This window comes from Euphorbia lathyris, chromosome 8 (genome assembly GCF_963576675.1).
Source record: "Euphorbia lathyris chromosome 8, ddEupLath1.1, whole genome shotgun sequence".
Taxonomy (NCBI): Eukaryota; Viridiplantae; Streptophyta; class Magnoliopsida; order Malpighiales; family Euphorbiaceae; genus Euphorbia; species Euphorbia lathyris.
The window spans coordinates 81,884,719-81,956,807 of record NC_088917.1 but is presented as its reverse complement, the minus strand read 5'-3'; positions in this window follow the sequence as shown (position 1 = coordinate 81,956,807).

Genomic DNA, 72,089 nt, shown 5'->3' with positions numbered 1-72,089 from the left:
AGGATCCAATCTCGACAGGCAAGTGAGAAGCCAAAAGCTTCCATTACTGACAGCAGGAAATTCCAGTCAAGAGTGTCAAAGCCCTTTTTGATATCGATTTTAAGAGCCATGTTCCCCCAAAACACTTCTTATCAAGCATATTAACCCCCTCGGAGGCAGCAGCAATACAGTGATGGATACTTCTACCTTGGACAAAGCCGAATTGATTAACTGACACAATTTTCGCAGCAATAGGCGACAGCCTGTCAGCCAGAATCGTAGCAATGATTTTGTAGCTGAAATTGCCCATCACAATAGGGCGAAATTGAGAAATAACAGTTGCCTCATTCAGTTTTGGGATAAGAGCCATAAGATTGGAGTTCATACCGGGAAGGATGTATCCTGAGCTGAAGAAGCTAATAACCATGTTAATTAAACTATAATTTTCTAAACTAATCATTAACTATATACTATTTGCAGCTAACTATGGAGGCACCACAAGTTGAATATGATCATTCATTGATATTTCTTTCTGAATGGGAGGAAGAAGAATATGAGGCTTATATTCTACTTCAACTTTCTTCCTAATCGAAATATGAGAATGCACAACAGATATTTCTAAATTGCACGAATCATTTAACTGGGTACTATGCACAATTTCCATATCATTCTACTCCCGGAAAATTGGATGACGAAAAAAGTGCAAACAATGATGATTTACTAATGAACAACTACAAAATTTTATGTGAAAGTTTGGAGTTAGAATTATTAGAGAGCAATGATCATGATTCATATACACTAGATTCTTTCTTACGATATGATCAAACTAGTATCGATCATATTCTTTTGTGGGATCAATACTATTTAGAACAATTACCACCATTAATCATAAAAAATATTAAGGTCGAAGAAGAAGAAGGAGAAGAAGAGAACATCGCATTTCTAGAGGATTTTTTATTTGATAATGAAGAAGAACAGATTGCATATGGCTTGTTGGAAGAGTTCTATAAGAAAAAGAATGATTAACAAATTAAGAAGGAATTAAAGACTCAAATTTAGGATGTTTTTTTATAGCTTTTGTACAAGTTATATTTTATTATTATTATTTTTTAGTTTTTTTTTGGATAATTTCATATATTTTGGAATTAAAGACTCATATAATCTCTTGTTTTCATTACATAGTGTGGTGAAATATTTTCTTATTATTTCCAAATTCATTTATGCTAAAGAAAAACTAATTCAGCATAAACACTAGAATTAAAATTTCCAACTATTAGCAATATAATAAATATGTTAAACCAAATCAAAGGGCTTATGTGACAACTAAGTAAAAAAAAAGAACTCTTTTAATCAAGTTACTTAATATTCTAACATGGTATAAACTGTTTCCACACCCCTACAATTAAAGGACTTAGTTTACACAATAAAATATAATAAAATAAAGTAAAAGACTAGTTTACACAATAACAATTACAACCAGAACCAAATAGCTAAAAAGGCAAATCTAAAGGATCATCAGAAAAAAAAATCATGAATTCAAATCATCAAGATGTTAGGTAAAATGCATAATAAGGAAAGGGGTTGTTTGAATATAGTGTGGGAAATAGGCATAAATTTTCTTTTTGGCTCAATGGATCGATGTAGTTTAATCGATATGTTTTCCTGGTCTGAACATCGTTGATACTCATGTTAGTGTTAAGGCTAAAGTTGTTGATTGTTGGAGAAGACACAGATGGTGACTTCCTGATCCGTTAAATGAAGAAACATAGCATGCTTGGAAAAATCTGATAAACCTGCTTCTTTGGAAAAATCTGATAAACCTGCATAAATTTTTTCTGTTGCTTCTACCTGGAATTCTCTTCTGATGAAGTGATGGTTTTGTAAGAAAGCTTTGGGTAGGAGTTTTCTTGCTGGGTTCAGAAGGGCGACGTTTGTTACCACTGTATATGTGCTATGGCAAGCACGTAATCATTTGTATTTTCAGAATCTTCAACATGAGGTTGAGGATTTAATTAGGCTTGTGGCGTTTTATGTCGTTATCAATTGTTTGGTGATAAAGTGTCCTGTGGGTTTTTTTATCGAAATGTTTGGTCCTAGATAGACCCCGACTGTTGTTGTATGTTAGTTGTTCTTCTAGGTGAGTCTGGTTTTGAGCTTCAACGTTGAAATTTAACCAGCTGGATTTGTTAGAATTTAGAATTACATTTAAGATTATTGTGTGTTAATTTTTGTTTTATTAATTGCTTTGCATCTCATACTAAAATTACAGGTTACAGGTTTTACCTTTAACGTTATTGAGTGTTAATTTTAATTCCTATATTTCATTTTGACACATTTAGCATGATGCTATTTAAATTTTCATAGAGTTTAATAATTAATTATTGTTTGAATCAGCATATTGCATAAGCTGCTCAAATTTTCTTGTCATTATGATGAAGTGATAAGCATACAACAACAACCTCCATTACTTATTTAGTTTTAAGCATAACAACTCAATGGCTGAGTTTGGTAACGTAAGCTTGTGACTCAAGTGGAAGCAATAATGTGATGGAACATTGGATTAATTAGAGGCTCGAAAAGATGACCTAGCCGCGCCGCCACTGCTCCGCCGCCGCAATCAACCTCCACGATTCATGGCAACACTACACGATTCGATGTTTGAAGAACATGTGGGCATCAGAGTTCTCTTCAATCCAAATCTTCGGTTCAAAAGGACGGTGGAAAATCCCTCAGGTCCGGCTCCGACGTTCTCAAAGGTACTGCAACGCAATATCTCGATAGCACCAATCTCCGCTGCTTCAGTTTCTGAAATTGGGGGTTTTCGCTCTGTCAAAATCTCTCAATCCGCTTATTAAAAGTGAATCGCTATGTGCGCTCACTCCCTGATTGGGCGAATTATCTTAGCTAAAGGAGATAAGCCCTGGAAAGTAGCAGATTTGAAGGAGAAGCTCAACTCAGAATGGGGCTTAAGGGGAAACTGGCGGCTAATCTCCATTGGAAAAGGTTTTTTCCAAGTTATTCTTAACTCAAGGGAGTCGAAAGACCTGGCGCTGAGCAAGGGAGTTCTCAATTTATAGCCTGGCACATTTCGTCTGCAGCCTTGGAAAGCAGATTTCGATCCTTATGCTGAGAAATCAACCCACGCGCAAGTTTGGTTTCGTCTCTATGCCCTACCTTGGGAGTATTGGGATATTCAAATCCTATCAGATATCGCAAAGGGGCTAGGAGGTCTAATCAAACTCGATAGAGCAACCCTCGACGGGGATTTTGGCCACTTCGCTCGCCTTCTGATCGACATTGATCTTGCTGCAGAGATTCCGACTCAGCTGGGAATTGAAAGAGAGGGAAAGCATTTCTGGATAGATGTCTCATATGAAAACTTGCCAAGTTTTTGCAAAATTTGCTCTAACATTGGCCATATGGCGTATGAATGCAAACGGAATCTGAAACCGTTAGAGCTAAAAAAAAGGGAAGCAAGATACAAAGGATAAACCGGCACCAAAATTGGGATGGACAGAAAAGAAGGTTGGCAATGAAAACACATCGGTGCCCATTTCAGTAGCCACTGGCAGAATTATCACAGCTCTAGCTTCGCAGGATCAGCCTACAGTCGTTGAGGGAACTGGTTATGATTCACAACACAGCCCTCTTGAGGAGGAGAACCTACGGGACGATGAATGTGAGAGGGCCGTCTCACCGGGTAATTCGAACATTGAACCTGGAACGGAGGCTGCCTCGCCTAAACTCTCTGGAAACTCATCCAGCAAGCAGGAGATTTCTCCTTCCTCGACCAGCTGGGCAGATCAGGAGGAAATGGAATCTCAGGGATGGGAAACGGTAACGTCAAAAAGCAAGAAGAGTATACCTAAACCACCATTGACTGACAAAACTCCAGCTCGTTCTAAACGGGCCATCAAGCCCCCGGCTCGCTTTAAATGAGCGTCATCTTTTGGAATTGCAGGGGTATCCTCAACTCGGATACTCAGAGGTACGTTTACAATTTATGTGTTACTCATAAGCCTGATTGGCTCTGTATTGCTGAACCAATGGGGAATCTAGATGCTATCGATAATCGTTTTTGGGCAAGCCTTGGAATGGTTTTTGTGTTGGGGTTTTGTGTCCTATAGTCAATTGTTGCAGGATACAAACTTATTGTAAATGAATTGTTCTTTATATCATTTGTTTTAATGAGATATATGTTTTATAACTATATAAAGGCAATCCCTTTTAAGCACTAAATAAAGTCTAATAAAAGGAAATCCGTAAGTTTGTTTAAAGTGATTATAAAGTGTTCATACAAGCATGAAGTGAGACAAAACTTTATAATAAACTAATAAACTTAAAACCACCCCAAGTCAAGTGATATATTTAGGATTGATATATCACAGTTGAGACTTGTATGTAACAATGTCTTATGTCCGACAGAAAGCTGATCTCACAAGCTTCACATATATAGATATCTGGACAGTTACATAGATCCGGTGAAACGTTGTTCATTAGGATTGGGGATCCGACTTGAGATAACAGGATGGGTAGATTCATCCTTGTCAACTGTTCATCTCATTGGTATTAATAGGTATAACTAATCATCAGACTCAAAGGAATGTTAATTGGTCATCTTGAATTACTGAATGTGAGACTTTGATCCTGTGGTCCCACGATCCTTAACAGAGATGACTCTGGGGTGTGAACTGCAAAGGTTGGGTGTCACAGGAAGTAATTTCAGGGTAGTTATACATTGGATTGAGCATTTATCACTCCCGATTAATGGGAGATACATCCAAGGATCGCTTGTGGAAGACTTGACTCTAAACCCTTGCAAGGTGATAGCTTAAGAGTAGAAATACAGATTTCACTTAACCTATCTTTTTGAGTTGACTCGGCCAATAACAAGTAAAACGAACGTCTCGCTATATGTGACTTGACATTACCCATAGTCATAAGATTCAGTTCAAGGATGTAGTTGATAAAGGATCGTATTATACCGTAACTAATACGGAAGGGTTAACGACAGAATCAACCTGTCTTCTTAATGGACTCTGGGGGAATGATTACGGACTTGCCAATTACATACTCTGTACATCATTCCGTTATGCAAGGGATTAAATATAATTCTTGAAGAAATTAATTTAATAGGTTGCATACGGCCAGAAGTAGTAAGGACCTAATGGATCACACATAAGACTTGGAACCAAAAGAGAGATGAATATGATTAATAGATGGAAGCCCAATTAAGCCCAGTAAGGCCCAAATACTAGGAGGGGGCCGAAATTTATATGTATTAGTAAGGAATTAATTTTATTCCATTAATCCTAATTAGATTAGGATTATGAATTAAATTAATTAAGAGATAATTTAATTAGGAGTTTTAATTAGATTAATATTCTCCTATCATTATCCAATTAGGTTATTTATTATTATCCTAAATATATTAGATATATAATGAGATAATAATTACGAATCCTTTTCCGAATTGGATTCCTATTAAGTAACCTAATCCTATCTAACTAGGGTTTATATACAAGCTAATATATATACCCCTCCCCCTAAGGAATTTCGACTAAGCCTATATCCCTCCCTTAAGTGATTTTCGAAATTGCTTAATTAAGAGAGAGAAAGAATTCTATTCCCCAAGTTCGTGGACAAGAATTAATTCGGCATTCCATCGATTGATTAATCTTATTCATCCCTCTTTCTCTTTGATCTTGTGTTGGTTTATTAGAGGCAATCTATTTTGGTTGCATCTCATAAGGGTTGATTTCATCTTAGCCTCACCGTATTAAACTTTGTGGTTGGAATCTCGGAGAAGAATTGTGGGCGCTTCTTTAACAACGGTGGATTGTTCATCGAAAGGTATTCCTTCTTATCCCTCTTTATATGAAATAACGATTAACGGATCCTATGGTTAAAAGGAAGTAGGCTAAAATTTTTATATTTCCGCTGCTATACCTTAGCCTTAATTTCCTTCAGTGGTATCAGAGCCATCGTTAAATCCGTTATTTCATATATGAAAATATAGAAGTTTTCAATAGGATTGAATAAATATTTATGGTTAGGATTAATTGACAAATAGTATTGATTGATTAATTCTAAAGATAAATAAAGTTTTGATTAATTGTTAATTAAAACTGATTATGCTTATGTTCCTAATTATTTCGGTTGATAATCATTATAACAAAATCTATTAGTTTTATAGTTAGGTTGATAAAATTAGTTTTATTAATTCTAAATGATAAAACGGAAATCTATTGTAGATTATCCTATTTCTGAAAACCGTTTTAAAATTATTTTAGAACTGATATATATATAAATATATATATATATATTTAATATAAAAAAAATATGACAGCAGCCCGAGTCGCGCCTCACGGCGCGACTGGCCGCTGTCACGCGGCTGCTGCCTCGCGGCAGCAGCCGCGTGCGGTGCAGGGGCGCCGCTGCCGCAAGGCGGCAGTGACCCGCGTGCCCTAAGGGCTGCTGCCAATCGACAGCAGCCCACCCTCGGGCCCGGCCCGATACCCACTTGATTTAAAATAGGTTTAAAATCGTTTTATGTTAAATGTATATATATGTTTCAGAAATTAATAGTTTTCTGTTTTGATTATCGAATGAATAATTCGTTTAAATGTTTGTTTTTACAAATATGTAAATCAAAGTGTTAAATGAATTAAAATCAAAATAAATGGGACGAGCATAATCAACGTTTTATATGGTTATATTAATCTAAGGATTAATATAAAGATACAAAACGATTAGAAGTAAAATTGGATGAAAGTTAATTTGACGAGTTAATGTGATTAACCTAAATATTACATAAGCCGGTTATGTAATCAACCAATTAAATTTATTTAATTGAGTCTATGCATGTTTGGAGTTATGGACATATTTGGACCATCTTTTAGTCTTTTGAAATAGGGCCTGCGCGTCTTGCCTTTCTACTATCTATTGTAATTTCTCCTCTCATCTGATTCCCTTCAATTCAATTTAAGTTTTCTTATAGTAGTATAGAAATTAATATGTAATTTCAAGGCGCCATGGAGAAGACGGATGACCTAAAGAGAAATATGTAATAGTTAGTATTTCCTTAGGTTTGGCCTTTTTATTCCGTCTCTGGCTCGACGGAATAATTTAGATAATGTGTCCATAACGCCAATGTATGTGAATGTATGTATGTCTGATGTATACTAAAGCAAATCAAGACTAGGTTAGATTATGAGACTTAAATAAAATCCCTCATTAAAAAGTTAAGTAAATAAGTAAGTTATTAAAATCGGTTGCCCCTCCCTAATATTATAATTCAGCCGGCAGTACTGGGGGCCTTTGGGTTGTTGAGTAAACTCAAGCTCGGGGTCTTATGGTAACACCTGAATTATCAAAAATCATTTTTCATGAATATGGGGTAATACTTAAATTAGATTATGATAATTGGATGAGTAAACTCATGTTGTCATAAACTAATGGGCAAAACGGTTGGGATTAATATGAATAGCATATTAGTTACTAATGTGGTTAGTAACCCAATAACCTAGGAATCACATTAAAGATGTGATTGATTGTATGAATCTACCTAATGAATGAGACTAGCTTGTTGAGTAAACTCAAGGCGAAATCTCAGGAGTTAGGATCCTAGCTCACTAAAGGATTTGTGAAATTCTTCGAATTAATATGGAGGGTTATTAATTTGGCAAAATAGTGGGAGCAATCTGAAATAAATTAAAAGGCCTATAATTTTAGATTGTTAAACTTTAAAGCAAATGAATGACATACGCTTACTCTTTCTCACTCTCAGGTTTTGTTTAAACACACACTCTTAAAATCATGACTAAAACCAATCTGCAAAACATCCTTACCGATAACAAATTGAATGGTTCAAACTTCACCGACTGGTTTCGTAACCTCAAAATTGTTTTGAAGTTCGAGAAAATTGGGTATGTACTTGATACATCGATACCCCCTGTCCCTGAAGATGATGCTCCCATCGAGGAAATTGATGCTTATCAGAAGCATAAGGCTGATGATGATCATGCCGCTTGCATCATACTTGCATCGATGACATCGGAATTACAAAGGCAACATGAGGAGATGAATGCCTATTCCATCATCATGCACCTAAAGGAATTGTTTGGGAAACAAACCAGGTGCGAACGCTACGAGATATCAAAACTGTTATATCGTTGCAGGATGCAAGAGGGCACATCTGTCATGACACATTGTGTCAAGATGATAGGCTATATTACCAAACTTTCTAGTATTGGATTTGTGATGGACAACGAATTAAGTACCGACTTGGTTCTTCAGTCCCTCCCAGAGAGTTATTCACAGTTCATCATGAACTACCAAATGAATGACTTGCAAACCTCTCTTGAAGAGCTTGCAAACATGCTCAAATCAGTTGAGCCCAATATGAAGAAAGACAAGGCCATACCGGCTCTTGTAATCGAGGGATCGAGGAAAAGAAAAGGGAAATTTCCCAATTCTAAACATCCCAAGAAAGGTAAGAAAGATGTGTCCAAGGGAAAGGAAGTTAAGAAGCCCAAAGGAGAGTGCCACTTCTGTGGTAAAGACGGGCATTGGAAGAGAAACTGCAAGGAGTATCTAGCCACCCTCAAGAAGGGAAAAGGCGGTGCTTCTTCATCTGGTATGTTCTATATTGAAATAAATACGGTTTCATTGTCTGAATCTTGGGTACTTGATACCGGATGTGGATCTCATATTTGTACAAATATGCAGGAGCTAAAACAGACTAAGGAACTAAAGAAAGGAAGCATAAACTTGCGAGTGGGAAATGGAGCAAGAGTTGTCGCCCTCGCAATTGGAGATTATGTTTTACTTTTGCCCTCTGGGCTTGTAATAGAATTAAGGAATTGTTTATACGTTCCTGAGATGTCTCATAACATTATTTCTATTAGCTGTCTCGTTGACGACGATTTTCATATTTCAATAAAGAACAATAGTTGCAATTTTTATAAAGATTCGATCTTTTATTTTTCAGGAATATCACAAAATGGGATTTATGTGTTAGATGATAAAACTCCTGTTTTTGCAATTGATACCAAAAGACATAAGCTAGATAATTCAACTTACTTGTGGCATTGTCGTTTAGGCCATATAAACAAGAGACGCATGCTAAAGCTACATTCAGATGGGCTTATAGATCCAATCGATTCTGAATCATTGGAAACATGCGAATCATGTTTAAAAGGTAAAATGACGAAGACACCCTTTAGCAATAAAGGTGAGCGTGTATCAGACACTCTAGGACTCATTCATTCAGATGTATGTGGTCCTATGTCAGTCCAAGCAAGAGGAGGATTCAGATACTTCATTAGCTTCATAGATGATCATACTCGCTATGGTTATATCTTGATGAGGCACAAATCAGAAGCTTTTGACAAGTTCAAATGCTTCAAGAATGAAGTGGAAAATCAATTAGGAAAGAAAATAAAAACACTTCGATCTGATCGAGGTGGCGAATATCTTTCTGATGATTTTCTGAATTATCTAACTGAATGTGGGATATGCTCACAATGGACACCTCCCTATACGCCACAACACAATGGTGTATCCGAGAGGAGAAACCGTACCCTATTAGATATGGTACGATCCATGATGAGCATGGCCTTACTTCCAAAGACGTTCTGGGGCTATGCCTTAGAAACTGCCCTCTTCACCCTAAATCGAGTACTAACTAAATCCGCTAGTTCCACGCCATATGAATTGTTCGTTGGTAGGAAACCCGTGTTCTCTTTCATGAGAGTATGGGGTTGTTCAGCATATGTCAAACGCGTTGCGTCTGACAAATTAGATTCTAAATCTGATAAATGTTTCTTCATCGGATACCCTAAGGAAACTATGGGATATTACTTCTATCATCCAGATGATCAGAAAGTAATCGTATCCAAACACGCAACCTTCCTAGAGAAAGAGTTTCTCAAAGAAACACAAAAGGGAAGCGTGATTGAACTCGATGAAGTTCAAGAGGAAGAAACACCGACTGAAACAACGGCGGCGGTCGAGGAACCCAAAGAAGTCCCATTAGATGAGACTCCAGTGGCACCTATTTGTAGATCACGAAGAGTTCGTGAACTCCCAGTTAGATATGGTTTTCTAGTGGGAGATGATGATGAGGTTCCCGTGTTAGACGACGAACCCGAAAACTACGAAGAGGCTCTTACTAGTCCAGATTCTAAAGCATGGCTTGAGGCCATGGATTCTGAAATGGATTCCATGTATACTAACCAAGTTTGGACTTTGGTTGATCCACCCGAAGGGATAAAACCCATTGGGTGCAGATGGATCTTCAAAAAGAAGACTGACATGGATGGAAAGGTTAGCACCTACAAGGCTAGGTTGGTAGCGAAAGGATATCGTCAAAAACAAGGTGTTGATTATGACGAAACCTTTTCTCCTGTTGCTATGTCCAAATCAATCACAATCATGCTTGCAATTGCCGCTCATTTGGATTATGAGATTTGGCAAATGGATGTGAAAACAACTTTCCTAAACAGAAACCTGCTTGAGGATGTATACATGATGCAACCTGAAGGTTTCATATCAAAGGATGCAAATAAAGTTTGCAAACTTTAGAGATCCATTTATGGACTCAAGCAAGCATCTAGAAGCTAGAACAAGCGTTTTGACGAAACCATAAAACAATTTGGTTTCGAACAAAATTGTGAAGAAGCTTGCATTTACAAGAAAGCAAGTGGGAGCTCTATAGCATTTCTCATACTATATGTGGACGATATACTGTTAATGGGAAATGACATTGCTCTATTACAGTCAGTGAAAATATGGTTATCTGGTAACTTCTCAATGAAAGACCTTAGTGAAGCAGCCTATATACTTGGTATAAAGATCTACAGAGATAGATCGCGTAGACTGCTTGGTCTTTCACAGGCTACATACATTGAAAAGGTGCTAAATCGGTTTAGCATGCTTGAATCGAAACGAGGTAACTTACCCATGGTACATGGAGTAAAGTTAAACAATCATCAATGTCCTAAAACTGATGATGACAAACGACGCATGGCTGTAGTCCCGTACGCCAGCGCGATCGGTTCGATTATGTATGCTATGCTATGCACTAGACCCGACGTAGCGTTCGCGTTATCTGTAACGAGTCGTTACCAAGGGAATCCGGGAGACGGGCATTGGATTGCCGTCAAAAACATTCTTAAGTACTTGAGAAGAACTAAAGATATGTTTCTAGTGTACGGAGAAGGAGATCTGAAAATACAAGGATTTTCAGACGTTAGTCATCTCACAGATGAGAATGATTTTAAATCCCAATCAGGATACCTGTTTATCCTAAATGGGGGCGCGGTCAGTTGGAAAAGTTCTAAGCAGGGAAGCGTAGCTTTCTCTACGACCGAGTCAGAGTACATCGCTGCTGCGGAAGCAGCAAAGGAAGCAGTTTGGATTAGAAAGTTCATTACAGAACTAGGTGTGGTGCCTGACATTGTCAATCCCATTACTCTGTACTGTGATAACAATGGAGCCATTGCGCAAGCAAAGGAACCACGGTCTCATAATGCATCTAAGCACTACCTAAAGCGATACCACATTATTAGAGAGATTGTGGCTAGAGGAGATGTGAGAATAGAAAGAGTACCTACAGAGGACAACGTTGCAGATCCGTTGACAAAGCCTTTAACCCAGAAAGTACATGATCGTCATTTAACTTCTACTGGGATAAGTTTTAGAAACAATTGGCTTTAGTCCAAGTGGGAGTATGTTGGGGTTTTGTGTCCTATAGTCAATTGTTGTAGGATACAAACTTATTGTAAATGAATTGTTCTTTATATCATTTGTTTTAATGAGATATATGTTTTATAACTATATAAAGGCAATCCCTTTTAAGCACTAAATAAAGTCTAATAAAAGGAAATCCGTAAGTTTGTTTAAAGTGATTATAAAGTGTTCATACAAGCATGAAGTGAGACAAAACTTTATAATAAACTAATAAACTTAAAACCACCCCAAGTCAAGTGATATATTTAGGATTGATATATCACAGTTGAGACTTGTATGTAACAATGTCTTCTGTCCGACAGAAAGCTGATCTCACAAGCTTCACATATATAGATATCTGGACAGTTACATAGATCCGGTGAAACGTTGTTCATTAGGATTGGGGATCCGACTTGAGATAACAGGATGGGTAGATTCATCCTTGTCAACTGTTCATCTCATTGGTATTAATAGGTATAACTAATCATCAGACTCAAAGGTATGTTAATTGGTCATCCTGAATTACTGAATGTGAGACTTTGATCCTGTGGTCCCACGATCCTTAACAGAGATGACTCTGGGGTGTGAACTGCAAAGGTTGGGTGTCACAGGAAGTAATTTCAGGGTAGTTATACATTGGATTGAGCATTTATCACTCCCGATTAATGGGAGATACATCCAAGGATCGCTTGTGGAAGACTTGACTCTAAACCCTTGCAAGGTGATAGCTTAAGAGTAGAAATACAGATTTCACTTAACCTATCTTTTTGAGTTGACTCGGCCAATAACAAGTAAAATGAACGTCTCGCTATATGTGACTTGACATTACCCATAGTCATAAGATTCAGTTCAAGGATGTAGTTGATAAAGGATCGTATTATACCGTAACTAATACGGAAGGGTTAACGACAGAATCAACCTGTCTTCTTAGCGGACTCTGGGGGAATGATTACGGACTTGCCAATAACATACTCTGTACATCATTCCGTTATGCAAGGGATTAAATATAATTCTTGAAGAAATTAATTTAATAGGTTGCATACGGCCAGAAGTAGTAAGGACCTAATGGATCACACATAAGACTTGGAACCAAAAGAGAGATGGATATGATTAATAGATGGAAGCCCAATTAAGCCCAGTAAGGCCCAAATACTAGGAGGGGGCCGAAATTTATATGTATTAGTAAGGAATTAATTTTATTCCATTAATCCTAATTAGATTAGGATTATGAATTAAATTAATTAAGAGATAATTTAATTAGGAGTTTTAATTAGATTAATATTCTCCTATCATTATCCAATTAGGTTATTTATTATTATCCTAAATATATTAGATATATAATGAGATAATAATTACGAATCGTTTTCCGAATTGGATTCCTATTAAGTAACCTAATCCTATCTAACTAGGGTTTAGATACAAGCTAATATATATACCCCTCCCCCTAAGGAATTTCGACTAAGCCTATATCCCTCCCCTTAAGTGATTTTCGAAATTGCTTAATTAAGAGAGAGAAAGAATTCTATTCCCCAAGTTCGTGGACAAGAATTAATTCGGCATTCCATCGATTGATTAATCTTATTCATCCCTCTTTCTCTTTGATCTTGTGTTGGTTTATTAGAGGCAATCTATTTTGATTGCATCTCATAAGGGTTGATTTCATCTTAGCCTCACCGTATTAAACTTTGTGGTTGGAATCTCGGAGAAGAATTGTGGGCGCTTCTTTAACAACGGTAGATTGTTCATCGAAAGGTATTCCTTCTTATCCCTCTTTATATGAAACAACGATTAACGGATCCTATGGTTAAAAGGAAGTAGGCTAAAAAATTTATATTTCCGCTGCTATACCTTAGCCTTAATTTCCTTCATTTTGTGGCTCAAAATCAAAGGGACCCTTCATCCCTGTGGCTATTTAAATATGTCAAAATAAATTATCCGTTGTCTGTGATAGCCTGCAGTGATCAATTTATTCTTGTACAATGTATGCTCATGGGTACGGTTCAGTTTTTCTGTTTCGTTTTCGGAAGTATTTGGGCCAACAGGAGGAAAATAATGTTTGAGGAAATAACAGCTCAATATATAGCGGTTAGAGGGAATTAGTTTGTGATAGGGGATTTTAATGCTGTTTTAGGAGCTCATGAAAAAACGGGTAGAGCTCCAGCTACTCGCCCTTGCAGAGAGTTTCGGGGGTTCATTGACGACGGGGAATGGCGGGATGTGCAAGCTTCTGGCTCCTTTCACACTTGGTCAAACGAAAGACAGAACCAAGCCTGGGTGGAAAGCAGGCTGGATAGAATCATGGTTTCTGGGGATTTTACGGACTCCTGGCTTTATAATGGTACGGTGCTGGTTCGTCACCATTCTGATCATCACCCCTTGCTTTTCAAATTCTTCCTCAACAACATCAGGCCATCACGCTTTAGATTTCAGTCCATGTGGGTGTCTCATCCGACCCTCCGGGACGTCATTCGCGATTATTAGACAGGTAACCATCCCAATCTAGGCCCGATGCAGCTGTTTAGCCACAAATTGCGTGATCTAAGGCCGCTTCTTCGCAGTTGGAATAAAGAAATCTTTGGAGACTTCAACAAAAATATCACAGACAGCGAACTGAAGCTAAATGACATTCAGCTCCAACTTGCTAATTACCGTTTCTCGGATGATCTGCACCGATAAGAACAGATTGCTCATGAAAATCTTGACCGACACTTGCTGCAGAAAGAAACCTTCTTGAAAGAGAAGAGCAGAATCACCTGGCTGGAGGCTGGGGATAGAAATAGTGCCTTTTTTCACAGAAGGGCTAACCAGAGGAGGACAACAACTGGTATCTCTGCACTCCAAATTGAAGATGAGTTATGTACGGATACGGACCGGATCGCTAACCACATCACAAGCCATTTTGCTAACCTGTTTGCTAATCCTCATACGACCCCCACTAATCTGTCGCAGGTTCAGGAAGTCATTCCATGCTTAGTAACAGATGATATGAATGAGGAACTTCTCCGCTGCCCAATTGATGAGGAAATAAAGATGTCTATGTTCAGCATGAATCCAGCAAGCGCGCCAGGCCCGGATGGATTTACAGGAATTTTCTTCCAGTCCTTTTGGGACATTGTTGCGTCTGATATCTGTCAAATGGTTAAATGGTTCTTTCACACGGGAATCATCTCAATGGGGCTGAACTCAAATATCAAGACTCTTTTGCCCAAGACCAAAGATGCAATGCGAATTGAGCAATATAGACCCATCGTGATGAGTAATTTTGGTTTCAAAATTATCTCAAAATTACTGGCTGACAGGCTAGCTAATGTAGCGGATCTCATCACATCCAGGAACCAGTTCAGTTTTATAAAGGGAAGAAGCATCCACCACTGCATTGCTTTAGCTTCAGAAGGGGTAAACAATTTATAGAAGAAAACTTTTGGTGGGAACATGAGTCTCAAAATTGATATTGCAAAAGCTTTTGACACGCTTGACTGGAACTTTCTTTTGTCAATTTTAGAAGCCTTTGGGTTTTCTCTTCAGTTCCGGGACTGGATTCTGAACATTCTGTCGTCGGCTCGTATCTCTATCATGACAGCTAATGGCGCTAAAGGCTATTTTGAATGCTCTAGAGGGGTAAGGCAAGGAGACCCATTATCACCCATTCTTTTTAGTCTTGCAGAAGATTTTTTAAGCAGGCTACTGAATCAGCTTGTTGACAGTGGGAAACTGATTCCGTCAGCTTACACTAGCTCGTGCAACATGCCCACGCACCTTCTCTATGCGGATGACATTCTGCTGTTCTGCAAAGCTTCTGTAGAAAATGTTCAGGTTCTTGATTGGGCTTTTGAGTTTTATGGTAGCCTGTCTGGTAAAAAAGTGAGTTGGGAAAAATCGAAAATTTTCTTCCGTAAGCATCTTACCCCTCGTCGTCAAAAGAGGCTTGCAGAGATCGTGAGTATCAGAATTGGTAAACTCCCGTTTTTGTACTTGGGGGTTCCGCTATTTGTTGGGGCTCCAAAAGCACGTTTTCTATCCGCTATAGCTGATAAAGTGTCGGGGAAATTTTCTCGGTGGAAGGGCAGTGCTTTATCCATGGCCGGAAGGTTAATTCTCATCAAAGCTGTGATAACTGGCTCTCTAACTCATTCATTCATGATCTATAAATGGCCTATGAGCTTAATTAAAAAGCTTACGCGTCAAATACGAAACTTTCTTTGGTCGGGATCTCTTACTGGGAAGAAATTGATCACTCCGGCCTGGTCTTGTTGCACGAAATCAGTTAAGGAAGGGGGACTTGGTATCAAGGACCTTAGACTGTGGAACCAAGCACTAATGGGTAAAATCGCTTGGGGGGTGCTTGCGGATGAAGCTTTCTGCTTTAGGACGCTTCGCTCTCATTTTCAGGGCATCTCAGGAATGACGCGGAATATCCCCGCCTTATCATCTATTTGGCCTTCAATTAAAGGGCCGTATAGTTTGCTTCGTGATAACTGCAAATGGCTGATCGATAAGGACACTAATCTGTCGTTTTGGAACGCTGAATGGATTTTACCAACTTTGGCAGATAGATTGGGATTATCAATAAATGAGAGGGCTAAATTCTGGGATAGTACAAGAGATTTCAGATTTCATGAAAACTGGCAAAACCTGTCGATTACTGATCAAACGGTAGCAGTCGAAATAAATGCAGTTATCAGCAGCGGCGAGGATCGAGATTCTTGTCTATGGAGACCTGCAACGGACGGACAGTTCTCAATTTCGCTGTTCTACAGATGGCTCCTAACTAGACCCGTGTTACACCCTATCAGGTTTATTTGGCAGCCGGGCATCCCTCCTTCACACTCGCTAATTTTTTGGCGCGCTCACATGGGTCGATTGCCCACACATGATAAGTCAAAATCAAACGGAATGACCATTGTTTCGCGTCACTGTCTGTGTCTAGCTCAGGAGGAAACTTTTGATCATCTGCTTCTACACTGTAGTTTTACATCACAGTTATGGATTGGCATTGAGGGGCTTTTCGGAAGACGGGTTTTTAGAAATGGGTTCCAGGAACTGGTTGGTCAAACGCTTGCAATGAAATTCAGTTTGCAGATAAGAATGCTATGGGTGAGTGCTGTTGTGAATGTAATCTGGGTCATCTAGAGAACCAGGAACGCCTGTCTGTTTGAAAACGTTAATCCGAATATCCATGTCTCTCTTAGGCTGTTGTGGAGGCAGATCAGGCAAACGGATTGGGTGGGGAATGGTAGTGTTTGGAATTCTCTCGTGGAAAGGAAAATTCTGCAATCTCTTGATCTTCATCCTCGGTTGCAGAAGTCTCCTCGTCTCCTCACTGTCCGTTGGCAGCAGCCACCCCAAGGTTGGGTCAAAGCAAACACAGACGCATCGGTTGTCAATTCGTCCGCCGGATGTGGGGGAATTTTCAGGAACAATCAAGGAAGAGGGCTGGGGGCCTTTGCAAATTGATCAGAAACAACCAAGGTTGAGTCAGTATTTGTTATTCTGCAGAATCAATGAACAATTTGATCTTTGAAATTGGATAGTATGCTCAATTTAGTCTAAATTCAAGTTTGAGTATAGTTTTATTCTTTAACTTAGGGTACGTTTGGTAAGACGTAATGGACTTCGTAATGGAAGACCCATTACATCAAAAGCCCATTACTATGTTTGGATGCAATTTTTAATTTTATTGGAATGTAATGAGAAAACCATAGGCTGCATTTTGTTCAATAAAGCTTGTAATCCTCATTACATAAAAAAAAGGAGTTAAATTCTCATTACATTCAAAGCATGTAATCCTAATTGTTACTCTCAAAGGTTCTCTAACCTCTCTTTTATCAAATCTCACACCTCAATTTAACCTCTTATCATTCTAAAAAACGTAATAGAAAAACATGAGAAAAATGAATTTTTTTATATATATGCACTAATAAAATTGATTTCAGCTAATCTAATTTTGTATTTGATTTTAATTCATTTTTTTTTTGTATTTTTCGTGTTTTTCGTTTTTCGTTTCATCTCATTTTTTAGGTTATCATGTTTTTCGTTAATTTTAATTGTGCAAATAAAATTTAATGATTATATTTATCTAGACAAACATAAATTTTGTAATGGTAATTACATTTCTTCATTTTCTTTTTATTTAACAATCAAACATGGTAATGGGCATGTACCAAACAAATTCTTAGTATTTGAGATTAAATTAGTCAATATTAAAAGTGTCAAACAACTATGACTTATTATAGGCTAGTCTAAATATAAAGTTAACGGGCTAAATTGATATGTCAATAGAATTTTGGATTAAATTTATTCTATTTGTTAAATAACTCACAAGAGAAGAGATAATAAAGTAATGCGTTGCATCTACAGATTTTCACATTTGATGACAGTATTCCAATTTCACCCGTTTCAATTGCAAAATTTAGTTGCCAATTATACCCTCAGTTTTAAGAGTCCATAGTACCAAAACCGCGTAGTTTCAATTCGGTGTATGCATTTGTGCAACTTTCTGCTTGCGTTAGGTTTTCTGTCGACCATTCCTTTGGTTTGAAACGCTTTGTTCACTCCCTGTGATTTTCTTCTGCCGGACTGAGGAAATGGGAATCAACAGGTTGAAGATGGAGGAGGAGAAACAAGATCGAATCAGTGATTTGCCAGATTCTCTCATTCCACATATCCTATCCTTTTTGCCATCAACAAAACAAGCTATTCAGACTGGAATTCTATCAAAACGATGGCAAAAACAATGGACCGGCGTTCCAGTTCTCATCTTTGATTTCGAAGGTATGTCTAATGAAAACAAACTTAAGTTCATTGACAATACCTTAATTCTCCATGATTGTTCGAAGATCTCCAAGTTTCATCTATATCTTCATCTTTTTCACTTGGAGGGAGATCCTCAAATTGCTTCGAAAATCGATTTTGCAACAAGTAAAGACCTGGAGGACTTAAGTTTGAGTTTAACAATGGAAGGTTTTTACTTGTTACCGCAGTTCCTTTTCAACAATGCTTCACTTGTTAAATTAAAAACAGTTTGTTGTAGTTTTATACCTAATGGAAAGGTAAATTGGGGATGTCTCACCGTATTGAATATTAGATGTTGTAAATTGACTAATCCAGCCATAGAACATCTTGTATCTGGTAGTCCATTACTCGAATCCTTAGAATTAATCAACTTTTTTGGGTGTGATAAAATTGTTATTGCTTCCAAATTCCTGAAAATATTGGTTTTACATCATGGCGATAGCATTTCTGTTCTTGAAATTTCATGTCCAAAGCTTGAGGAATTATGCCTTCTAGGCATGGTTACAAATGATCCAAAGTTGTTTGCTCAAACGATTGAAAATGTTCTATCTGGAAGTTCCTTACTTGAGTCAATGTCAATTGAATCAATCTACATTCCCGGGCTTGATCGGCTAATTGTTGCTTCAAAATCTTTGAAGAGATTGGTTGTAGGAAGTATTAGAGGCGGTTTTGATATTGAAATCTCATGTCCAAAGCTTGAAAAACTGAAGCTGCTCGAGTTTTTGAATGTTAACAATGCTAAATTGCTGAATTTGCCTTCTTCACTTTGCGCTACTATTGATTTCCGACATCCTCGGGGGCAAAAAACTTGTAAAGGCTTGATTAAGGACATTCTGCAGCAGCTTCAACATATCAAGGAACTAAAATTCGGGAGTTTGTTTATCTCGGTAACTTTTAATGGAATATTTCATCATTGTTTATTCACGAGCATGTGTAGTTAACATTTTTAAATTTCAAATTGAAGTTTTGCTATCTGCTTTATGAATTTCTATTTCCGCATTATGTTTGTAGGTTTTGCCAAATATGAAGGTGGGAGATGGGTTTTCTCCACTGTTAAACATCAAATACTTGACTTTGGATTCTCCTCATTCAGGAAAGCATCATTCAGGAATTTCATATTTCACATGTGCTTGAGAAATTAATTATCAATGTTCCACCATATTGTAAGGTAATTTCTTGAACCTTTGAAATTTTAAGGCATAACACCCATTTGGATCCTTAAACTATGGCTTCAAAATCAATTAGAACCCTAAATTATCAAAATCATCTATCAGGTCCCTAAACCAGCTAAAAATCATCAATTGACTCCCCATTCTAAACAAAAATCTTCAATTCAGCCCTCATAGAAAATCATTCGGTTGAACAATTTCATACCTTCTTTCTCAAACTCATTTTGAATCAACACAGATATTATTACAGTCTATATCAAATAGACATAGTTTCCGATTTTAGGATAGAAACTCATTTGATGATTTCTGCTTATGCATTAGAAATTTTTATCACTCCATGTGTTTTCTCAATTTTTAGTTTATAAAGAAAATGTAATAATAAAGGCCAATCATAAGGGTGGGAAAAATTACTGGCTTCGACATGCGACTGTTTTCGATTGTTTGGAATCACATCTTAAGACTATTAAGATTGTTGGCTTTGAATTTTCGGAGGGAGATGCCAGACGTCAGCATATGCTATACTTGGTTCAGTTTCTACTTAAGAATGCAAGAGTATTAGAAAAGATGGTGGTCGTAGTGAAAGATGATGGAACAAGTTTTCCATTGGAAGTTTCTCATGAATTGTTAGGTTTACCGAGATGTTCTCAAAATGCCATTATTGAGTTTGTATGTTCTAAGGAAATATGAAATTTTTTGTAGTTTTTTACATTTGGCACAAATAGTTGGAGGAGCAGATGATTAACTGCTTTTATATATTGCTATATATATGGTACTGAAAATGGAGTTGATGGATGAATTTTGTTGATTGTTGGTTGTTGGGAGGTTGTTCAATCGCTTCAGATTTCTTTGGTTAAAACGGATGGGTATCAAATGGAAGGGGAATAGTTCTGGTTGTTTATCTGTCGCTTCTGCCTGGAATTCTGTTCGGAAAAAGCATGCCTGTAATCTGGTTTGAGTGTCAAGCTAAAGCTTTTTAGCATCAGGTCTGGGATGCAATATCAGCTGTCAGCTGGTTTTTAGAATCTTCAACCTGACTTGAGGATTTAATTAGGCTTGTGGGGTTTTATGTTCGTTGTCAATTGTTTGGTGTAGGATTTTCAGAAAAGAAAAAACATTTGGTACTTGACGATGTAAATTTCTATTGGTCTAGTTTTGAGATTAAAGTTTGAAATTTGCCCAAGACCATGATAATCAGTTTTACATTTAACATTATTATTATTGTGTGTTAATTTATGATTTTATTAAGGCAAATGATATGTACAGCCCTTACGGTTGTATATAAGCATTAATTATTCACATATAACAATAAAAAAGAGAATTGTAATTCTAAAATAATTATTTATTTGTATTGGAAATATGACAATCTATTATGAATATATGCATTTAAATATTTAAGCATTTAAGTATCAATAAATTTTATGTATTAAAAAACTAAATGAACACTAATAATAGGAATTTTTGGGTTTTATTTACAGCCCTAAGGGTTGTAAATATCGGAACCCTTTTATTAATTGCTTTTTTGCATCCTATGCTATTTTTTTTTATTAAGAGCTGGAACGAGGAAATAGCGGCCCTAGACATCCCAACTATGTTGGCACCCCCGGGAACCGACCACCTCGGCCAAACTGCAAACAAAGAAAAGGTTCGTACAAAGGAGAAAAAAAACAAGGAAACAGGGGCAACAAGGAAAAGAAGAAAAGAAGAAAGGACATCAAAGAAGCAGCAGAATTAAGAAGATCTAAAATGCGGAGCGTTACGGATATCGCTTAAGATGAAGTCATGGCAGAACGCAGGCGCGAACACCCACCAACAAACACTATTGCTCAAGACGCCAAATCGAGCCAATGAATCAGCAGCTTGGTTTCCTTCCCTGTAAATGTGGGAGACAATAATCTCCATACCGGCGTATTGATGTAAGCACTTTAGCCAAATTTGCTTTATTTTCCAAGGGACTGCTTCGGTTTTGTGTTGAAGGAGATTGACAGCAGTCTTGGAGTCGGATTCGACCCAGAGGTTCCGCCAGCCATGCTCCCAAGCTACATCCATAGCAAAAGCAATGGCTTGGATCTCCACAAGAAGCGCAGAAGAATTGGTGAGTGGGAAGGCAAAACAGCCTCTTGCAAGCCCCCTGTGGTTCTTAAAAATACCACCAGCGCCTGCCATGCCAGACAAGCCACGGGCAAATCCGTCTGTATTTACCTTGAGCCAATTCTTGGGAGGGGAAAGCCAACGAACGGTGATTAAATGCGGAGCTGGCGGAGGCCTCGGTGTCAGCTGCAGATTCTGCAGAATTCTTTTGTCGTAGGCGCTAGAACAGTAGCCCTTAGAGATGCCCTGCGCATCTCGAATGCTTGCCCGTAGCTTGTGGAACGTGATTTGGATTGAAGGGAGTTCAATATCAAAAGTAGCTATATTGCGCTGATTCCAGATAAGCCAGATACAGTTTATGACCGCTGCCTTCCACAGAAGCTGCACTTGCTTTCCAAATTTATATCTGATCAGCCTGAAGAGAAAATCTTGGAAATTACCTATGAAATTAATAATAACTCCAAACATACAGCTTAGTTTGAACCAAATAATATGAGCGAAAGGGAATTCCACGAAGAGATGAAAAGCGGTTTCCTGGGATTGAAGGCAGTGAACGCAGCGAGATACCAAATGCATTCCGCGGCACTGTAGATTGTCATGTGTGGGCAACCGGTTATAGATAAGCTTCCAACAGGTAACAGAGCGGGAAGGAGGGATGTGACCAGCCCATACAAAGCGATGCCAATGATTCTCAACCGTCACCTGGCAGAGAGAATCATAGTAATTCCAGACTGTAAAAATGCCCAGGTTGCTCGGCTCCCAAATACATTCATCTTCCGAGTTCCAACCTTGCTGAATCTCGCGTATATTCTCTTGGATGTGACCCGGCAAAGTTTCAATGTTGATCCACTGCCCATTTTGCAGAAAGAACTCAACGCTAGTGTACAGGTGTAGGCAATCCAAGTTGGTCCGCCACCGAGGGCTTAATCCAGAGATCCGTCCAGAAATTGAGCCTAGTGTTTTCGCCAATCCACCATTTAATCTGAGATTTAATGTTCTTCAAAACTCCTTTACATGAAGACCAAATAGATGAAGTATATAAATGCTCTCGTGGCAGACCGCTCGGTGTCAGGAAGCGATTCTGTAATAAAGAGTGAACAGATCCTTTACCTTGCAGCAGCTCCCAGCTGAGCTTGCCAATAAGCGCTCCATTGAATTTCTCAAGATCTCGGATCCCAAGCCCCCCATTTTTCATGCTTTGACAGCAAATCCGCCAAGGGATAGTAACCAATTTCTTCGTCTCTGTGCAACCCGTCCATAGGAAGTTCCGAATTCGACGGGTGAGGTGGTTTATTAGACTGATAGGCCACTTGTAGATTGTAAATGAATGCACCAAAGCGCCTGTAAGAGCAGATTTAATCAATGTTAGTCTGCCAGCAAAAGAGAGCGCAGTTCCCTTCCAATTACCAAATTGAGAGAGGAAACGGTCTGATAAAGCTGAAAGATGTCGTTTCCTCGGAGCTCCGACAAAAAGCGGCACTCCCAGATAGCAAAATGGTAAGTCTGCCTGACGGATACCCAGAATACCCGCAAGCTTTGCTCTTCTCTTGACTGTAACCCCGTTGCCAAAATAAACCGAGGACTTATCCCAATTCACCATTTGCCCTGACACTCCCTCATACAGTTGAAAGATGTCCCTGAGAGCTTTCATGTTTCGGATTGAAGCTTTGCCAAACAAAAGCATATCATTAGCATAAAGGAGATGTGAGGGGAAGGTCTTGTTGCGAATGTAAACCATTGGTTGAAACAGCCCCTCTCTTTCACGACTACCCAGCCAGCGACTAAAAAAGTCTTCCGCTAAGCCAAAGAGAATCGGTGACAGAGGATCTCCTTGTCGAACCCCATTCGAGCAACCAAAATAACCCTTTGCTGCCCCTCCAAGGAGAATAGAGATTCTAGAGGAAGTGAGAATGTTACGAATCCAATCTCTAAATTTACTAGAAAATCCAAAATTTTCCATAACTAGAAGCAGGAATTGCCAGTTTATAGTGTCAAAAGCTTTCTGGATGTCTATTTTTAGAGCCATATTGCCTCCATAGCAATTTTTACTAAGCGACTTCACCCCCTCCGAGGCAGCAGCTATACACTGGTGAATACTACGGCCTTTCATAAACCCAAACTGCGTAGCTGAAACAATTCTGGCAGCTACTTCTACAAGCCTGTCATCCAAAATCTTGGAAATGATCTTGTAACCAAAATTACTCATGACAATCGGCCGGTAGTTATCAATACAGTTGGCTCCCGGAGTCTTGGGAATTAAGGCCATTAGGCTCGAGTTTAACCTAGGAAAAATGCACCCCGTTCTGAAGAAGTCACGGACCATATTACACACATCCTGCTCAATGATATCCCAAAAAGCCTGGTAGAAGGATCCTCCAAACCCATCTGGACCGGGGGCGCTGTCTCTATCCATGCTGAAAACCGCCTTCTTAATGTCTTCAACCGTGGGCAATGCCGTGAGGGCATTATTATCTTCATCTGAAACCAAATGAGGGATAACCGAGGCAACGACGTCCTGGTTAACCATAGGGTCAGTGCTAGCAAATAGATTGGAGTAAAATTCAACCACATGCTGTGAAATTCTGCCCATATCAGAAGTAAGCTCTCCTCCAATATACATTGAAGATATCCCCTAGTTAACCTTCTTCACCTTCACAGCACGGTGGAAGAAAGTAGAGTTTCTATCCCCCGCTGCCAGCCACCTAACTCTGCTTTTATCGCGCAGGTAAATCTCTTTTCTGAGCAACTGCAGCTCGAGATCCCCTTGGGCAGCCAACTCCCTCGCTTGCCGAGTTGAAGACCAACCGGAAGAGCTAAAATCCTGCTGAATTGAGGCTAGACGGGATGATGCCTGTTTAATGTTCTCATCCACCTTCCCAAAAACCGTGCGATTCCAGCTGCGAAGCATAGGGCGTAAAGAACGGAGCTTATGGCATAATACTTGAGCCGGTGGAAGAGAAAGGGAAGAGGAGTCCCAATGCGCTCTCACCACCTCCCTCAATGTGAGATGCGTAATCCACATAGATTGAAAACGGAACCGGGAGACATGAACCGGCAAATTTTTGCATTCTAGAAGAAGTGGACAGTGATCCGAGCAATGACGAGGTAGCGCGGTACAGCTGACTGATCCCCAGAAATCGTTGAAAGCTTCTGACACCAAACTTCTATCTAAACTGCATTCGACATGATTTTCCCCTTGCCTACCATTACTCCAAATAAATTGAGGACCCGATGTCTCAACATCAATTAGACCACAACTGCTGATAAAACTACGAAAATCTGCACAGGCCCTGGCGGAAGGAGCAACCCCAGACATCTCATGAGCCCCAATAATGGTGTTGAAATCTCCGATCACCGCCCAAGGAATGTTATGATCAGCCATGCCAATTAGATCTGCCCACATTTCCAATCTCCCCCCTGCAGAGATGCTAGCATAGACAAAAGAAATTCTTTGTAAAATGTTACCTACACAGATGTCCATAGTAAGATGCTGATCATGAATACGTGCATTTGTAGCTGTAACTGAAGCATGAGCGAGAACCCAAAGAGAGGGGCATGCTCGGTTATTGCAAGAAATAAGAGAAAGTCCCAGAGAGAAAGTCCCAGAAAGTCCCAGAGAACCCAAAGCAGGCAAAACAGAATCAACATTTATCATAGGTTCAGCTAAGCAAACCAAATCAGGACTGTGCGTTTGACAGAGCATCTTCAGTGCTCTTTGAGTTTTGGGGTTACGAAAACCCCTGCAGTTCCAATAAAGAATAATCATTGATACCTATTGGGTGGCCTGCTAAGCCATTTTGCCCGAGTACCAATAGATGGAGTACTTTGCTTCGTTCTTTTTTTCTTTTGAACTTCCGTCCAAACCTTAGTGATGGCGCAGCTTGCAATGTGGGTTCTTCTGCAACTTCCTTAAGCACCATCTGAAGGGGGTTGCAGCTGTGATCCAAAGAGGATTCGAGTGGAGGTGGCTGTGCAATATGAAGGGGCATAGTCCAGTTCCAGTCGCTAAACTCATAGGCATGTTGCCCAGTTGTAAAAGTCTGAGGAGGGCTTTGAATTCCGGTGAAAATTTGTATCGCTGTTTCTGTGTTTGTCTGCTCAGATTCTGATTCTGATCCAATGCTAGAGTCAGAAGCACAGATATCCGACCAACGCCCCTGAACTTCCGCATTTCCTTTTTGAACAATTCCGGACTGTTCATTCTGTTTTTCATTGTTGCTGCCCCCTTTGTCATTTCTGTCACTAGCCTGAAGAGAAGAGCTTCTACTAACCGGTCTCTTTTGCTGTTTGTTATCCTTTTGAGGCATACTATTCTTGTTTCCAGGGTTTTTACGACATAGAGAGGCCGTATGCCCAATAGATTTACATATCGAACAGATGGCGGGCATGTTCTCGTAGTCCAAGTTTACCTATTGCATTCTATTATCCGTGTCCACCCTCAGTCTATACTGCAGATCCTGGGCAATATCTACATCAATCAAAACTCTAGCATAGTGACCAAACTCACCTTCAGCAGTGTTTTTGTCAAAACGCAGAGGCACCCCAACTGCACTGGCAATGTTAGCCAGTATTCTCCTGTCCCAATACTCCCATGGAAGATTATAAAACCTAACCCACACTTGAACGGAGGTCGGCTTATGCGACTCTGGATCGAATCCAAGCATCCAAGGGGAAAGACGCATTATTCCTGGCCTAAGAGAAATCGCCCCTTGGCTCTAAACACGTTTTACAGCTTCCTCTAATGGCAAAATTATGTGATAGAAACCTCTCCCCAGTGAGATGAGCTTCCAATCAAGGTTTCTGTTCCAGATGGCATTCAATTTGAGTTTTAATTTCGATTGTCGCCAAGGCGATTCACCTTTTAGAAGAGTAATGCGGCCAATAATCGAATGTTGACAGGCAATTAGACGTTCTTTGTATATGGATTGTGGAATCTTAATTGCTTTAAACCATCCTTCATCAGAGATTTGGGGCGAACCTGAGGATTGGATAATAGTGGATTCGATGTTACCTGAGAGTGCCGCCACAAATGAGCGGTTGCTTTTCACCAGAGCAGAGCTCGATGGCTCTATGGAATCCATGGCGGCGGCAAAGGCGTTCCGGCAAAAGAGGTGAGAAATTGATTCCGAGGCTAATTTCTCTGGGGCATGTTTTCCATTGCGTGAAGGGTTTATTTGATCTTGTGAGAAGGCTTTGCGTGAAAATAAGTGGGCAATGGCGAAGGGGGCGTCCGGTGAGGACGACGGGGAGGCCATGGTCGCCGCCTTGCATCCTATGTTATTGATGTGTGATTTTCATGATTGAATGGACTGATTGTATGATGAATTTTTAGAGAACGCAAAGGCTCATGCTACGAGACGTGTTTTGTTCTAATCGTTTTTGTTTATTGGTGATATTCATAGTTAATTAGTTATATGTGGTTTTTAATTATCAATGAAATCTGATGTGAAAAATAGTTTTGTTTTTTCTCAAGAATGCAAGAGTGTTGGAAAAGCCAAGATTTTTTAGTTTGTTGTGAAAGTGTAGTGGACAAAGCAAAGGCTTGTGATAGGAGATGGGTTTCGATGATCGCTTCAAAGCAGACTTTTAGCACGGCACTCATCATATTACCGAAAGGTTCCGATGAAATCAACAAAACGTTCTGGTTTGAGGGGTGTCAGTTACGACGATGGATGGTCAAAGATAATTGTCTTTTTAATAAAAAGTTTAAAATTCAGTTATTTTTATGTTAAGTTCAGAGCACATGGGTGTAATTTGCCCAACAAATATGAAAAGAGAACAAAAAAATTTCAAAATGTATTTCACCGAATTTATAAACTTTTTTTTTTTTAAAACGAACTGATATGCTGGTGAAGGAACAAAATATCTGTGTTTTATAATAATGTCTGAAATTGACTCAACTTGCCAACATTAGAGGTAAAATTAAAAACAAAATATTTTTTTTTGAAAAATAATTTTACTAAAGTGAAATTAATGGAAAGATTAAATAGTAAAATAAATAAATATATGAAATAAAATAAAATGTAATATAAAGACTAAAGAAGAATTTTATAGGGATAAGGTGCAAAAATATCTCTAACGTTTACAATAATGAGCAGTTTTACCCTAACGTCTAAAATGGTGCAATTTTACTCCTAAAGTTGGCAACCAAAAGCAATTTTACTTCTAACATTGTCAAGTTGAGTCAATTTAAAAAATAATTGATCAATGTGTTGAAACCGAAAAACTTAACCGAACTGACTGAATTAATCAATTCTTCATTGATATTCGGTCTTCTTTTAGTAGTTGTGTTATTTTTATATAAATTTTAAATTCGTCTTAAATATATGCGAGCTATAGCGGCTCTGAACCGGACCGGGTTTAAAGTAATTTCGTAATTGTATTCCTAATATGTGTTGGAATTGCAATGCTGCGAGTGAAATTTGGTGCTGGAGAATTAGGAATACAATTGGGAAAAACATAAATTCTAATCCAATTAGGAAACCAATTAGGATTTACTTATAAACCCTGTATTTTTCATAATCCCTCATTTATAGCATAGCATATCATAGGTTCTTTTAATCGTATCTATAATTTAATTACTATATATCATTCACATCTTAATTTGTCTTCTAATTTTAAGAATAAATATCAAGTTACGATCCAAATTTCATTAATTAATAATTCTCGGTTTTGCTTTTCTTTTGATTTAAAAATTCAAGAAACTCTCTATTTTTATAAACATTATAATCCTTTTTATGTGCATCTGTATTTTGGTACTGTTATTTGTTTTATCTTAATCTCGTCATTTACATATTTATATTTCCATTATTAATTAAACTATAATTTCGTAAACTAATCATTAACTATATACTATTTGCAGCTAAATATGGAGGCACCAGAAGTTGAATATGATCATTCATTGATATTTCTTTCTGAATGGGAGGAAGAAGAATATGAAGCTTATATTCTACTTCAATTTTCTTCCCAATCGAAATATGAGAATGCACGACAGAGATTTCTAAATTGCACGAATCATTTAACTGGGTATTATACGCGATTTCCATATCATTCTACTCCCGGAAAATTGGATAGCATGGATGACTAGAAAAGTCCAAACATTGACGATTTACTAATGAACAACTACAAAATTTTGTGTGAAAGTTTGGAGTTAGAATTATTAGAGAGCAATGATGATGATTCATATACATCTGATTCTTCCTTACGATTTGATCAAGCTAGTATCGATTCAATTATTTCGTGGGATAAATACTATTTAGAACAATTACTATGATTAATCATAAAAAATATTAAGGTCGAAGAAGAAGAAGGAGAAGAAGAGAACATCGCATTTCCAGAGGATTTTTTGTTTGATAATGAAGAAGAACAGGTTGCATATGGCTTGTTAGAAGAGTTCTATAAGAAAAAGAATGATTAACAATCAATTAAGTGTTATACAAACGGTTACGTCTGTCTTAAAAATGTTAGATGTGATTAACCAAAAAAACACAATGAACACAGAAAAATATATAAACAGTAAAACTGAAACTTAAAAGGAAAGAGATAGACAAATCTGAGGCCTGTATTAGCGGTTTCCTTAAGACGATGTCGTCGCTATTGACGATCGTCTAGTTATCACCGGAGTAGGAAAAACAAGAACAATGTGAACATACAGAGAGTATTTTGAAAAACTTCAACAACAGCTTTAGCCACTTGTGAATTTTGACAATCCATTCTATATAAATAGAGCTCGAAAGGATATATCATTTCACGAACAAACACGACTGTACACGGACAGACACGACTGTTTACGTACAAACACGACTGTTCACGAAGGACATGACTGTTCATGTAAGGATGTGTTTGTTGGTATTAAAATTAACAAATAATTTTATTCAAATTTTTCCAACATTAAGAAGGAATTAAAGACTCAATTTTAGGATGCTTTTTTTATTGCTTTTGTACAAGTTATATTTTATTATTATTATTATTGTTTTTTTTTTTTTTTGGAGAATTTCATATATTTTGGAAATAGAGACTCATATAATCTCTTGTTTTCATTACATAGTGTGGTGAAATATTTTCTTATTATTTCCAAATTCATTTATGCTAAAGAAAAACTAATTCAGCATAAACACTAGAATTAAAATTTCCGACGTAATAAATATGTTAAACCAAATATTAAAAATGTTATGTAAATAAAGGATATAATTTGATAAATTAAAATAAAATCAAATAGCTTATGAGACAACTAAGTAAAAAAGAACTCTTTTAATCACATTACTTAATATTCTAATATGGTATAAACTGTTTCCACACCCTTACAATTAAAGGACTTAGTTTACACAATAAAATCATAAAAGATCCTTGTATCGTTTTCAAATCAGCAAGTTGTTAGATCTATTATTCAGAATAATCAATCATCAGTTTGGTTTTATGATAAAATTACAGAATTCTTCGAATCACCGAAATAAAGTTTAATTAAATATATAATAGCATAGTAATACTCTTTTGAGTCTACAATTTCTAATTAATATGTTTATTTGCGAATCATGGTTATTCATAAAATTTTATAAGTCAAAAAATTAGTGTAAATTTGTTAGCTGTATTCAATTGCAAACTAAAGAATTGAAAAGTTTGAAATATAATAGCACAAATGGTTAAAATCATAACGTTTATTTTTATACTTTTTTGCGAATTATAATGGCTTAATGCTTCTCCAGTCCACTTAACTTGTCTAAATTGGTCATTTTACCCCTCCAACTCATCGAATGTCATATTTACCCCCTTAACTCTATAAAAATGGTATTTCTCACCTCTCTTAACTGGTCCAAATTTGTGATTTTACCCCTCTCAACTCATTGAATATCATATTTACCAATTTAACTCCATAAAAGTGGTATTTCTCACCACTTATGATCTTATTTACCCTCTTAACTCCATAAGAATGGTATTTCTAATCCCTTTATAGTAGTAAAAAAATTTAAAAAGAGAAAGAACGAATAAAAAATACAAATAACAAGAACATTAATATAAATGGTTTCTTAATATACGCAGAACATACCAGTAGAGAAAAGTACAAAAATAAACCAATTTAATCGATTTGCAAGAACAGTCTCCTTAAAAATTTGCAAATAGAGGTCCATGTATTGTGCACTTTATACACTCTGACCCTACCAACCAAAAAAAGGCATAACTTAACTTCCCGCCAATTTCCAGTGTGCAAATTGTGCTATATAAATGCACTTCCCTGACTCTACCAATCAGTTCACACGACTTGAATCGTTTCCATTTTGCAGCCAGGCCATCAATTTTCATTCCGGTAATACTTTCTTCTCTTTCACTCCCATTTTCTATAGTTCTAATCATCATCTACTGTAATTGCTATGCTTCGAACTTGTTTTTATACTCTTTTCCCCATTTTTCATTTGTCTATTCTTTTATTGTGCTACTGAATCGTAGAATTTAGGTTTGCTATAAGATTAAAACCTGATTTTGAGATTTTAGATTTGGATCTTTTGAATTAGATCAGATCAGAGTGGTTGGAGTAGACAAAAATGTAGACATTAATAATTCGTTAAATCATCAATTGGATTCATTTCTAACTTACAATCATGAGCAATTTTACACCTAACGTCTAAATGGTGCAATTTTACTACTAAAGTTGGCAACCAAAAGCAATTTTACTTCTAACATTGTCAAGTTGAGTCAATTTAAAAAATAATTGATCAATGTGTTGAAACTGAAAAACTTAACCGAACTGACTGAATTAATCGATTCTTCATTGATATTCGATTAGGTTCGGTCTTCTTTTAGTAGTTTTGTGTTATTTTTATATAAATTTTAAATTCGCCTTAAATATATGCGAACTATAGCGGTTCTGAACCGGACCGGGTTTAAAGTAATTTCCTAATTGTATTCCTAATATGTGTTGGAATTGCAATGCTGCGAGTGAAATTTGGTGCTGGAGAATTAAGAATACAAATTCTAATCCAATTAGGAAACCAATCAGGGTTTATTTATAAATAGAGATTCAGAAAGTAAGAAAGGAAAAAGAGAGAGCCACCCTAAGCATAAGAAAAAACATACTGCTGCCTCACAAGTACTAATTTTTAAAGGTAAACCTAATTTAATTTTCATCCTTTATTTTTCATAGTCTATCATTTATAACATAGTTCTCTTAATAGTATCTATAATCTTTAATTACTATATATTATTCGCATCTTAATTTGTCTTGTAATTTTAAGAATAAATATTAAGTTATGACCCAGATTTCACATCTGTATTTTCTATTCTTTTGAAAAAATTTCTCCATTATTATTTCAATCTCATCATGTTATGTCCTTATTTAGTACTGCTATTTGTTTTATTTTCATCTCGTCATTTATGCAGCTAACTATGGAGGCACGAGAAGTTGAATATGATCATTCATTGATATTTCTTTCTGAATGGGAGGAAGAAGAATATGAAGCTTATATTCTACTTCAACTTTCTTCCCAATCGAAATATGAGAATGCACAACAGAGATTTCTAAATTGCATGAATCATTTAACTGGATACTATGCACAATTTCCATATTATTCTACTCCCGGAAAATTGGATGACGAAAAAAGTGCAAACAGTGATGATTTACTAATGAACAACTACAAAATTTTGTGTGAAAGTTTGGAGTTAGAATTATTAGAGAGCAATGATCATGATTCATATACACCAGATTATTTCTTACCATTTGATCAAACTAGTATCGATCATATTCTTTTGTGGGATCAATACTATTTAGAACAATTACCACCATTAATCATAAAAAATATTAAGGTCGAAGAAGAAGAAGGAGAAGAAGAGAACATCGCATTTCCAGAGGATTTTTTGTTTGATAATGAAGAACAGATTGCATATGGCTTGTTGGAAGAGTTCTGTAAGAAAAAGAATGATTAACAAATTAAGAAGGAATTAAAGACTCAAATTTAGGATGTTTTTTTATGGCTTTTGTACAAGTTATATTTTATTATTATTATTTTTTAGTTTTTTTTGGAGAATTTCATATATTTTGGAATTAAAGACTCATATAATCTCTTGTTTTCATTACATAGTGTGGTGAAATATTTTCTTATTATTTCTGTCGTAATGCCTTGAATCAGTATATCTCGTTTCCTATTCTGAGTAGGATTGGGTTTCAGATTCCTAGTTGGATTAGGATCATGGGTTTGGATTGGGATCATGGGTTCCTAGTTGGATTGGGATTGGGATCATGGGTTCCTAGTGAGATTAGGATCATGGGTTCCTTGTGCGATTAGGTTAGATTGGGTATTATAAATACCCCATTATGTAACCTAATCATTGTAACCTGTTTTTTCGCCTCCTAATAATACTATTCTCCTTCTGCCCGTGGACTAGCCAACACAACGTCGGTGAACCACATAAATCTGTGTTTTCAATTGTTGATTAATTTATCTTTCATTAAATCCGCACAACAAACTGGTATCAGAGCTTTCGGTTTCCGATCGGGGTTTTGTTTTCTGGAAAGAAAGATGTCTGCGATGAACGTGAAAATCGAAAAGTTTACTGGAAGAAATAGTTTCAGTCTATGGCAGATCAAGATGCGGGTTTTGTTAAAACAACAAGGTCTCAGTGTCATGGAAAGAAGAAGGAAATCAACAGCTTCTAATGTAAGTCGAAGAGGCAATGGAGCAGGGAAAGTTAGCCACATACAAATCAACAGCTTCAGGTCCTTGATTTTCTTATAAATATTCTGATAAATATTCTACTTAAGCTTTCGATAAGCAGGATTTTCCTATGCAAATTTGTGTCCAAAACATGGTATGATCTAATTTCAGACCCTGACTTTGCAAACCTCCATTTGGACCAAGCTCAGGAGTAGGTTGTCAAGAATGGTTTATCTTGTGCTGCCACATCAAGACCCATTGCGCAACATTGACATGGTACTTAATAAAGAAGGGGTTAATCACAAATATGAAGATAGTTAATTCATGCAACCGATTGCTTTGTTTGTCCAATCCATGTGATAATGACCCTGCTATAGTTTGTTTGTCCAATCCATGTGATAATGACCTAGTTACAGGTGAGTTTATTAATCTTTCAGAGGTTAGGACGGTTAACAATCTTGACATGCCTGTTGAATGTGGTTTCGGTTTTAGGCCTGTGACTAACCAATATAAGGTGATAATTAAGAATGTTTACGGGTTGGACTGAACATGAAAAAGTTATATGGGAGGATACAGGATTGGAAGGGCAAATAGAGAGCCGCGCTGACAAAGAAGATAGAGAACCAAACCAAAAGAATGAAATAAAAACCTAGGGACCTTAGAAAGTTGTATATGCTGGATTGAATTGAAACTACGACGTTTTGAGCTCTGTATGTTGAGTTTGCCAATTGAAAAAGGTAGAATTACAATTGCATCTGATGTAGCTAATGGTTTTATTTTTAAGCTACTAATGGTCTTTTTAATGATATAAAATAATGTTTTTTTAAAGAGAATGTTGTTAATGTTTTTTTTAAAAGAGAATGTTATCAATGTTAAAAACGTTTACAATCAGGAATAATTTTATCACTAACATCTAAAATGGTACAATTTTACCCTAACGTTGGTAGCAAAGAGCAATTTTATCCTTAATATTGGCAAATTAGGTCAATTTCAAACATTATTATAAAACACATATATTTTGTTCCTTATTCTACACTAATTACCTATCGGTTTGTCTTTTTATAATTTAATAATAGAATTAGAGATTGATATTTATAAATTCGGTAAAATATATGATTTTTTTTTTCTCCAACTCGTACAAAATAACAACTTGATTTTTTTTTCTCTAACTCGTAAAATTACTCTTAGCTGCCAAAGTTAGGGGAAAAATTGCTCCTAACTGTAAATGTTAAGGATATGTTTTACGCCTTATCCCTTTTTTTATAGCTTATTATATTTATTTTATAAACTTCATTTAATATTTTTAGATAAAGTAAAATTCTAAAATTACTTTTTTATTGTGACGGAATTAATAAAAACGTCACTAAAACCGTCAACGGTCTAAGACGAAATTATTTTCGTTACGCATTCCGTCATGCATGACAGCGGGAATTCCCCACCAGTTCATTATGATGGAAAATTTTATTCTGTTACAAATTTCCGTCGCAAACTTTGACGGAATGCTTAGTGACGGAATTCGGTCACAAATTTGTGACGGAAATAATTCCATTACAATATTCCGTCACAGTTTGACAATTTTCTAGTAGTGCCGCAAAAGTCCCAATGAGGGTATAGGTTCCTATACAAAGTGTCAAACAGACTGATTCTCAAGTTCAATGGACACACCTGTTCTTGCATTGGTTGCATGAGGGAAATAATCAATACCCCAAACACATTCCCCTAGACTTGGTGATCGGGTTGCAAGTCAAACATGTTAAAATTTAGAATTCAACTGTAGAAGTGAACAAGGATAGTTGGAAGGTTCTTTCTGATTACATATTATCTCCTGCTATTGCAAATATTTCTAGCTGTTCTAACCTACATGAAAGTCAGTGATGATATGAAGAGAGGGAACATCTCTATAAAGGCATTGCTTGAGGACAAGCAATACATTATTTTGGGGGTATTTTGATGAGTGTAAAATATGTATAATATTTTATAGCAATTTTGGGTGTAAACGAACAACAATGCAGCATATTGTTCTCATAATATGTTGTTTTTCTCAGATTGTTTGTGATAAAGCAGCTGACAGTTCGGTAGCAGAATCCACACGGTGAACAAGCAGGAAATGAGTGCGGACAAGCGAAGAACAAGGAAGAGAATAAGAACTCATGGGAACAGTTTGTACCCACTACAACAAATCATCACTTGCGCCACGAATCATGCCACGAGAATTCAAAATTCGTGGCATATTTCCTTTTAGACACGGGAAAAAGAGACTCCTGCAGAAACTTTAGATTACTTGAAATATTTATATCACGGGTAATGGTTTTTCGTGGCAAAAACACACTTATGCCACGAAGTGTGCCACGATACATTCTTTTTCGTGGCTAAATCTATTTATGCCACAGAAAAAGTTTACATGTGGCATAAAATTACTTATGCCATGAGTAATTTATTTCGTGGCAAAATATTAATTAATTTTTAAATATATAATTAATATTGAGGCGTTTTAATCTATTATACTAGTTAGTCCATATATATATTTTAAGGTACTTCCTCCATATATTTTTACATATTAAAATATAAAATTATCCATAATTATATAAATGAAAACTTATCTTTTTAGTTTTTTAAATTTAATTAATATATTTACAATAAAAATTTGATGCAATAAATTATATATACACAATAAAAATTCTATTATTTATTATCTTAAATTTAAATTTATGTTTTCTTCTTTATTATTGTTTAATATAAGGATGGAAATTATACCAGTGATTTAATTCTGCTACTCTCACGGTGTAGTAAAATAATAATAAAAAGATATTTTATTTTTTTAGGTATAACATACCTTTGGATCTCTAAACTAAAGCTTTAAAGTCAATTAGAATCCTAAACTATCAAAATCATCAATCAGAGGTCCATGAACTAACTAAAAATCATCAATGATTCCTCATTCTAAACAAAAATCTTCAATTGAGATCTCATCGAAAATCATTCGGTTGAACAATTTCATACATTCTTTCCCAAAACTCATTTTGAATTAACACATATATTATTACAGTCTATATCAAATAGTCATAGTTTCCGATTCTAGGATAAAATATAAATTGAACTGATAATTTTACTTAGTTCAGGAACTTAATTGATGATTTTTATAGTTTAAGGATCTAATTAATTTTGAAGCTTTAATTTAGGGATCAAAATGGGCATAATGCTTTTTTTTACAAGGGAGATGCGGGAGTTGCATATTATTCTCCATCCCATTTTTTCATTACCAAACGTTCTATCTTTCTCAATCTCGATCTTTCCCACACCCCTGTCTCTCTACTCCCTGTTGGGAATTTTTCAGGGTTGCGACAATTTAGCGGAAGCAATAAATCTCAAAGCACAAGCAATATATTGCTAAAGAAAAATGATAGCTTAAAACGTGAAGGCAATTTGATTGAATTTATGAGGTGGAGGTGTACAAGAGGGTGTTCTCTACAAACTTTCTAGAGTTACAACGAGATAAAACAAAAATAGTAGCACTCAGGTGTTTCCCGAAAATACCCCGAAATAATTATCTTACTATTTTGTCTCTCCCAAAACAATTGACTACCCTCTCTCAATTAGAAAGCAAATACATAATACAGGATGTATTGTGTAATTTACCCTCTCTTAATACTCTCAACTCACTCCCCTAAATGAAATTCAGCATCCTTGGCTTTTTATAAGCCAAGGTATGCACCCAAATAATTGTGTCAGCAACTTGTGGTGACACAATTAATTGATCATTGACCACCACTGAATTCGGTGGTCAATTTTCACAGTTTTATATAATTTTTTTTTTACATATTACAAAAACAATCCTTAATTATTATAAAAATAATCCCTCATTAATTGAAACTTCAAAACAATTCCTTTTTTTTATTTAATTGTTTTAAATTAATAGTTAATTTGCTCAACAATCTTCTCCTTAACTATTAATTTAAAACTTTCATTTTTTTTCTTCATACCGGAGCACTTCTCTACGCAAACAACTTCTCGGAGCACTTCTCACCGAATCGATTTGTTGATGCACTTCTCATCAACCTTCAACTATTGGAGCACTTCTCTCCAAATTAAGCAAATTCTCCTTCGTCAATATGATTTGCCAAATTGACACTTTCTTCTTTCTTGTTTCTGCAATCCCGTTGCACGTGCCCAAACTTCTTGCACTTGAAACATTTAGGCTTCCCCTTGTGCCAACAGTCCTTCTCATCATGACTATGCTTTTTGCAATGACCTAATTTCCCTTTTTCCTTTTGAACCCTGGGCAAAGAAAACTCCCTCAACTGCTTCCTCATTTTTTCCATTTGTCATTGTTCTTCTTTGTTCTTGAGCTTGCAAAGAATTAATTAATTTGGATAAGGGTAATTGACTTATATCTCTTGAATCTTCAAGAGATAAAAGTTTTGCCTCTAACCTTTCGGGCAAGCTCATGAACAATTTTTCAACAACTCTGCTATCAGGCAGATCTTCTCCCATTACCCGGATTTTGTTCACGACCGCCATCAACCTGTCATAATACTCATGTATTGACTCATTTTCTTTCATTTTTAGAGTCTCAAAATCTCTTTTGAAATTCAAGACTTGCATCCTCTTTGTTCGTTCATTGCCTTCATAAAGTTCTTTCAACTTTTCCCAAGCTTCATTTCCTGTTTCACAAGTCATAATTCTCATGAAAATTGACTCTGAGGCAGCATCATGAATGATAGATAAAGCTCTTGGAGCTTTCAATGATTCCTCTTCATGAGCCCTTATTTGATTTAGAGTTGGATTGTCTCCAAGAGGTGTTACGTCCTTCTTAGATTCAACCCACTGCCACAAGCCCAACCCTTTTAAATGAGTTTTCATTTTGATAGCCCAAATTTGATAATTTTCGCCATTGAAACTTGGAGGAGGCAAAACTGATAATGATTGCTGGGCTGCCATTTTCAAAACTCACTGATCCCTTAAGATCGTTGAAGCTCTGATACCAGTTGTTGGGAATTTTTTAGGGTTGCGACAATTTAGCGGAAGCAATAAATCTCAAAGCACAAGTAATATATTGCTAAAGAAAAATGATAGCTTAAAACTTGAAGACAATTTTATTGAATTTATGAGGTGGATGTGTAAATGAGGGTGTTTTCTATAAACTTTCTAGAGTTACAATGAGATAAAACAAAAATAGTAGCACTCAGGTGTTTCCCGAAAATACCCAGAAATAATTATTTTACTATTTTGTCTCTCCCCAAAACAATTGACTACCCTCTCTCAATTAGAAAGCAAATACATAATACAGGATGTATTGTGTAATTTACCCTCTCTTAATACTCTCAACTCACTCCCCTAAATGAAATTCAGCATCCTTGGCTTTTTATAAGCTAAGGTATGCACCCAAATAATTGTGCCAGCAACTTGTGCTGACACAATTAATTGATCATTGACCGCCACTGAATTCAGTGGTCAATTTTCACACTTTTGTATAATTTTTTTTTACATATTACAAAAACAATCCTTAATTATTACAAATTACAAAAATAATCCCTCATTAATTGAAACTTCACAACAATTCCTTTTTTTATTTAATTGTTTTAAATTAATAGTTAATTTCCTCAACAATCTTCCCCTTAACTATTAATTTAAAACATTCATTTTTTTCTTCATACCGGAGCACTTCTCTCCGCAAACAACTTCTCGGAGCACTTCTCACCGAATCGATTTGTTGATTCACTTCTCATCAACCTTCAACTATTGGAGCACTTCTCTCTAAATTAAGCAAATTCTCCTTCGTCAATATGATTTGCCAAATTGACACTTTCTTCTTTCTTGTTTCTGCAATCCCGTTGCACGTGCCCAAACTTCTTGCACTTGAAACATTTAGGCTTCCCCTTGTGCCAACAGTCCTTCTCATCATGACCATGCTGTTTGCAATGACCTAATTTCCCTTTTTCCTTTTGAACCTTGGGCAAAGAAAACTCCCTCAACTGCTTCCTCATTTTTTCCATTTGTCATTGTTCTTCTTTGTTCTTGAGCTTGCAAAGAATTAATTAATTCGGATAAGGGTAATTGACTTATATCTCTTGAATCTTCAAGAGATGAAAGTTTTGCCTCAAACCTTTCGGGCAAGCTCACGAACAATTTTTCAACAACTCTGCTATCAGGCAGATCTTCTCCTATTACCCGGATTTTGTTCACGACCGCCATCAACCTGTCATAATACTCATGTATTGACTCATTTCCTTTCATTTTTAGAGCCTTAAAATCTCTTTTGAAATTCAAGACTTGCATCCTCTTTGTTCGTTCATTGCCTTCATAAAGTTCTTTCAACTTTTCCCAAGCTTCATTTCCTGTTTCACAAGTCATAATTCTCGTGAAAATTGACTCTGAGGCAGCACCATGAATGACAGATAAAGCTCTTGGAGCTTTCAATGATTCCTCTTCATGAGCCCTTATTTGATTTAGAGTTGGATTGTCTCCAAGAGGTGTTACCTCCTTCTTAGATTCAACCCACTGCCACAAGCCCAACCCTTTTAAATGAGTTTTCATTTTGATAGCCCAAATTTGATAATTTTCGCCATTGAAAATTGGAGGAGGCAAAACTGATAATGATTGGTGGGCTGCCATTTTCAAAACTCACTGACCCATATTGCTAAAGAAAAATGATAGCTTAAAACTTAAAGACAATTTTATTGAATTTATGAGGTGGAGGTGTACAAGAGGGTGTTCTCTAGAAACTTTCTAGAGTTACAATGAGATAAAACAAAAATAGTAGCACTCAGGTGTTTCCCGAAAATACCCCGAAATAATTATTCTCTCTCAATTAGAAAGCAAATACATAATACAGGATGTATTGTGTAATTTACCCTCTCTTAATACTCTCAACTCACTCCCCTAAATGAAATTCAGCATCCTTGGCTTTTTATAAGCCAAGGTATGCACCCAAATAATTGTGCCAGCAACTTGTGCTGACACAATTAATTGATCATTGACCGCCACTGAATTCGGTGGTCAATTTTCACACTTTTGTATAATTTTTTTTTTACATATTACAAAAACAATCCTTAATTATTACAAATTACAAAAATAATCCCTCATTAATTGAAACTTCACAACAATTCCTTTTTTTTATTTAATTGTTTTAAATTAATAGTTAATTTCCTCAACAATCTTCCCCTTAACTATTAATTTAAAACGTTCATTTTTTTTCTTCATACCGGAGCACTTCTCTCCGCAAACAACTTCTCGGAGCACTTCTCACCGAATCGATTTGTTGATGCACTTCTCATCAACCTTCAACTATTGGAGCACTTCTCTCCAAATTAAGCAAATTCTCCTTCGTCAATATGATTTGCCAAATTGACACTTTCTTCTTTCTTGTTTCTGCAATCCCGTTGCACGTGCCCAAACTTCTTGCACTTGAAACATTTAGGCTTCTCCTTGTGCCAACAGTCCTTCTCATCATGACCATGCTGTTTGCAATGACCTAATTTCCCTTTTTCCTTTTGAACCTTGGGCAAAGAAAACTCCCTCAACTGCTTCCTCATTTTTTCCATTTGTCATTGTTCTTCTTTGTTCTTGAGCTTGCAAAGAATTAATTAATTCGGATAAGGGTAATTGACTTATATCTCTTGAATCTTCAAGAGATGAAAGTTTTGCCTCAAACCTTTCGGGCAAGCTCACGAACAATTTTTCAACAACTCTGCTATCAGGCAGATCTTCTCCCATTACCCGGATTTTGTTCACGACCGCCATCAACCTGTCATAATACTCATGTATTGACTCATTTTCTTTCATTTTTAGAGTCTCAAAATCTCTTTTGAAATTCAAGACTTGCATCCTCTTTGTTCGTTCATTGCCTTCATAAAGTTCTTTCAACTTTTCCCAAGCTTCATTTCCTGTTTCACAAGTCATAATTCTCGTGAAAATTGATTCTGAGGCAGCCCCATGAATGATAGATAAAGCTCTTGGAGCTTTCAATGATTCCTCTTCATGAGCCCTTATTTGATTTAGAGTTGGATTGTCTCCAAGAGGTGTTACCTTCTTCTTAGATTCAACCCACTGCCACAAGCCCAACCCTTTTAAATCAGTTTTCATTTTGATAGCCCAAATTTGATAATTTTCGCCATTGAAACTTGGAGGAGGAAAAACTGATAATGATTGGTGGGCTACCATTTTCAAAACTCACTGATCCCTTAAGATCGTTGAAGCTCTGATACCAGTTGTTGGAAATTTTTCAGGGTTGCGACAATTTAGCGGAAGCAATAAATCTCAAAGCACAAGTAATATATTGCTAAAGAAAAATGATAGCTTAAAACTTGAAGACAATTTTATTGAATTTATGAGGTGGAGGTGTAAAAGAGGGTGTTCTCTAAAAACTTTCTAGAGTTACAATGAGATAAAACAAAAATAGTAGCACTCAGGTGTTTCCCGAAAATACCCCGAAATAATTATTTTACTATTTTGTCTCTCCCCAAAACAATTGACTACCCTCTCTCAATTAGAAAGCAAATACACAATACAGGATGTATTGTGTAATTTACCCTCTCTTAATACTCTCAACTCACTCCCCTAAATGAAATTCAGCATCCTTGGCTTTTTATAAGCCAAGGTATGCACCCAAATAATTGTGCCAGCAACTTGTGCTGACACAATTAATTGATCATTGACCACCACTGAATTCGGTGGTCAATTTTCACACTTTTGTATAATTTTTTTTTTTACATATTACAAAAACAATCCTTAATTATTACAAATTACAAACTTCTTGTTTCTGCAATCCCGTTGCACGTGCCCAAACTTCTTGCACTTGAAACATTTAGGCTTCTACTTGTGCCAACAGTCCTTCTCATCATGACCATGCTGTTTGCAATGACCTAATTTCCCTTTTTCCTTTTGAACCTTCGACAAAGAAAACTCCCTCAACTGCTTCCTCATTTTTTCCATTTGTCATTGTTCTTCTTTGTTCTTGAGCTTGCAAAGAATTAATTAATTCGGATAAGGGTAATTGACTTATATCTCTTGAATCTTCAAGAGATGAAAGTTTTGCCTCAACCTTTCGGGCAAGCTCACGAACAATTTTTCAACAACTCTGCTATCAGGCAGATCTTCTCCCATTACCCGGATTTTATTCACGACCGCCATCAACCTGTCATAATACTCATGTATTGACTCATTTTCTTTCATTTTTAGAGTCTCAAAATCTCTTTTGAAATTCAAGACTTGCATCCTCTTTGTTCGTTCATTGCCTTCATAAAGTTATTTCAACTTTTCCCAAACTTCATTTCCTGTTTCACAAGTCATAATTCTCGTGAAAATTGACTCTGAGACAGCACCATGAATGATAGATAAAGCTCTTGGAGCTTTCAATGATTCCTCTTTATGAGCCCTTATTTCATTCCAAGAGGTGTTACCTCCTTATATTCAACCCACTGCCACAAGCCCAACCCTTTTAAATTAGTTTTCATTTTGATAGCCCAAATTTGATAATTTTCGCCATTGAAACTTGGATGAGGAAAAACTGATAATGATTGGTGGGCTGCCATTTTCAAAATCACTGATCCCTTAAGATCGTTGAAGCTCTGATACCAGTTGTTGGAAATTTTTCAGGGTTGCGACAATTTAGCGGAAGCAATAAATCTCAAAGCACAAGTAATATATTGCTAAAGAAAAATGATAGCTTAAAACTTAAAGACAATTTTATTGAATTTATGAGGTGGAGGTGTAGAAGAGGGTGTTCTCTAAAAACTTTCTAGAGTTACAATGAGATAAAACAAAAATAGTAGCACTCAGGTGTTTCCCGAAAATACCCCGAAATAATTATTTTACTATTTTGTCTCTTCCCAAAACAATTGACTACCCTCTCTCAATTAGAAAGGAAATACACAATACAGGATGTATTGTGTAATTTACCCTCTTTTAATACTCTCAGCTCACTCCCCTAAATGAAATTCAGCATCCTTGGCTTTTTATAAGCCAAGGTATGCACCCAAATAATTGTGCCAGCAACTTGTGCTGACACAATTAATTGATCATTGACTACCACTGAATTCGGTGGTCAATTTTCACATTTTTGTATAATTTTTTTTTACATATTACAAAAACAGTCCTTAATTATTACAAATTACAAAAATAATCCCTCATTAATTGAAACTTCACAACAATTCTTTTTTTTTATTTAATTGTTTTAAATTAATAGTTAATTTCCTCAACAATCTTCCCCTTAACTATTAATTTAAAACTTTCATTTTTTTTCTTCAGACCGGAGCACTTCTCTCCTCAAACAACTTCGGAGCATTTCTCACCGAATCGATTTGTTGATGCACTTCTCATCAACCTTCAACTATTGGAGCACTTCTCTCCAAATTAAGCAAATTCTCCTTCGTCAATATGATTTGCCAAATTGACACTTTCTTCTTTCTTGTTTCTGCAATCCCGTTGCACGTGCCCAAACTTCTTGCACTTGAAACATTTAGGCTTCCCCTTGTGCCAACAGTCCTTCTCATCATGACCATGCTGTTTGCAATGACCTAATTTCCCTTTTTCCTTTTGAACCTTGGGCAAAGAAAACTCCCTCAACTGCTTCCTCATTTTTTCCATTTGTCATTGTTCTTCTTTGTTCTTGAGCTTGCAAAGAATTAATTAATTCGGATAAGGGTAATTGACTTATATCTCTTGAATCTTCAAGAGATGAAAGTTTTGCCTCAAACCTTTCGGGCAAGCTCACGAACAATTTTTCAACAACTCTGCTATCAGGCAGATCTTCTCCCATTACCCGGATTTTGTTCACGACCGCCATTAACCTGTCATAATACTCATGTATTGACTCATTTTCTTTCATTTTTAGAGTCTCAAAATCTCTTTTGAAATTCAAGACTTGCATCCTCTTTGTTCGTTCATTGCCTTCATAAAGTTCTTTCAACTTTTCCCAAGCTTCATTTCCTGTTTCATAAGTCTTAATTCTCGTGAAAAATTGACTCTGAGACAGCACCATGAATGATAGATAAAGCTCTTGGAGCTTTTAATGATTCCTCTTCATGAGCCCTTATTTGATTTAGAGTTGGATTGTCTCCAAGAGGTGTTACCTCCTTCTTATATTCAACCCACTGCCACAAGCCCAACCCTTTTAAATGAGTTTTCATTTTGATAGCCCAAATTTGATAATTTTCGCCATTGAAACTTGGAGGAGGAAAAACTGATAATGATTGGTGGGCTGCCATTTTCAAAATCACTGATCCCTTAAGATCGTTGAAGCTCTGATACCAGTTGTTGGAAATTTTTCAGGGTTGCGACAATTTAGCGGAAGCAATAAATCTCAAAGCACAAGTAATATATTGCTAAAGAAAAATGATAGCTTAAAACTTGAAGACAATTTTATTGAATTTATGAGGTGGAGGTGTACAAGATGGTGTTCTCTAGAAACTTTCTAGAGTTACAATGAGATAAAACAAAAATAGTAGCACTCAGGTGTTTCCCGAAAATACCCCGAAATAATTATTTTACTATTTTGTCTCTGCCCAAAACAATTGACTACCTTCTCTCAATTAGAAAGCAAATACACAATACATGATGTATTGTGTAATTTACCCTCTCCTAATACTCTCAGCTTACTCCCCTAAATGAAATTCAACATCCTTGGCTTTTTATAAGCCAAGGTATGCACCCAAATAATTGTGCGAGCAACTTGTGCTGGCACAATTAATTGATCATTGACCACCACTGAATTCGGTGGTCAATTTTCACACTTTTATATAATTTTTTTTTACATATTACAAAAACAATCCGTAATTATTACAAATTACAAAAATAATCCCTCATTAATTTAAACTTCACAACAATTCTTTTTTTTTATTTAATTGTTTTAAATTAATAGTTAATTTCCTCAACACTCCCCTTCCCTCCTCTCTCATCAGTTCTATTTACTCATCATTTTAACTGTTACGATTCCTGATGGGAAAACTACTTCTCATCAACGATTGAACCAACCCTGTCAACAATTGAACCACCCCTATCGACGACTCTTAAAATTCCGAAGTTTTCTTTGTTTTTTGGATGGCGGCAACATCAAGCACCAAAGTTTTCTTCAATTGAGGTGAGTTAACCCTTCACTTTGAATGGATTTAGGGATTTTGAATGGGTTTAGGGAAACTCCCAATATCCAAGGAGAGTTTAATTGGTTAAGGGAAATCTTAAAGGTTTTACATATTATATGGTCTACTATTTTTCAGTTTATATAGGTTAGAGAAGGTATTAACTAATCGCAGTCTTTCTCTTGTCACTTCAATTCATGTTAATTACTACTTCTTATTAGTTTACTTCTCATTGAATATGATGCGTTGAGTATGATAGAAATTGATGATAAGCCCATATCAATTGCTGACTTGAAAGAATATAATGTTTCATTTGTAAATGGCAATTTATAATTCATTTGGAATTGTTTATGAACCATTCATAAAGAATATGATATGATTCTATTGATGAAAATTGCTATAAATATCCCAGGTGTCATGTTTTGAACGTTTTGGAGTCCAATAAGCTGATAAAAGGGATGAAGGAGTTTAATCACTTAGTGTTAAGTGAGAAGAATTTTAGGGAGAAATATATTGATCAATTCATAGATGAAATCCTGGTTTGTTGGAGTTTTATCTTGGTATCAAAGGAAGCCTAAAGCTCGATGGAGAAGAAGTAAGTTTTCCTTTACAATGAAAATAGATTAATAGTTCTTAGCTTTACTAATTATGGTTTTGTCTTTCAAATACTATCAGTATTGAATTCAATGGACATATTTTGGGAACGGATCTAAAACTCTCTCTTGCATGCCTTCAATAAGATTGAAAGAAAACACCTGTTGATTAGAGGATAACAATTTTTGGTTTTGTATCAAAATCATGTTTAGGTGCTTCTAGTGAACGCCTTTTTGTTGAGGAAAAATATTTTCAATTTCCCAATGCAATCATATTGCTCCATTCTGCCATTGTTTTGGCTGTAGTCTTGTGGTTCTTATTTTATATTGGATAAAGAACACCAATCAATTAATGGTCCTTTTCTCTGTTGTATAATTAATGGTCCTTAATTGTCAAGCATTCTGGCCATTACAAATATTCTTGCAAAATTCAGTTAATAGGCCAAAGTAAATACATATGCTGAAATGTCAATATTACTAGTTTTCGGAAGCCCCCTTTACTTAATGTTCCATCTCAAGTATTACATACTTTTGAAATAAGAAAAATAAACTTTTAAATTGGTTGGTCCTTTGACAGACAATATCCAATTAATATAGACATGATATGTGCAGATATTAATTATTGAGGGTTTAATATGTTAAATTAAAAGATTAACAGTGTAGTGTCTAAAGTTTAAAAGTGATATGTGCAAATATTAATTATTGAGGGTTTAATATGTTAAACTAAAAGATTAAGGGATAAGGTACCAAAATAGGTCTATGGTTTTTGGGAAAGTATCAATTTAGGCTCTACGTACAAAATAGCACCAATATAGGCTTAAGGTTTCAAGAAAGGTACCAATTTAGGCCTCGATAACGGAACGAGACATTTCATTGATATTACTACGTTAAGTTCTGTCAATTGTACGTGGAGGGAGAAATCAGAATTTAACGGAGTAATAGGAATGACATGTCTAATCCGTTATCGAGGTCTAAATTGATACCATTTTTTAAACGTTAAGCCTATATTGGTGCTATTTGTGGGTGGATTCTAAATTGACACTTCTCCAAAAACCATAGACCTATTTTGGTACCTTATCTCAAAGATTAACAATGTAGTGTGTAAAGTTGAAAAGTTAAAACAGCCTCATGATATTACTGTAAGTCGTTGTTTTCTATCACTTGCTGATGATGATGCTGAGTCAACAAGTCAGCGTAATTGTAAGTCAACCCGTCAGCAAGAGTAAAATCAAGAAGTCGGAATGCTGAGTTATCAAGTCAGCATGGCTGTGGTCAGCATGGTACTGAGGTGATAATACAGGTCAACATGGTCTTGCTGTGTTACCACTGGTCAGTAGGTCTTGCTGAGTTAGTACATTTTGAGTAAGGATATTTTGGGTATTTTCACAACTTTGTAAAGGCTATAAAAGGTCTGGGTTGGGAAGTAGTTTTATATGAGAGATTCTTAGACTAAGTCATAAGTGTACACTGTGATAATCTGAATTGGGGATTGGGAAAACACAAGAGTTTCTGGAAAAGGAGAAACTGTTTCAATCTTGTTGTAATCTCCATTGATTAGTGAAGTTGCTGGATGTAGGCAGTTAAGCCGAACCAGGGTAAATTCTGTGTGTATTCTTTTGATTGTTGTTTCAAGATCTAATCTGTGATCTTTGTGTACTTTGTTTCTCTGTGTGGTTGATTGATCGTTGGAAGCGTAGTTCAACAATTGGTATCAGAGCTAATCAAGAACAGAGCAATGGGTTTTACAAAAGATCGAGATCGAGTGTTTCAATGGTAAGGGAGATTTTGCTCTATGGAGACAGAGGATGAAGGCAATCTTGGTTCAAATGAAGGTTGCGAAGGCTCTGAAGGGCGAGAAGGAATTTCCGGCGACAATGACGAAGGAGGAGAAAGAAGATCTTCTTGAATTGGCTTACAGTACGATCGTCCTGTATCTTGGCGATAAAGTGCTAAGAGAAGTTTCGAAGGAAACCTCAGCTGCTGGGGTTTGGCTCAAGCTTGAACAGTTGTACATGACGAAGACACTCACCAATCGGGTTTATCTTAAGGGAAAGCTTTTCGGCTTCAAGATGAACGAGGACAAGCCAGTTGAAGACTATCTTGATGATTTCTCAAAGATCATAATTGACCTAGAGAACATAGAGGTAAAGATTGAAGATGAAGATCAGGCCATAATGATCTTGAATTCTTTACCCCAGTCTTTCAGTCATTTTGTTGAAACCATGAAGTACGCTAGAGAAACACTAAGTCTGGAAGAAGTTCTGATGGCGCTAAAGTCAAAACAGATTGAGGCCAACACCAACACTGAAGCTGCAGAAGGATTGTTTGTTCGTGGAAGGTCTGAGAAAAAGGACTCTCACAAGCCAAAGAACAAGAACGGGAAAAAGTCCAAAACTACATCCTCAAGCAATAAAGAAGGCAAGGTCTACAAGTGTTTTCACTTCCATAAGGAAAAACTGTCCTGAGAGGAACAAGAGTCTAGGTCAGCCTAAAGATCAAGGCGAAGCCGCTGTGGTAGAAGAAGGTTATGAGAGCGCTGAGGTCCTTGCTGTCACTGATAAAGATCCAAACACTGACTGGATCTTGGACAGCGGATGTACGTTCCATATGACTCCCAACAGGACGTGGTTCGAAGACTTTCAAGAGGAAGGTGGGAGGGTTCTTCTAGGCAACAACAAGTTGTGCAAGGTACTGGGTCAAGGCTCCATTAGGCTGAAGATGTTCGATGGTCAAGAAAGGATTATGACCGGTGTGAGGTATGTGCCAGAACTGAAAAGAAATTTAATTTCTTTGGGTACGCTTGATAAACAAGGATACAATTATAGAGCCGAAGGGGGTATCATAAGGATATCTAGAGGACCTTTAGTTGTTATGAAAGGTACCATGAGGAATGGCCTATACACACTCCTAGGTAGTACTGTGTTAGTCTCTACCGCAAATCTCACCGAGTCTAAAACTGATAGAACCAATCTTTGGCACCTTAGACTAGGTCACGTGAGTGAAGTTGGTTTACATGAACTTAGGAAGCAGGGTTGTCTTGGTAAAGATCACATAGGAAAGATAGATTTCTGTGAGAACTGTGTCTTAGGGAAGTCAAGTAAAGTCAAGTTTCCTAAGTCAGCAATACATAGAACCCAGGACATTCTTGAGTACATTCACTCTGACCTATGGGGGCCAACAAGAACTAAGTCTCATGGTGGGAGGACCTATTTTATGACTCTTATTGATGATTACTTTAGAAGAGTATGGGTTTATATTCTAGCTCATAAGAATGAGGCTTTGCAAACGTTCAAGGATTGGAAAGTGTTAGTGGAAAACCAAACAGGAAAGAAAATCAAAAGGTTGAGAACCGACAATGGTTTGGAGTTTCTTGACAAAGATTTCATCACTTTGTGCAAGAAGTCAGGTATAACTAAACATCATACCGTTCCTGGAACTCCACAGCAGAATGGCCTAGCAGAGAGGTATAATAGGACTATCCTAGAAAGAGTTAGGTGCATGTTAATCCAATCCAGTCTCCTTAAGTCTTTCTGGGCTGAAGCAGTGCAAACTGCGTGTTACCTAATCAATAGGTGCCCATCATCTGCTATAGGTTTTAAAACACCTATGCAAATGTGGTCTGATTACCCAGAGGATTATGGAAAACTTAGAGTGTTTGGTTGTTCAGCTTTTGCACACGTTAGACAGGGAAAATTAGAACCTCGGGCTCTAAGATGTGTTTTTATAGGCTACCCTATAGGAGTCAAGGGCTATAAGTTGTGGTGCCTAGAATCTGGTTATAAGAAATCCATAGTCAGTAGAAATGTTGTGTTCAATGAGATGGATTTTCCTTATCGGAAAAACCAAGAAAAAACTCAGTTAGAACCGAGTAGTCCTAAGTCCATTCAAAACCTTGAGAGTGTTAAGAATGAGGTGGAGCTTGAAGAAAATAGTGAAAACACCCGTAAAACCGAGCAAGAAGTCAGTGATGGTAATGATACTGAGTCCAGTCAAAGCTATAGACTTGTTAGAGACCGTGAAAGAAGAGTCCCTAGGGCCCCGGTTAGATATGGTTTTGAGGACCTTGTAGCTTATGCATTTAGTGTTGCTAAGGAAGTACAAGAGTCTGAACCTGTAACCTATAGGGAAGCTGTGAATTCGGTTGACAAGGAACAGTGGCTTAACGCTATGAAGGATGAGATAAAATCCCTTGATAAAAATGAAACTTGGATTTTGGTAGATAAACCTTTTGATAAGAAGTTGGTCGGTTCAAGGTGGGTGTTTAAAAGAAAGGAAGGGATACCTGGTGTAGAGGAACCTAGGTTTAAAGCTAGGTTGGTGGCCAAAGGGTTTACTCAGCAGGAAGGTATAGACTTTAATGAAATCTATTCACCGGTTGTTAAACATAGGTCTATCAGGATTATTCTCTCTCTTGTAGCTCGTTTTGATCTAGAATTAGAACAGTTAGATGTCAAAACAGCTTTTCTTCATGGAAACCTGGATGAGGTCAAAGACCAGCGGGTATGTTTGCTTAAGAAGTCTCTATATGGTCTGAAACAGTCCCCTAGACAGTGGTACATGAAGTTCGATGAGTTTATGATAAGTCAGGACTTTCATAGGTCTAGTTATGACTGGTGTGTGTATAGTAGAGACCTTAGTGATGGCTCTAAGATTTATCTCTTGTTATATGTTGATGACATGCTTATAGCTTGTCAAAACAAAGCATCCATAAATCAGTTAAAGGCACAACTAAACACACGGTTTGAGATGAAGGATCTCGGGTCAGCACGGAAAATTTTAGGGATGCATATTTCTCGAGACAGAGGAAGAAAGAAGCTATTCCTAAGTCAGTCAGTTTATCTGAGCAAGGTGTTAGAACGTTTTGGTATGACGAATTCAAAGGCCGTTCTCACTCCACTTGCAAGTCACTTCAAGCTGAGCAGTAAGCAAAGTCCTCAAACTGATGAGGAAAAGGAAGACATGGAGAGGGTGCCATATTCGAGTGTTGTAGGCTGTCTAATGTATGCGATGGTCTGTACACGTCCAGATTTGGCTCATGCTGTGAGTCTCATCAGCAGGTTCATGGCAAATCCAGGAAGAGCTCATTGGTCAGCGGTGAAGTGGGTGCTGAGGTATGTCAAAGGCTCACTGAGTAAAGGTTTGAGTTATAGTGGAGCTGAAGCCCTAGTGGATGATGTAGCAGGTTTTGTTGATTCTGATTATGCTGGTAGCATTGACACCAGAAAATCCCAAACCGGGTACGTATTCACTGTGTTTGGAACTGCAATAAGTTGGAGGGCAAGTCTACAGTCAGTTGTGACTTTGTCAACAACCAAAGCTGAGTTTATTGCTGTTACAGAGGCAGTAAAAGAAGCTATGTGGCTGAGAGGAGTCTTAACGGAACTTGGAGTGACACAGATTGATGGTTTGAAGATTTACTGTGATAGCCAAGGAGCTATACATCTGTCAAAACATCAAGTTTTTCACGAGCAATCCAAACACATAGATGTGAGAATGCATTTCGTCAGGGATGTGATTAGCACTGGTACTGTTCAGGTGGTGAAAGTGGGAACTGAGGATAACCCAGCCGACATGCTGACCAAATCTGTTTGAAGTAATAAATTTGAACATTGCTTGAAACTGGTTAGGATGGTCAGTGGTCCTTGAGTGTATTTTCTTCACTAGTTGATGGAGTGAATAGAAAGACAAGGTGGAGATTGTAAGTCGTTGTTTTCTATCACTTGCTGATGATGATGCTGAGTCAATAAGTCAGCGTAATTGTAAGTCAACCCGTCAGCAAGAGTAAAATCAAGAAGTCGGAATGCTGAGTTATCAAGTCAGCATGGCTGTGGTCAGCATGGTACTGAGGTGATAATACAGGTCAACATGGTCTTGCTGTGTTACCACTGGTCAGTAGGTCTTGCTGAGTTAGTACATTTTGAGTAAGGATATTTTGGGTATTTTCACAACTTTGTAAAGGCTATAAAAGGTCTGGGTTGGGAAGTAGTTTTATACGAGAGATTCTTAGACTAAGTCATAAGTGTACACTGTGATAATCTGAATTGGGGATTGGGAAAACACGAGAGTTTCTGGAAAAGGAGAAACTGTTTCAATCTTGTTGTAATCTCCATTGATTAGTGAAGTTGCTGGATGTAGGCAGTTAAGCCGAACCAGGGTAAATTCTGTGTGTATTCTTTTGATTGTTGTTTCAAGATCTAATCTGTGATCTTTGTGTACTTTGTTTCTCTGTGTGGTTGATTGATCGTTGGAAGCGTAGTTCAACAATTGGTATCAGAGCTAATCAAGAACAGAGCAATGGGTTTTACAAAGATCGAGATCGAGTGTTTCAATGGTAAGGGAGATTTTGCTCTATGGAGACAGAGGATGAAGGCAATCTTGGTTCAAATGAAGGTTGCGAAGGCTCTGAAGGGCGAGAAGGAATTTCCGGCGACAATGACGAAGGAGGAGAAAGAAGATCTTCTTGAATTGGCTTACAGTACGATCGTCCTGTATCTTGGCGATAAAGTGCTAAGAGAAGTTTCGAAGGAAACCTCAGCTGCTGGGGTTTGGCTCAAGCTTGAACAGTTGTACATGACGAAGACACTCACCAATCGGGTTTATCTTAAGGGAAAGCTTTTCGGCTTCAAGATGAACGAGGACAAGCCAGTTGAAGACTATCTTGATGATTTCTCAAAGATCATAATTGACCTAGAGAACATAGAGGTAAAGATTGAAGATGAAGATCAGGCCATAATGATCTTGAATTCTTTACCCCAGTCTTTCAGTCATTTTGTTGAAACCATGAAGTACGCTAGAGAAACACTAAGTCTGGAAGAAGTTCTGATGGCGCTAAAGTCAAAACAGATTGAGGCCAACACCAACACTGAAGCTGCAGAAGGATTGTTTGTTCGTGGAAGGTCTGAGAAAAAGGACTCTCACAAGCCAAAGAACAAGAACGGGAAAAAGTCCAAAACTACATCCTCAAGCAATAAAGAAGGCAAGGTCTACAAGTGTTTTCACTTCCATAAGGAAAAACTGTCCTGAGAGGAACAAGAGTCTAGGTCAGCCTAAAGATCAAGGCGAAGCCGCTGTGGTAGAAGAAGGTTATGAGAGCGCTGAGGTCCTTGCTGTCACTGATAAAGATCCAAACACTGACTGGATCTTGGACAGCGGATGTACGTTCCATATGACTCCCAACAGGACGTGGTTCGAAGACTTTCAAGAGGAAGGTGGGAGGGTTCTTCTAGGCAACAACAAGTTGTGCAAGGTACTGGGTCAAGGCTCCATTAGGCTGAAGATGTTCGATGGTCAAGAAAGGATTATGACCGGTGTGAGGTATGTGCCAGAACTGAAAAGAAATTTAATTTCTTTGGGTACGCTTGATAAACAAGGATACAATTATAGAGCCGAAGGGGGTATCATAAGGATATCTAGAGGACCTTTAGTTGTTATGAAAGGTACCATGAGGAATGGCCTATACACACTCCTAGGTAGTACTGTGTTAGTCTCTACCGCAAATCTCACCGAGTCTAAAACTGATAGAACCAATCTTTGGCACCTTAGACTAGGTCACGTGAGTGAAGTTGGTTTACATGAACTTAGGAAGCAGGGTTGTCTTGGTAAAGATCACATAGGAAAGATAGATTTCTGTGAGAACTGTGTCTTAGGGAAGTCAAGTAAAGTCAAGTTTCCTAAGTCAGCAATACATAGAACCCAGGACATTCTTGAGTACATTCACTCTGACCTATGGGGGCCAACAAGAACTAAGTCTCATGGTGGGAGGACCTATTTTATGACTCTTATTGATGATTACTTTAGAAGAGTATGGGTTTATATTCTAGCTCATAAGAATGAGGCTTTGCAAACGTTCAAGGATTGGAAAGTGTTAGTGGAAAACCAAACAGGAAAGAAAATCAAAAGGTTGAGAACCGACAATGGTTTGGAGTTTCTTGACAAAGATTTCATCACTTTGTGCAAGAAGTCAGGTATAACTAAACATCATACCGTTCCTGGAACTCCACAGCAGAATGGCCTAGCAGAGAGGTATAATAGGACTATCCTAAAAAGAGTTAGGTGCATGTTAATCCAATCCAGTCTCCTTAAGTCTTTCTGGGCTGAAGCAGTGCAAACTGCGTGTTACCTAATCAATAGGTGCCCATCATCTGCTATAGGTTTTAAAACACCTATGCAAATGTGGTCTGATTACCCAGAGGATTATGGAAAACTTAGAGTGTTTGGTTGTTCAGCTTTTGCACACGTTAGACAGGGAAAATTAGAACCTCGGGCTCTAAGATGTGTTTTTATAGGCTACCCTATAGGAGTCAAGGGCTATAAGTTGTGGTGCCTAGAATCTGGTTATAAGAAATCCATAGTCAGCAGAAATGTTGTGTTCAATGAGATGGATTTTCCTTATCGGAAAAACCAAGAAAAAACTCAGTTAGAACCGAGTAGTCCTAAGTCCATTCAAAACCTTGAGAGTATTAAGAATGAGGTGGAGCTTGAAGAAAATAGTGAAAACACCCGTAAAACCGAGCAAGAAGTCAGTGATGGTAATGATACTGAGTCCAGTCAAAGCTATAGACTTGTTAGAGACCGTGAAAGAAGAGTCCCTAGGGCCCCGGTTAGATATGGTTTTGAGGACCTTGTAGCTTATGCATTTAGTGTTGCTAAGGAAGTACAAGAGTCTGAACCTGTAACCTATAGGGAAGCTGTGAATTCGGTTGACAAGGAACAGTGGCTTAACGCTATGAAGGATGAGATAAAATCCCTTGATAAAAATGAAACTTGGATTTTGGTAGATAAACCTTTTGATAAGAAGTTGGTCGGTTCAAGGTGGGTGTTTAAAAGAAAGGAAGGGATACCTGGTGTAGAGGAACCTAGGTTTAAAGCTAGGTTGGTGGCCAAAGGGTTTACTCAGCAGGAAGGTATAGACTTTAATGAAATCTATTCACCGGTTGTTAAACATAGGTCTATCAGGATTATTCTCTCTCTTGTAGCTCGTTTTGATCTAGAATTAGAACAGTTAGATGTCAAAACAGCTTTTCTTCATGGAAACCTGGATGAGGTCAAAGACCAGCGGGTATGTTTGCTTAAGAAGTCTCTATATGGTCTGAAACAGTCCCCTAGACAGTGGTACATGAAGTTCGATGAGTTTATGATAAGTCAGGACTTTCATAGGTCTAGTTATGACTGGTGTGTGTATAGTAGAGACCTTAGTGATGGCTCTAAGATTTATCTCTTGTTATATGTTGATGACATGCTTATAGCTTGTCAAAACAAAGCATCCATAAATCAGTTAAAGGCACAACTAAACACACGGTTTGAGATGAAGGATCTCGGGTCAGCACGGAAAATTTTAGGGATGCATATTTCTCGAGACAGAGGAAGAAAGAAGCTATTCCTAAGTCAGTCAGTTTATCTGAGCAAGGTGTTAGAACGTTTTGGTATGACGAATTCAAAGGCCGTTCTCACTCCACTTGCAAGTCACTTCAAGCTGAGCAGTAAGCAAAGTCCTCAAACTGATGAGGAAAAGGAAGACATGGAGAGGGTGCCATATTCGAGTGTTGTAGGCTGTCTAATGTATGCGATGGTCTGTACACGTCCAGATTTGGCTCATGCTGTGAGTCTCATCAGCAGGTTCATGGCAAATCCAGGAAGAGCTCATTGGTCAGCGGTGAAGTGGGTGCTGAGGTATGTCAAAGGCTCACTGAGTAAAGGTTTGAGTTATAGTGGAGCTGAAGCCCTAGTGGATGATGTAGCAGGTTTTGTTGATTCTGATTATGCTGGTAGCATTGACACCAGAAAATCCCAAACCGGGTACGTATTCACTGTGTTTGGAACTGCAATAAGTTGGAGGGCAAGTCTACAGTCAGTTGTGACTTTGTCAACAACCAAAGCTGAGTTTATTGCTGTTACAGAGGCAGTAAAAGAAGCTATGTGGCTGAGAGGAGTCTTAACGGAACTTGGAGTGACACAGATTGATGGTTTGAAGATTTACTGTGATAGCCAAGGAGCTATACATCTGTCAAAACATCAAGTTTTTCACGAGCAATCCAAACACATAGATGTGAGAATGCATTTCGTCAGGGATGTGATTAGCACTGGTACTGTTCAGGTGGTGAAAGTGGGAACTGAGGATAACCCAGCCGACATGCTGACCAAATCTGTTTCAAGTAATAAATTTGAACATTGCTTGAAACTGGTTAGGATGGTCAGTGGTCCTTGAGTGTATTTTCTTCACTAGTTGATGGAGTGAATAGAAAGACAAGGTGGAGATTGTAAGTCGTTGTTTTCTATCACTTGCTGATGATGATGCTGAGTCAATAAGTCAGCGTAATTGTAAGTCAACCCGTCAGCAAGAGTAAAATCAAGAAGTCGGAATGCTGAGTTATCAAGTCAGCATGGCTGTGGTCAGCATGGTACTGAGGTGATAATACAGGTCAACATGGTCTTGCTGTGTTACCACTGGTCAGTAGGTCTTGCTGAGTTAGTACATTTTGAGTAAGGATATTTTGGGTATTTTCACAACTTTGTAAAGGCTATAAAAGGTCTGGGTTGGGAAGTAGTTTTATACGAGAGATTCTTAGACTAAGTCATAAGTGTACACTGTGATAATCTGAATTGGGGATTGGGAAAACACGAGAGTTTCTGGAAAAGGAGAAACTGTTTCAATCTTGTTGTAATCTCCATTGATTAGTGAAGTTGCTGGATGTAGGCAGTTAAGCCGAACCAGGGTAAATTCTGTGTGTATTCTTTTGATTGTTGTTTCAAGATCTAATCTGTGATCTTTGTGTACTTTGTTTCTCTGTGTGGTTGATTGATCGTTGGAAGCGTAGTTCAACAATTGGTATCAGAGCTAATCAAGAACAGAGCAATGGGTTTTACAAAGATCGAGATCGAGTGTTTCAATGGTAAGGGAGATTTTGCTCTATGGAGACAGAGGATGAAGGCAATCTTGGTTCAAATGAAGGTTGCGAAGGCTCTGAAGGGCGAGAAGGAATTTCCGGCGACAATGACGAAGGAGGAGAAAGAAGATCTTCTTGAATTGGCTTACAGTACGATCGTCCTGTATCTTGGCGATAAAGTGCTAAGAGAAGTTTCGAAGGAAACCTCAGCTGCTGGGGTTTGGCTCAAGCTTGAACAGTTGTACATGACGAAGACACTCACCAATCGGGTTTATCTTAAGGGAAAGCTTTTCGGCTTCAAGATGAACGAGGACAAGCCAGTTGAAGACTATCTTGATGATTTCTCAAAGATCATAATTGACCTAGAGAACATAGAGGTAAAGATTGAAGATGAAGATCAGGCCATAATGATCTTGAATTCTTTACCCCAGTCTTTCAGTCATTTTGTTGAAACCATGAAGTACGCTAGAGAAACACTAAGTCTGGAAGAAGTTCTGATGGCGCTAAAGTCAAAACAGATTGAGGCCAACACCAACACTGAAGCTGCAGAAGGATTGTTTGTTCGTGGAAGGTCTGAGAAAAAGGACTCTCACAAGCCAAAGAACAAGAACGGGAAAAAGTCCAAAACTACATCCTCAAGCAATAAAGAAGGCAAGGTCTACAAGTGTTTTCACTTCCATAAGGAAAAACTGTCCTGAGAGGAACAAGAGTCTAGGTCAGCCTAAAGATCAAGGCGAAGCCGCTGTGGTAGAAGAAGGTTATGAGAGCGCTGAGGTCCTTGCTGTCACTGATAAAGATCCAAACACTGACTGGATCTTGGACAACGGATGTACGTTCCATATGACTCCCAACAGGACGTGGTTCGAAGACTTTCAAGAGGAAGGTGGGAGGGTTCTTCTAAGCAACAACAAGTTGTGCAAGGTACTGGGTCAAGGCTCCATTAGGCTGAAGATGTTCGATGGTCAAGAAAGGATTATGACCGGTGTGAGGTATGTGCCAGAACTGAAAAGAAATTTAATTTCTTTGGGTACGCTTGATAAACAAGGATACAATTATAGAGCCGAAGGGGGTATCATAAGGATATCTAGAGGACCTTTAGTTGTTATGAAAGGTACCATGAGGAATGGCCTATACACACTCCTAGGTAGTACTGTGTTAGTCTCTACCGCAAATCTCACCGAGTCTAAAACTGATAGAACCAATCTTTGGCACCTTAGACTAGCTCACGTGAGTGAAGTTGGTTTACATGAACTTAGGAAGCAGGGTTGTCTTGGTAAAGATCACATAGGAAAGATAGATTTCTGTGAGAACTGTGTCTTAGGGAAGTCAAGTAAAGTCAAGTTTCCTAAGTCAGCAATACATAGAACCCAGGACATTCTTGAGTACATTCACTCTGACCTATGGGGGCCAACAAGAACTAAGTCTCATGGTGGGAGGACCTATTTTATGACTCTTATTGATGATTACTTTAGAAGAGTATGGGTTTATATTCTAGCTCATAAGAATGAGGCTTTGCAAACGTTCAAGGATTGGAAAGTGTTAGTGGAAAACCAAACAGGAAAGAAAATCAAAAGGTTGAGAACCGACAATGGTTTGGAGTTTCTTGACAAAGATTTCATCACTTTGTGCAAGAAGTCAGGTATAACTAAACATCATACCGTTCCTGGAACTCCACAGCAGAATGGCCTAGCAGAGAGGTATAATAGGACTATCCTAGAAAGAGTTAGGTGCATGTTAATCCAATCCAGTCTCCTTAAGTCTTTCTGGGCTGAAGCAGTGCAAACTGCGTGTTACCTAATCAATAGGTGCCCATCATCTGCTATAGGTTTTAAAACACCTATGCAAATGTGGTCTGATTACCCAGAGGATTATGGAAAACTTAGAGTGTTTGGTTGTTCAGCTTTTGCACACGTTAGACAGGGAAAATTAAAACCTCGGGCTCTAAGATGTGTTTTTATAGGCTACCCTATAGGAGTCAAGGGCTATAAGTTGTGGTGCCTAGAATCTGGTTATAAGAAATCCATAGTCAGCAGAAATGTTGTGTTCAATGAGATGGATTTTCCTTATCGGAAAAATCAAGAAAAAACTCAGTTAGAACCGAGTAGTCCTAAGTCCATTCAAAACCTTGAGAGTGTTAAGAATGAGGTGGAGCTTGAAGAAAATAGTGAAAACACCCGTAAAACCGAGCAAGAAGTCAGTGATGGTAATGATACTGAGTCCAGTCAAAGCTATAGACTTGTTAGAGACCGTGAAAGAAGAGTCCCTAGGGCCCCGGTTAGATATGGTTTTGAGGACCTTGTAGCTTATGCATTTAGTGTTGCTAAGGAAGTACAAGAGTCTGAACCTGTAACCTATAGGGAAGCTGTGAATTCGGTTGACAAGGAACAGTGGCTTAACGCTATGAAGGATGAGATAAAATCCCTTGATAAAAATGAAACTTGGATTTTGGTAGATAAACCTTTTGATAAGAAGTTGGTCGGTTCAAGGTGGGTGTTTAAAAGAAAGGAAGGGATACCTGGTGTAGAGGAACCTAGGTTTAAAGCTAGGTTGGTGGCCAAAGGGTTTACTCAGCAGGAAGGTATAGACTTTAATGAAATCTATTCACCGGTTGTTAAACATAGGTCTATCAGGATTATTCTCTCTCTTGTAGCTCGTTTTGATCTAGAATTAGAACAGTTAGATGTCAAAACAGCTTTTCTTCATGGAAACCTGGATGAGGTCAAAGACCAGCGGGTATGTTTGCTTAAGAAGTCTCTATATGGTCTGAAACAGTCCCCTAGACAGTGGTACATGAAGTTCGATGAGTTTATGATAAGTCAGGACTTTCATAGGTCTAGTTATGACTGGTGTGTGTATAGTAGAGACCTTAGTGATGGCTCTAAGATTTATCTCTTGTTATATGTTGATGACATGCTTATAGCTTGTCAAAACAAAGCAGCCATAAATCAGTTAAAGGCACAACTAAACACACGGTTTGAGATGAAGGATCTCGGGTCAGCACGGAAAATTTTAGGGATGCATATTTCTCGAGACAGAGGAAGAAAGAAGCTATTCCTAAGTCAGTCAGTTTATCTGAGCAAGGTGTTAGAACGTTTTGGTATGACGAATTCAAAGGCCGTTCTCACTCCACTTGCAAGTCACTTCAAGCTGAGCAGTAAGCAAAGTCCTCAAACTGATGAGGAAAAGGAAGACATGGAGAGGGTACCATATTCGAGTGTTGTAGGCTGTCTAATGTATGCGATGGTCTGTACACGTCCAGATTTGGCTCATGCTGTGAGTCTCATCAGCAGGTTCATGGCAAATCCAGGAAGAGCTCATTGGTCAGCGGTGAAGTGGGTGCTGAGGTATGTCAAAGGCTCACTGAGTAAAGGTTTGAGTTATAGTGGAGCTGAAGCCCTAGTGGATGATGTAGCAGGTTTTGTTGATTCTGATTATGCTGGTAGCATTGACACCAGAAAATCCCAAACCGGGTACGTATTCACTGTGTTTGGAACTGCAATAAGTTGGAGGGCAAGTCTACAGTCAGTTGTGACTTTGTCAACAACCAAAGCTGAGTTTATTGCTGTTACAGAGGCAGTAAAAGAAGCTATGTGGCTGAGAGGAGTCTTAACGGAACTTGGAGTGACACAGATTGATGGTTTGAAGATTTACTGTGATAGCCAAGGAGCTATACATCTGTCAAAACATCAAGTTTTTCACGAGCAATCCAAACACATAGATGTGAGAATGCATTTCGTCAGGGATGTGATTAGCACTGGTACTGTTCAGGTGGTGAAAGTGGGAACTGAGGATAACCCAGCCGACATGCTGACCAAATCTGTTTCAAGTAATAAATTTGAACATTGCTTGAAACTGGTTAGGATGGTCAGTGGTCCTTGAGTGTATTTTCTTCACTAGTTGATGGAGTGAATAGAAAGACAAGGTGGAGATTGTAAGTCGTTGTTTTCTATCACTTGCTGATGATGATGCTGAGTCAACAAGTCAGCGTAATTGTAAGTCAACCCGTCAGCAAGAGTAAAATCAAGAAGTCGGAATGCTGAGTTATCAAGTCAGCATGGCTGTGGTCAGCATGGTACTGAGGTGATAATACATGTCAACATGGTCTTGCTGTGTTACCACTGGTCAGTAGGTCTTGCTGAGTTAGTACATTTTGAGTAAGGATATTTTGGGTATTTTCACAACTTTGTAAAGGCTATAAAAGGTCTGGGTTGGGAAGTAGTTTTATACGAGAGATTCTTAGACTAAGTCATAAGTGTACACTGTGATAATCTGAATTGGGGATTGGGAAAACACGAGAGTTTCTGGAAAAGGAGAAACTGTTTCAATCTTGTTGTAATCTCCATTGATTAGTGAAGTTGCTGGATGTAGGCAGTTAAGCCGAACCAGGTAAATTCTGTGTGTATTCTTTTGATTGTTGTTTCAAGATCCAATCTGTGATCTTTGTGTACTTTGTTTCTCTGTGTGGTTGATTGATCGTTCGAAGCGTAGTTCAACAATTACCATACGTTTTTCTCATCATTTGTTTATCATCTGTATGGAATTTCCTCCAATGGTTGGTCCCTCTTTTTCTCTATTGATCTTCGACAAATGACTGCTTACCCATGCTAAGTTGGTTCTGATCTGATCTTCAAGCTCAATGATGGAAGGTTCAATGTCCAATCCTGAACTTGCACCTTTCTCTTCTTATTTCATTTTGCTTTCTTGATCGATTCCTCTTCTTATTTTTGCACTCTTTTTTTTATGAACAAACATAATTTTATCTTTACCAACCAAACATGCAAAAGCCCAAGTTGGTCAAAGCTATTTTTCAAGATCAGTAATGGAAGTTTTATTTATTTCTCTTGAGTTCATGCTTCCGACCAAAATTTACAGCCTTTCAGGTTGTTTTATATCCCTATTGCTTTTGATTAGGAATGCTCATGTTGGGTTTTACTATTGATAAAAATATTTTGCTTTTGGTTTTTTCTTTACTGTTGTATCTATGAGAACATCTCATAGAGAAAGCTGCACTTTTAAGTTAGTTTTTAGTTCCTTTTTTTTTCTCAGTTTCCCCAAGTTGAGTTTCTAATATGGTCCTTCAATTCCCTATTATTTGCTTATGGATTTTTGTTTTCTTTCTTGGATACTCTCTTTCAATGTTGCTTTCATACCTTGTTCTTCATGTTCCATTTTTTTTTCTTTCTGCTAATTAGATAATTATTATCTGTTTCTTCTTTGATTTTTGTTTTATTTTTCCTGCTTTTCTTTTTTAGTTTGAGTTGATGAGTTCAAATATCGGTCTCTTGAATTTTGTAGGAGAGATCTTATTTTGTTTTTGATTAATGGTTCCAATCTCCATGTTTAATTGTTACCTAATCTCCATGTTTAATTGTTACCTAATCTCCATGTTTAATGCTTATCCTATTTCCATGAAGAGTTCAAATGTTTATATTAGGAATTATGCGACTTTATGAGATACATGTCAAATTTTAGTTTACAATTTTCTTTGTGGATTTGACTATAGACTATAATCAGAGTCTTTATTATGAATTGCTTTTTCTTAATTGGCATTTATATCCATGAAGTTTAATAAACTGATTTTTTTGTACTAATCAAAATTCTGACATTTAGCTTTGTTATTTACCAAGGTTTTGTTTTTGCAGCTCCTTTTTCTTAACTATTTGAAGTTTAATAAACTGAATTTCCTTTTTCTTAACTATTTGTATGTTTGTATTATCTTGCAGATTGATCTATATGTTTTTGTAGGGTGTTAGATTGGAAATTCGATACCGAGTGAAAGTTAATGAGATCACACCTTGACCTCTAACCTCATTGAAGTTTAAATTCTCTGTTATTAGAGCTCAATTCACTCCAAAAGAAGCTTAATTCCTCATCTCAAAGGTCAGAAAAAAAATAGAAGAATTTAATTTCTAATAAGTCAACCTTCTAATTGGAACAGAACAATTGGTGACTATAGCCTCAGTAATGGGTAAATTACACCCATGGCCACTGAACTTTACCTATTTTCACATTATGGCCACTGAACTTCATTTCTTTCCGGTATGGCCACTGAATTTTACACTTTTTAACACTGGTGGCCACTTAACGTCTCAAAACGACCGTTTACGGTTAAAAATAAAAAATCCAAAGAGATAATGATATTCTAAGGAACTTTAATTCTTGAAATTTTTCGTTTTGAGGTCATTTGGGTGTTGTTTGGTTAGGAGAGAGAAAGTGAATTTTTAGAGAGAGAAAGCTCCAAAAAATGTGATTTTCGAAAATAAAAAATGTGGTTTCATGGTAAATGTTGTTCTGAACAACTTTAATTCTTGAATATTTTCATTTTGAGGTCTTTAACGATCGTTAACGGTCATTTTGAGAAGTTAGTTAAAATTGAGTGGCTACTAGTGTTAAAAAGTGTAAAGTTCAATGGCCATACCGGGAAGAAATGAAGTTCAGTAGCCATAATGTGAAAATGGGTAAAGTTCAGTGGCCATGGGTGTAATTTACCCCCTCAATAATGATAGTATTATTTAATTTATAGATTATAAATTATGTTTTTGCATCTTTTTCTGCATACTCTGATTATGAACATGCTATGCAGTTCATTCATAAAATCGATAAATTTCCATGATTTCTACTCTGTATAAGAATTGGGATTGAATTGACAAAAATAGTGAATATCTTGACTTCAAACATTTTTAGGCATTTATATTTTCCGTGACATAGTTAAGAGTGGAAAGAGAGAAATCACATACTGTATTATGTTACAGTAGAGATCAGGATGAAGCATATACTTATGCTAAGTGGTAAGCAATGAAATAAGGATTGTACTTGAACTTAAATTTGTAGCATTTGTGCCTATATTTTTGTCTCAATTAAGATGTTCTTCATTGCTATTTATCAGTAATGTTCCTTGTTAATTTTATCATTGTTATATGAAGCTTTGGATCCCATCACCTGTATTATTTTGATTGAATTAGTTGCTACTATTAATAGCTTATACTCTTCATCAGGAGTTCTTGTACTGCCTGGGTGGGTTGTTGTTGCTTCTGCCAGAGACACGTATGCCGAAGGGTGGTAAGGTGTTCCGAGTCAGGCTTCAGATATAGTATCTATGTAAGTAAATTTGATATTATTATTTGTTATTCCTTTTAAATCATGGCATCAGTTTTATTCATATCATGCTTATATTTGTATTTTATGGATGCAGGTCTCTAAACAACAATTTTTTAAGCGGAGATATACCAAATTATTTACAGTCGCTTACATGATTGATGAATTTGTAGGTTCTTATCAAATGGAATAGAATTGAGAGATTTTTTTTGTTGATGGGAGTTTCTTTCTTGAATTTTTCTGTTGAAAGATAGAGACTTTGTTTATTTTTTATTCTTTTCTTATTGAATTTAATGCATTTATGTTCAATCCGAAAGTTCTTATAATAATAACAATAATAATCAAAGAAATTAAAAATTAATTCAAAATAAATTGCTAAAATTTTATCAAAATTATGACGATTATATTCGTGGCTAAGCAAAGTTTCTACCTATAAGTGTTCTATTTTTGTCACGATTATGCTCGTGGCTAAAGTAAAGTTTTAGCCACAAATGTTATAATTTTGCCACGGTTATACTCGTGGCTCAGTGAGGTTGATTGACATGAGCCATTATACCTTGCCACATGTATTTTACTCTTGTCACGAATTTGCATGTGGCAAAGGGATATGATTAGCCATGAATGTTTCGGTGGCATAAAACTCAATTTATGCCACAACCATCATTTTCCCGTGGTCAGTACCTAGCCACGCTCACTTGTGCCACAGGGGATTTATTTTGAATTTTCGTGGCTAAATACTATAGCCACAGAAATATTATACTTGTGCCACGACTCTAACCGTGGCGCAAGTGGTGATTTGTTGTAGTGACCCAAGGACCTTGATCAATCATCCTAAAATCATTGGAGACCTTTTCGGAAGAAGAATTAATGCTGGAGGCAGAACAACCATCCTTCACAGAAGAAATCATCAAGCATGGGCAGACTGCTGTGCTGCAGACTATTCCTGACTGTCAGAACAGTCTGCCAGACCATATCTTCTTTATTTTATTTTATCTTGAACAATCATTTCTAGACAATTTCGGGTTATTTAAGGAGCCCTCATTTTATATGTTGATCATTCATATTTCCGGATCTGAAGCTTAGTTTTGTAACTTTATTTTATGTGTTTTAATGCATTGTTGTTTTCCTCATTATACTTTTGTTTTATCTCATTCAACCATGAGTGAGTAATTCACTAAACAGGTATGCAGTAGAGCAGAAACATGTAGAAAGGGCAAGTTAACTCCTCTCTAAACTCATTAAGTATGTGTGGCTTGGTTGTTCAATGAGTAATTAATGTTAAATAGGAGTAGCTAACCTGTTTCTAAGCAGAGCAATCGCGAGGAGACTCTCTTTGCAAAGCTGAACTTTCATTGAGCATATTTAATTATGAAACGGAGACGTAATTAATTAAATGTTAAAGGTTTTAGTTGTTCTAACTAAATGCTTTCCTGTTCTTAAAGCTTAGAGATACATTAATCTCAAGGAGACTTATTTTAATTGTTTCTAGAGAACGTTGGGAACAAGGGATACCTGACTCAACTGATTTTCATGAAAGACACTTTAAGCTAAAGCTGTTCCCACTTAATGAACAAGGAGTGGAGTGCATGTTCTAAGACCTTTTTGTGTATGATGTGTGCCTGTTCTTTTCTCATCTGAAGTTCAACTCGTTTCTTTGCTAGTTTTAAGTATTATACTGTATCAAACCACCTTCAATCAACTTAAGCGATTGGTCACTTTTAAAACTTGGCTATACGTACCTTTATGTGAGTGTGAGTGTGCTTGTTCTATCCTCGTGGAGACGATATCTACTTATCACTTTATTACTTGTACCTAGTACACTTGCTAGTGTTTATATTATAGGACAACATTTATTCTCTTGCACATCGTTGATTTTTTTGTAAATTACTGGAGGCACACTCATCCCATAGGATTTGATTACAATTTTTAGATGTTAAACATCTTTACCATACCCTAGTATTGAAACTTCCTTTTTCTTGACACATCGTTGAGCATATGATTGGGAACAACTATAATTAGAGCCATGCTCGGTGCGTTCTGCACTGTCAATGTCCTTTGCTGCTTCTTCCATAAGCTTGTTTTGCTTCTTACCCGATGATTTGATTTCTTTTTCAAACCTCTTCCTTTTTTTTGATACTTCCGAATTTTGTACATTTTGCTTCGCACTAATTTGGATATTGCAATCAAAATTATTGGAGTTTGTTAATTGTGTTGAAAAAAATAAAACCAAGGAAAAAAGCTCAGAAGTAAACCAAAACTATATAATTAGATCAAAATACATTCTGGATTAAACCAAATTTATGTTGATAGTAATTATATATTTATTGCAGAAACTATCCTTTTATAATATAAATACCATTTTCACATAATGGATATCAAATGGGTTTGCAGCAAGGAATATGTTGATCAAACAACGCAACCAGCCAACTGCTACATTGCTAATGGACATCCATCTTTGACCAAATGTCTAAACTTATGGTTGTGCTTAGTTTGTGGCCAGTGGAAGCATGGGAACAAGATGAAACCTGTTATGAATTGGAAGATTGTGAATTTACCCCTTTTCCTTACTGCAGTACATATATGTTTTGAATCAACAAAATATGGCTTTACTTCACAAAGAAACTTAATTCAGTTGATTGAATTGGTAGTCTGAATCCCATCATCGGATTTGGGAGTCCTAGCATTTCATCATCTCTATGTAATAGGTTCAGCTTCTTCTTGTTCTTAGAGCTATGTTGCACTCAAATAGAAACGGATACGGGAAACATTATTGGAAACAAAAAAGAAAAGGAAGCAGAAATAGATACGAAACGCGGTAACGCTTATGAAAAAAATTCCGTGCAACATGGGCTTAGAGTGAATGATTGATCCTTGGCTGTCAAATAGGAGCACAAACTAATGTAAATTATTTCTAAGACATAACTTTCATAGAACTCAAAAGGGGCAATGACAAGAAACGCACAGAAGTGTTTGTGCAACATTGATCACAACTTAACAATGTGTAGCAATACCAAAAGGAGTATCGATCCTTAAAACGACTTCATATTTAATTGACATTCTACATCAACATCGTCCTCACATACTTGGGTGAACCTCAAGGGCATGCCAGGAGTATGTTGATGGGAGAGGGTTTCTTTCAAGCTATTAAACATCAAAGTCTAAAGTAACTAGAACACTTTTTAATGTCTCACAAGAATCTCCCTGAAACCATATTTAAAACGGGCCAACAAATGAATAGCTCAAGAAAAAACTTAGAATTTCAAAGACAATTTACTATAATGAAATTTTCTGAAATTTCCCGAGCATGTAATTTCACTCATGATATATTCCATAAATATAAGAGTACTTACATTTTAGTCACATTTGTCTCTAACAAGACTTGTAAAAGATGAAAATATCCTAACCTATGGACCTCTCCTACAATATATCTCAACTCGACTCTCCAATCATAATTGATAAACATCATCCTTCTTTTACCCGAATTATTTAATTTCTTTACATTGTATTATACTTTTTTAAAGGACAAAACCGGAAGACACCTTCTTTTATGTGTTGCACCTCAATTTTTCGAACTTGAAATAGTTGCCAAACTTTGAAGCAACGGCAATACATCAGCAGTATCATCTAGATATTACCTAGACTTGATCCCCGGGCAAAAGTTTCCTCTACACTAAGACTACTCCAAGACTGGATCCCCTGCTCTTCTTCTTCTTCTTCGCCTACCATAATGAAGCTTTGACACAGTTTTCATACCCCTGCAGGATTTGGCTCTGATTTGAATCCATATTTTCACTGGAATTTGGAGTATGACGAGGAAGGAAATACGTGTAAGTTCCTTTCCTCTACAGTGAGACTGGATCCCCTTCTTTTCTGCTGCTTCGCCTACCAGAATGGCGAGTTATGTGCCTGGCATATGGAATTTGTGAGGCAAAAACAATGAAATTTGTATGAGTTCATGACTACCTTCATAAACGAGTCGAGTTTGTAACCCTAATGGCAATGATCAGAACCGATGACATTTACACCGATGGAGTTGTTGCAGTATATATGTGTTTCTGAATGATTACTAAAATTGACCAAATTTAGGAGTATTACAGGTAAAATTGTTCGTGGTTGTCAGAGTTAGAGGTCAAGTTGAAGCATATTAGAAATTAGGGTAAAATTTGTCTTGATTGTCAATATTTCTGAATGATTGTCAATATTTGTTTGATTTCATGAGAAATTAGGGTAAAATTTGTCTTGATTACAACTCATACCGCCTTTTTCAAGACCTTGTAGGAGCATTTAATGCTAGTTTTTAAGCCTTTTCTTTTCTGAATAACAACGTATCTTCTTCTCAGATAAAAGTACAGAGAGAAGATACCGTGTTTGTGATGAAACTAATCCGAAACTAGACATTTTCCTTGCAGCAGGTCGGAGAACTTTTGAAAGGCTATACACAATGTGAACTCTATCCCGAACTTCATTATCACATTTCCTATCCTTCAAAAATCTCCATTATACTTACAAACTCGGGGGATTTCGTCGCTAATGAGATGGATTCCTTTCATAGAGGTTTGAAGGGTTAGTAACGAGCACACCCTTTCGCTTCTTCAAGATAAGATTTGGAAGCCATTTGAACTTGTGCATTGAATTGGTACAATTTCAACTCGAGTTCTCCATTTAAGATCTGCATAATTTAAGTTGTAAATTAGAGGTCAGAAACGTAACTTAGATGTTGTTTTCATTAAATGATACTTTGTGATTATCCCAACAACAATTGCCTTTGTAATAACAGAGAAGCATAGATGGATGCTCTTTTCAATATTGAATTTGAGAATGGTAAAGACTATGCACGTTCCTATTCCTATGGTAATGAATTGTACCGAAAAATGAATATAAATAGCACTAGCAATGGATTTTTTGTTAAATTTCAAAACTTTACCCCAGTTTTGTTATTCACCTTCAATTTGATTTTTGAAAGATGTAAACCTTATTCTTTTTCATTTGAGCTTCATTCAGACATGTGATAGTCTTATTCTGTAGAAACATTTGATGGTGTCAAAAACATTCCATTCCATCCCATTGCAGTAAATGTATAAAACATATAGGACTCTTACATTTGTATCATATACAATACTTATATGGATAATATAACATGATTTTGACATAACAACCCGAAATTATCACACTTCCTTATGTTCTAATTTAGAGAGTAAAATTCTAAAGAGTAGCTATAAAAAGAAAAACTAAACAGATACTTACTGTTAGGAGTTGATTTGGTTGCACCTAATTTACGAGATCCTGCTAAGTCTTAAAACACTCCCCTAAAATAGCAAACAATATTATTCATACAAGTTCGAATCAATAGCCAACTTAGTTGTTTATTGTGGTAGCCAACTTCAACTACTTAAAAGCAAAAATTCGGGATCTCATTCAAAGCATAATAATAAGAACTACTCCTACTTCCTCTTTCAATTACTGAACTCTTTAACCCGTGGTTTGGTTCTGCCTAATCAGGATGTAATTCTAGCAACAGGTGCAAAAGTGCCAAAATAATCCACCCCTTCTTTTTGAGTGGAACCTTGTGCATCCAACAGTTTTGGACGGCAAGTCCGTAATATAGCAAGTATTGTTTGATATCAATAAATCCATTTCATCATTAATTGCCTCTTTCCAAAAAACTGAATTTCTAGAATCCATTGCTTCTTGAAAAGTTTTGGGATCATCTTCTATAGTAAGTATAATTGGTATTTTATTAGTAACATCATTTCTATTCCCCCACAAGAAAGAGAATATCTTGAGAATTAATAAAATCTGGACCTAAATTCTTCTATTTTCTAGTTCTTTCACTTCTTCTAGGTTCATTAGAAGAATCAGACACAACTCTTTTCCCATTTAAGTTTGAAGAAATTTGTGGTGCTATTGAGGTTTCTATTCCTGTGGAATTCCCACAAAAATTATTTTCAAAGAATTCAGCATCTCCTGATTCCACTATAACATTAGAATCCAAATCCAAAAATCTATATGCTTTTGAATTTTCAGCATAGCCCACAAAAACACTTTTCAAAGCCTTTGGTCCTAACTTAGTTTTCTTAGGATCTGCGATCTTGTCGTATGCAAGACAACCCCACACTAACTAATATTATGTTTCATTCCTTTCCAAATTTCATAAGGTGAAACTTTAAATTTCTTAAAAGGCACTCTGTTGTGTATATGACATGCGGTTAGCAGAGCTTCTCCCCACAAATTAAGTGGCAAATTTGAATTTACAAGCATTGCATTTAGCATATCCTCTAAAACACCATTTTTCCTTTCAACAACTCCATTTTGTTATTATCTCCTTCTACTCTCTATTCTTTCTATCTATTTTCTATGTTTTGTCTGTCTCTACTTTCTTTTATAATTTGATATAATTTCTATTTAGATTTCGAGTCAGGAGTCGAATCTGGTTTTAACGACCGTGGTTCGAACCATATTCATCTTGTTGCTTGGTACGGTGCAGTTTCCTACATGTTAGTTCTTGAGTTGAAATTTTGATCAAGGGCAAATAGAAAGGACCATGACATGCCAATTAATATTATAAATTCAGTGGATTTTTTGAATTATTTTCTCCAATTTATACAAAAGACCGTATACTTGTTTTTTTTATTGTTTTTTTCACATAGTTTATCAAATCTGACACACATGTCAGATTGAGTTGGGTTGGACTTTGGCTGGCCAGCTTGATGTTGACCGAACAAAGTTTCTTTCTAGTTATTTACTCCTGGTTTCAAATGAAACTAGAATATGAGAAGACAATGCCCTGTTTTCCAAATCCAACACAAAGCAGGAACACAACCATAAACTGATCAAAGTATAGGCAGTGCCCTGTTTTCAAAATCCAACACAAAGCATGAACACAACCATAAACTGATCAAATTCTATACTGCATTGTATAGGTATTATGGAAGCTAATTCTATAGGTTATATGTATCATGGAACCCTTTGAACTAAAAACTCAAGCTGATAGTTATGTGTGACGGGGTTTTTAATTGATTTTGTGAAGATGCCAACCTAGTTGGGATCTTTGCATTCCGATCTTAGCCTATAACCCAACATTTACTTAAAAAAACACACCCCTTAAATTTATAATTTTTTTATCCCTTAGTAACACCAAGAATAGTTCTAATCCGTTGACATCTTCAAATTTCATCGTCATTGATCTCTTCACTTTAGCCGCCATCATACCCATTATTATCTCCATCATTTTGTTCTTCCTCGTAATCATTGTTGTCTTCCTCATCATCCTTGTTAGTACCAGGAGCATGGCTATTATCACTATCAACTGGTATTTTGGGTTTTGGATGAGGCACATAACTAGTGAACTTTCTACGTGAAATTGACACTATTATTCATGTCAATGTCCTGAAGTCCTTTCGCTCTTCCCTTTCTCTTTTTAACTTCCATGATTTCTTTGGAAAATATCTCCTTCAATACCTCACATTTGTTCTCTTGCACATACTTGATTTTTTTTGTAAATTACTGGAGGCACACACATCCCATATGATTTTATTACAATTTTTTAGATGCTCAACATCTTTACCATACCCTAGTATTGAAACTTCCTTTTTCTTGACACATCGTTGAGCATATGATTGAGAACAACTATCATTAGAGCCAAGCTCGGTGTGTTCTGCACTGCCATTGTCCTTTGATGCTTCTTCCATAAGCTTGTTTTCTTCTTACATGATGCTTTGATTTTTTTTTTCAAACCTCTTCTTCTTTTTTGATACTTCCGAATTTTGTACATTTTGCTTTGCACTAAGATACTTCCGAATTTTGTACATTTTGTTTTGCACTAATTTGGATATTGCAATCAAAATTATTGGAGTTTGTTAATTGTGTTGAAAAAAATAAAACCAAGGAAAAAAGCTCCGAAGTAACCCAAAACTATATAATTAGATCAAAATACATTATGGATTCCAAATTTATGTTGATAGTAATTATATATTTATTGCAGAAACTATCCTTTTATAATATAAATACCATTTTCACATAAACACAATAGAAAAGAAAAAAT